This window comes from Lactuca virosa, chromosome 9, assembly GCF_052849685.1.
Source record: "Lactuca virosa cultivar CGN04683 chromosome 9, Lactuca_virosa_CGN04683_v6, whole genome shotgun sequence".
In the NCBI taxonomy this organism is placed as follows: Eukaryota; Viridiplantae; Streptophyta; class Magnoliopsida; order Asterales; family Asteraceae; genus Lactuca; species Lactuca virosa.
This window is the reverse complement of record NC_136434.1, coordinates 79,359,142-79,431,230: the sequence shown is the minus strand read 5'-3', so window position 1 is coordinate 79,431,230 and position 72,089 is coordinate 79,359,142. Positions and strand designations below refer to the sequence as shown.

Below are 72,089 nucleotides of genomic sequence, written 5' to 3'. Positions count from 1 at the left end.
CAACAGTTGTATCATAGCAAGCATAGTAAACACAACTAAACATTGAATACATATATGAAAAAGGTTTACATTGTCTTAATACAAGGTTTTGTTCATAACAAAAGTAAAATCGAAAGACGTGACTCTAACGCGCCGACTTCTCCAAAAGCCTGGAAGTACCTGTCTACCAATCCTGAGAATACAAGCAGTTTTGAAAGAATATCAGCATAAAGCTGGTGAGTTCATAAGCATTTATTTTCGTGGAAAAATGTTTCTTTGATTCTTTTGAAATGTGTTCCTCAAGAAAATCCTATATTTTCTTATGAAAAGCGTGTTTGAAAACCCATTCCTTCCATGACTTCCAGATTCATACAAGATATGTACAATCCAAGGTGTCGTGGAATGAATATGAATATCCGTTGGTTACATAATAAACAATCCGTTTTAATTAGCCGGTTTATCCCGAGAAAATCTTATATTTTCTCTAAAGGTTGATGGTTGATTATCCGTTTTAACTGAGGTATGCAAGTATCTACCATACTCGTATTGATAAAAGTAGGTTTCTTTTAAAAACCCTGATTACTCCCAGTGAGGTATATTAGCCCTATTATATAAATAAAACTAATAAAAGAAAACTTGTTGAACTAAATCTTGACGGTATTATTAATACCCTCTAGTAATCAAATCGGTTATTACTTTGAGGTTAGTTCACTTGATTCATTATTACAAAAGTAAATCCCTCCTATCTAGGTTGTGAGTTTTATAACCATACATTAACTTGATATGGCACGTATCGGGGCCAGTATCCTTTATGACTTTGTCACCTGTAGACCTGCCGGTCCCACTGTAGCTAGCAGCGAGGTGCGGGATAGTCAGTCCCGTATAGATCTATACACAACAGTCACGCTCTCCCTACAAGAGATTCTGGTCATAAGTGCTAGTCCTACACTCTGATTCTGTGGGAGTGTTACCAAGGACGTGTCTCCAACTTAGACTAACAAATTTACAAGTAATAATACTGAAAATCCTGTTTATGATTTGCATGAATCCTTTATAAAATAATACATTTTTCTACATGATTCACAAGTTCATTGTTCTAGTTTTGAAAACTGTTTCTACGAGTTGATTTCTTAATCGTTTGGTAAAACTGTTTTTCGTGTTAAAAACATGCTGAAAGTATAATTATCTTAAACAAAATAATATATTTTGAGTACAAGTTTCCTTGTACTTTTGCTTGTATTCCCCCCCCCCCCCTGAAAACATGAAAACTCGGAAAAACGTAGGGGTATGAACTCACCTCGGGCAAGTGGTTTGAATGAAGGATCGATACGGAATGCGGGATGTTCAAGTGACGCCTTGAACATGAGTTGATCCTAATCAACATGTAATGACACATAAAGGAGTCAAATGAAGGTATTTCACCACTAGATATGATGGAGAACCACTCTCAGGACTTGGAACTACTTACACTAAGTGTTAGGACCTTAAAGGATTGCATGAGGGAGGTGTATGGCCACCTTAAAGGTGTGTACGGCCATGGGTGTGCGGCCGTACACTCATGTTGGAAAGTGTCTTTGAGGTGTTTCAAGGTCCATACTTGCATCCATGAAGTGTTCTAGGTCCATACTAAGTTATAGTACAAGTTTAGGGTCTTAGAAATGAGTTTGTGGTCCTAAGATGTGTGTGTGTGTGGTCGCACAAAGGAGTGTGCTGCCGCACACGGGAGTATGTGGTCGCACAAGGGTGTGTGCGGTCCTACACCCCACAAGTTGATGTCCAAAATGCCAAATCTAGGGTGTAGTAAGGCTAGGTTCATGTCCAACTTGAATATGGAAGTCCAACTCTCACTTTGGAGGGTATTTTAGGAGTGTACGGCCACCCTTATGAAGGTGTGCGGCCGTACTCCTTCATGTGATGAAGAACATGATGAAAATTTGATGAATCAAGGCTTAGATGAAGTGGTTCTTCTAGTACAACAAGCTAAGGGATGGATTACTCACGTTTTTGAAGCCTTGGGAGGGTTTGCGGTTGAAGAGTCTTGAGAGAAAAGGTGTTGTGTGTTGCCAAGGTGTTAAAGGAATGAAAGGAAAGGGGTGTCCCCTTTATATAAGGGTGGGTATGCTGCCATATGGGGGTGTGCGGCTGCACACCCATGTGTACGACCCTACACTCCCCCTGAAGGTGTGTATGGCCCGGTTTTGTCACCCTATGGTTTGCTGACTCATTCCTAACCCCAACCTTGGCTATAATCAAGCTTAGAATGCCTAAATGAACCCTTAAACAGTGCTAGAGGTTAACATAAACGAGTTTAACTTTGATTAACTGACTAGATGTACCAGGTAGAAGTTTCGGGTTGTCACAAATAGGGACCTTCCGAGTTAAAAAAAATAAGTTAGGGACCAAATGCGCAAATTACCCTAAACCATAGGGACCATTCATGTAATTTACTCTCTCTCTCTCTCTCTATATATATATATATATATATATATATATATATATATATATATATATATATATATATATATATATATATATATATAGGCTTAGGTTATTGTATTCTAACTAATTATTGTATGGATGTAAGAATGATTGTGGACCAATCATTTTAGTTATTTTAAGAAAGACATTTATCCATATTATTAAATTAAAAAAAAAAGAATAGTACCATTTAATTAAAAGAAGGGTAAAAAAGTATATTTTCATTACTTTCAAATTAGGAAAGACAAATTTAAAAAGGAAATTTTCGGATTTTAAGGGATTTTTTATTATCTTAATTTTGAATTTTTTACTTTTTTTAATTAATTCAATTTAAATTGTGTTAGAAGTGTTATTCTGTGAGAATGATGTTCTGTGATATTGTTTTGTTAGAATGTTATTCTATTAGAAAATTAATGAAGAATAGAAAAATTCTTGAACCTAAAATTTAATAATAACAACATTCTAATATATTCATACACATATGAACTTAAATACAAATTCATAAATATTCTTATAGATTGATACATTTTAATATAATTGGACATATTTAAACAGAATGTCATCAAAATGAATAAAATTGTAACACCCAGAATCCAGAAGGCCAATTAAGGAAAGAAAAACCCCAAATCAAAAGGCAACTCGTCGAATCCATAGGGGATAACTCGACGAGGAGGAAGTTAGTTTTGGACGCGGGTAGAGAGACCTACTCGACGAGTTGGGGAGGACCAACTCGACGAGTTGGTTTGGGTTTGGGAAACCCTAGATTCGGGGTTTTGTATCCTATTTAAGCATCCTAATCCCCACCCCTCAGCCTCATTTGCAGCCTCCAAGTCCCAAACCCTAATCCACGAAGCCTTAGTGCTTTGTTTGAGGTTGTGAGCCATTTTGAGTGATCCTTGTGTACTTTTGAAGCTTGTGGAAGAAGAGGAAGCTAGAGGGCTCAAGAGGGAGAAAGTAGATCCATAAACTACACATCATTTGCTACATTTTCGGGTAAGCAAGTCTCAACCTTGCTCAATGGTTTCTTAGATCTCTTCTTTTCATGTTTATGAGGGTTTTGGTCTAAGTATGTGAGCATGTGGAGAATGGATGACCCAAGTGGGTATTCTTATATATCTGGGACTTTGAAGGGCTATTATGGCATAAAGGTGCAAACTTTATGTCATAGGAGCCCCCATGCAAGTTCTAAGATGTTATCTTGGCCTTTTAAGCCCAAAAGGCCATGCATGGAGGAAAAAGGCAGAAGATTTACGAATGATACAGTGCTTAGAGTCCAAATCTCAGTTTATATGCCTTGGTTTAGAGTATTGATGATGTTTGGATCAAGATCTATGTCCTAAAGAACTAGGGTTTTAGCTAAACCCATTAAGAAGGACTAGTAGCGGGTAAAGTTGGAAACTTTACCCTTGAGAAGGCATTTTCTGTATATAGAAGAAGTATGGAGTCTTGATCTGAAGAATATGGGCTTAATCCATTAAGAAGGCCCAAACGGACTAGGAACTCGGCGAGTCCATGGAGGGACTCGACGAGTTGAGTTGGTATTGTCCCGATTCTGTACAGGAGGAACTCGACGATTCTGTGAAGGGAATCGATGAGTTGGTTCGTGTTTTCGTGACTATGAGTAGCAAGGGTACTCGGCGAGCCAGAGGGGTGACTCGACGAGTTGAGTCAACTCGGAGCATTGACTTTGACCGTTGACTTTGACTTTGACCAAGGTTGACCTAGTTGACTTTTGAAGGCTTTTGGACAAGAATATGTGAGGGGTGGAATGGTCTTCTACCCCAGTGAGCACTTATGTTTAAGTTATAAGAATCCCGGACTTATCTAAGTTGTATGATGATCGGTAGCTCGGAGAGTCGAGAGATCAGCAGTTCGGGGATCTGCCAGCTAGCAGCGGGAGGTTTATTCGCGGGATTCGGCAGCCAGCTTGTGAGGTGAGTCTCCTCACTGTTTGCATGGGTCTACGACCACAATGTCGGCCCATTTAGTGTATGTATGGTAGGAAGACCCGGGGGTTAGACCTAGGCATTGTATGATAGTATGTTATTCCGGACCAAGGTCCGATGCCGGGCGGTGCCCGAGGAATGTTTACATGTTAGATTATACTTGTTGTCTGTGTGATACTTGTAAGTGTCTGGTAGGGAGGTGAGTGTGGGCGAGGTCCCGTATCTCATCACTAGCTGAGTATGGAGAGAAGTGAGTGTGGGCGGGGGCCCGTATCTCACTATCAGCAGGAGTGTGGACGGGGTTCCATGACTCATCAGTAGCAGGGCAGGGCGGGGCCCAAGATAGGCGAGGCCTTAGGACATGAATACATTTAAAGTATGTTTTCTTTATGTGCAAGTATGATTATATGATATTGTTATATGAGTATAGCGGGCGGGGCCCAGAGACAGGCGGGGCCTAAGAGAAACAAATATGTATACCGAGCAGGGCTCGATGCCAGTTGGGGCCTGATGCCGGACGGGGCCCGATGTAGGGGCGGGTCCCCAATATATGTGGTTATGTGTATGGTATGTGGTAGCATGGGGAACCCACTAAGCTTCATGCTTACGGTTTTCAATTTTGGTTTCAGATACTTCCGGTAGCAGAGGGAAGAGCTCGGGATGACTGCATCGCACACACCATAGTGTTTTAGTCTGGGATGTTTTACTCTAATGTTTTGATACTCTGATTATAATGTTTTGAGATATTGATTATGTTTTGATTAAAGATTTGATAACCATGGTTTTACTCAATGATTTAAAACGAAATTTTTGGACTGTATTTTTGGGATGTTTCAAAAATTCTTAAGAATAGCATTCTCAAATATACAATTATTGAACAAATACACTTAATCTTCTTCAACGGTCCAAATAATCGACTTGTTTACACTTCATCTTCTTCAATGTAACTTGTTATTGAACTCAATTCCAAGTCTTTCTCTTGTATGATCAATCATTGATTCCTTCTTCAAGCCATTCTGAAAGAATAATTCATTACCAAATGAAAAATAAAAAACTAAAGTCCTTTGTACAAATCTGCAGACATGTGAATTCCAGCAAAACTCATAACCAAGAATTATAGAAAATGCACAAATCATATAGGAAAGATCGAGATTCCATTCCGACGGAATTGGAATTCGAGATTCCATTCCGACGGAATTGGAATTCGAGATTCCATTCCGACGGAATTGGAATTCGAGATTCCATTCCGACATAATTAAAATTCAAGATTCAATTCTGGCAGAATCTAAAAGTTTGAATGGCATTGCTATTTGTTACCTGAACTTCTTGCTTCCTAGAAGGGAATTTATTTCCTTAGAATTTGGATCTTCAACTAACGAGTAAACAAAGTCCTTGTAACGTCCCAAAAATAAGACCCAAAAATTTCATTTTATTTAAATTAATAAAACCAATATTCCAAAAACATCATCATAAAATCCAAATATAACAAATGTATCAATCGTCATAACATATCAGAGTAAATCACAAAATATGGAACGAGGTGGTGTGTGCTCTGCAATCATCCCGTGTTCTTCCCTTTGGAACCAGAAGTACCTGAAACATAAATTGAAAACCGTAAGCACAAAGCTTAGTGAGTTCCCCAAACATACCACATACCATACATAAATAAACATAAAACGGGCCACGCCCAATGAGTACAACGGGCCCCACCCACACTCGCATAACGGGCCCCGCCCAAACTCGCATATCGGACCCTGCCCACTGAGTATAACGGGCCCCGCCCAAACTCACATAATGGGCTTTGCCCAACATATAAATCACATAAGCACATACACATACAAGAGTCACACATACATCTAGTATCCTAGCATAACTGATCATGGGCCGACATTGGTGCCTTAGACCCGCTAAACATGGTGAGGAAACTCACCTCACGCTGCCGAATCTCACAGATAAATCTCTGGCTATTGGCCCGCTAAAATCCTCACGCTATCAATCACAAAATAATCATCCAATCAATAATCGGATCCCGACTTACACTACTAGTCCAAACTAAGGTAAGAAGACCTCTTTACCCTATCCCTAACTTGGCCCAATCCAAAAGGCCCAAAAAGCCCAGATTCCAAAATAATCATACAAGGCCCAAACTAACTAGGCCCAAACTAATGGTCCCTAAGGCCTAAAAGCTCCAAGGGAAACCCTAAGATGGTCAAATGACCAAAATGCCCTTCCTGAGTTAAAACAGTTGACCAAGGTCCACTTGGTCAAAAAGTCAACGATCGAAATTGGGACAAAAGTCAAATCGGTCAACAAGCTGAGTACGCCTATCGTACTCAGCAGTACGCCCGACGTACAACCAAAACAAGATCGGGGTCCCAAATGAGTACGCGCAATATACTTAGGAGTACGCCCAACGTACTCCGACTGAACCAAAACTCCTAATCAAGGCTTAATCCTTTAATCCTTCACGTCGAAAGCCATATCTAGGTCTTAGATAGTGTCCTTAACCATAAAGTTTCCAACTTTACGGTTTTGGATGGCTATTAAGAGCTTTACACAAAAAATCCCAACTTATTAATCCATAAAGACATTATAACTCATGCAATGAGGAAAACTAATGTCCAAGGCCTCATTTTTATGATTCTAGACTCATCAAGATGTCAAAAACGACAGCTCAAAGGGTCTGGAGTAACCCATACTCACCAAGACCAAAGTTTGGGGATAAAAGAAGCATAAGGCCATAACAATAAGAGATCTAAGCATTCAAAGATCAAGGTTGAGACTTTATACCTTCTTGCAACTGAGAAAGGTGCCTAGTCTCTGGATCCACAAGCTCAAGCTCCAACAAAGCTTCTTCACCAACTCCTCCTTCCACCAAAGGGACCAACTAATCCATAAAGACACTATAACTCATGTAATGAGGAAAACTAATGTCCAAGGCCTCATTTTTATGATTCTAGACTCATCAAGATATCAAAAAGGACAGCTCAAAGGGTCTGGAGTAACCCATACTCACCAAGACCAAAGTTTGAGGATAAAAGAAGCATAAGACCATAACAAGAAGAGATCTAAGCATTCAAAGATCAAGGTTGAGACTTTATACCTTCTTGCAACTGAGAAAGGTGCCTAGTCTCTGGATCCACAAGCTCAAGCTCCAACAAAGCTTCTTCACCAACTCCTCCTTCCACCAAAGGGACCAACTAACCAAGGATACACCCAAAAAGGTCAAGAACACTCAAAGATGCTATTAATTAGGGTTCGAGGTTAGGTTTTTAGGACAACAGAGGCTGATAAAGAGGCCAACTCTTAGGAATTAAGGTGATTATATATGGCATGAACCCTAAAAATTAGGGTTTTGGGTCTGAGCACGTACGTCGTGCGTACTCCACGTATGCCCATCATACGTGTATGAGCTTCGCGTCCATGCAAGGCTAGTAAGCTAAGCGTACCACTCCAGTACGCCCCACGTACTAGCTAAGGGACCATTTTACAAACTTTTTGATAACAAGGCCAAATAAGAAACTTACCAATATCCAAGTGTTACAGTCTTGTATTAAAAATAGAAATAATCATGGGAATAAGATTATACAGATAACATGACTATTGTATTATGATGTGCTTAAAACCAAATATGTTCAAGCAAAAGGAAGCACACTACAGTTTCTGCTAGCATTATCAATTAAATTAGGTCTAGTTCCAGTTGAAATATAAAACCATAATTTGAAGTTATATAACCAAGAATATGGCTTTCCATCCTACTCAATAAATAAAACCCCATTTACCAATTAAATTAGGTCTTTGCTAGCATTATCAATTAAATTAGGTCTTCCTTATTAAAAGAAGAGCATCACACAAAACAGATTAATGAAAACCTTCAAATCATAATCATAAGAAAACCAAAATATAAATACAAACTAACCAAAATCGCATAAGACAAATATAATTGAAGCTTATTTTCACGATGAGTGACCACCGCCTCCGTCGGATGCCCTCCTGCCGTTGTGTTTCACCACCCACAAAACCAATCGGCATCTCCCCTTCACAATATGTGAATCGACATCTCCCCTTCACAATCCGTTTAATTTAAACTTAAAGAGGCAAACCCCTAAATTTTGAATTCCCAAACGTGAAAGCGACATTAAGGTCGTTTTCTTGAGAGCATAGATAAAATTGAAAGCAAAAGATGAGAACTAGAGTGAAGATAAAGTTATACGATTTGATAAGGGAGAAGAATCGCACCTAAACCAGAAACAAAAATCAGGAATATGAAGGCTGATTGCAGTGGTTTGTATCGATGGAAGCAGGCGACATCAAGAGAGACTGTAATGGTCCAATCGAACACGGTTTCCCTCCTAGGTTTTAATGTCATCATCGCCGACAGAGTATTCCATCTCCAACGTCTTCTCTTCTTCGACACCATCATTCCCAACGATTGGGAAAAGATTATTGAAAGATTTAGAGCTGAACGTCTTGTTATATCCGGTTCATGAAAACATTAATTTGCCTAAATTAAAGGATTAATCATTAAATTATTTGATTATCAAAATTAATTAACAGTTAAAATTATTATTTTACCCATATCCAGGTTTTTGAAATGATTGGTCCACAATCACAATACATCCACACAATAATTAGTTAGAATATCTGAACCTCTCTCTCTCTCTCTCTCTATATATATATATATATATATATATATATATATATATATATATATATATATATATATATATATATATATATATATATATATATATATATATATGTGTGTGTGTGTGTGTTTAGGTTCTATGGAAAACAAAAAACCCTAAAAATCCAAAAAATGCATAAAAAAAATACTTAGAGATCACGAAACTTTTTTTTGAATTTTTTTATAAAAAATCGCAGCTTTTTCTTAAAATTCGCTGAAAAAAAAATAAAAAATCAATTTTTTTTTTTATAAAAAAAATTTCAAAATTTTTTTCAGCGAATTTATATAGAAAGCTGCGATTTTTTATAAAAAAATTCAAAAAAAAGTTTTGTGATCTCTAAGTATTTTATTTATGCATTTTTATGATTTTTAGGTTTTTTGTTTTCCAAATAACCATTCCCTATATATATATATATATATATATATATATATATATATATATATATATATATATATATATATATATATATATATATATATATATATATATATATAGGGTGAGTTTCAATAGAGAACCATAATTAACCAAGGAACCAAAGAACCAATCGTGAGCGTCGGAAATTATAACGATCAACGGCCAAGGAAATAGATGTTCACATTTACATTGGACGCACACACACCGGATTATACCAAAAAATCTACCCTTTACAAAAAACCCACCATTTTTTTTCGTCTAAAATTTTTTTAGGTCATGTTTTTTATCAAAAAAAAAACGAATATACCGTTGTTCACGATTTTTCGTCCTCTTTCCATAGAGATCCATGATGATATATAAAAAACGAACTTTTTTTTTCCGAAAAAAATCCACTTCATTTTATTTGATGAAAAAAGTTAAGGTCTATTTTTTATAGAAAAAAAATTAATAAATATATCAAAATTCATAATTTTTGTACTTTTTAAACATAAATTCATATTCATGTTTAAAAAAAACGATATTTCAGTTCAGATTCACATTGTGAACCTGTTCAGATTCACATTGTGAACCTCCTCAGATTCACAGTGTGCATAATAATAAGTCAGATTCACAGTGTGAATCTGAATTGATCGGAGCTTTTTCACATTGTGAATGTTAAAATTTGAAATATTTACAGTTTAGATTCACAGTGTGAATCTACACTGATCGATGTTTTTTTTATGAACCTTCTCAGATTCACAGTGTGCATAATAGTAATTCAGATTCACAATATGAATCTGAACTGTTCGAGATTTTTCATATTGTGAATGTTAAAAATTGAAATATTTACAGTTTAGATTCACAGTGTGAATCTACACTGTTCGAGGTTTTTTTTTTAATCGGTGTTGATGTTTATTAATAGAGTATAAAAAATTAACATTTTTGGTATAATTAGTTTTTTTTGATAAAAATAAACTTAAATATTGAAAAAACTAAGAAAATTAAGTGAATTTTTTTCGAAAAAAAAAGTTCGTTTTTTATATATCATCATGGATCTCTATGGAAAGAGGACGAAAAATCGTGAACAACGGTATATTCGGTTTTTTTTTTCGATAAAAAACTTGGCCTAAAAAAAATTTTAAATGAAAAAAAAAGAAGTGAGTTTTGTTATAATCCGGTACATATGCGTCCATTATAAATGTTTACAACCCTTCTTTTTGCCGTTGATCGTTTTAAATTCCGACGTTTTTGGATTGGTTCCTTAGTTCCTTGGTTAATAATGGTTCTCTACTGAACTTTTTCATATATATATATATATATATATATATATATATATATATATATATATATATATATATATATATATATACTTGAAAGACAAAAAGATATATAAACATCGTTTAATGTGTCTAATTACCAGGTTTTGTACAAAAAGTTTCCACAAATTAATTAAAAAAATACGAGTAGGTGAAATAAAGTCAGTATAACGTATTAAAAAATTTATCCATAATTTATTGTAATTAATAAAACTGTCCATCTCATGTGGGGGTGTTAGACAATTTAATAAGTACACTCCGCCATTATTTCAAGCATTAAAAAGAACTATAATGTATGACTCACCTTTTAAGATTAATATTTATATTTTGAGTAAAAATGACCGTTTACCCAATTATAGTATAAACAATATTTTTATTCGAAAGTTTTATTTGTCTACTTATTGTGCATAAAGTCTATAAGATTTACAAAACAAAATTTTATTTTATAGCAATTACATAATTGACTACCCAACACTATAAATTTTATAAACATACTAGGTGTAAGATCCGTATAATATACGGGTTTATTAAAAATAAAATTTTAATATAAAATTGTAAAAATTAAGTTATTTTTGAAAGTAATACTTTTACATAAATAAAAATATAGAATAATGAATAAAGTATGTAATTCAGTATATACTAATAAAAAATGATGCTGGAAATTAAGATGTAAATATTAAGCATTTTTTAAAGTAAACTTTCAAAATAAATACAAACAAAATGATGAATAAATAGATAGTTGAATGTATATCAATAAAAAAGCTATTGACATATTGATGGACATAACATTGAATTTTTTTTATCTAAATATAATTTTCTACGTTTGTGTTTGTCTTTAGAGTTGTTTGAATCTATATTAATAAAGGTTAAAATAAAACTATGATGAAAAAATGTTATCAAACTTTAAAAGTTCAATTATTAAAATGGAGACATTATTAATTTAAATGTGTGGTTATATAAAAATATTGTTAATGACTACATATTTTACTTGACTTGAGTTTAGTGAAATATAAATTCACATGTTATTCGTTGTTTCTATATGTATTACATGTATAAAATATAAAATATATATACTAATTAATTTTCATATAACATATAAAAAAGATATTATAAATAGATAAAATACTTAGTATTTTTTTAAGTACATTTAGGAAAAAAATATATATAGGTAAATATAAATTTTATATTGAAAAAAAAAACATTTACCTAAATACATGACTTCAAAAATGCTTAATGCTAATCCCTTGAAATGTATATTTAGTACTTACCATATATAAACCTTTGCTAAGGAAAGAAACGTGGAGACATTATAAATTTAAATGTGTGGTTATATAAATTCACATGTTATTCGTTGTTTCTATATGTAGTTGTTTCTATATGTATTACATGTATAAAATATAATATATATATACTAATTAATTTTCATATAACATATAAAAAAGATATTATAAATAGATAATATACTTAGTATATTTGTAAGTACATTTAGGAATATATATATATATATATATATATATATATATATATATATATATATATATATATATAGAGGTAAATATAAATTTATATTGAAATAAAAAAAAATATTTACCTAAATACATGACTTCAAAAATGCTTAGTACTTGCCATATATAAACCTTTGCTAAGGAAAAAAACGGCTAAAGTATTTATTCTCAAGATTAATAGAATGCATATATCTACCATATATAATCTATTTCTAAGAAGTGGATTTTTACCCGTTCAAAAAAAAATGGATTTTAAATTTTAAGAAAATGAAAGCCATAAGAAAATGACAAGTGTCAAATGTAATGAGAAGAAGACATGTGACAAAATTATTTTCATTTATAATGGTAGATTGTACATTTATTAAAATCGAAAAACATTATTCTTAAAAGGCTAACATTAATAAGGTGAAACCAAGTATGCTGTATTCCCTTCTATGTCCTTGAACTTTCTTTCTAACATTTTAGCTTTTAAATTAATGGTTGAGATATAAAACTTTATAATAGATAATCATAATATGAACCTAATATATCAAAATATTTATAACGTTTTACGATTTCTACATAAAATGCCCATAAAATATGATGTAACATTTCTATGACACGTAATAACCTTATTAGTTGTTAATTGTGCTTGTTATATCTTCATTGTTTATAGTTGGGATCTACATCACCATCCATGTTGAGCTCTTTAGAACAATATTTTATCTTTCCACTCATCTACATCTGCATCTTCATAGAATCAAGTCATATTTGGACAAAACAAACCTTAAACTATATTTAAAACTAACCCCAAAAGCACACCATCTTTATCAAATTCAAATAATATTTAGCCACAATTAAGATCAAATTGTTTACATTTTCATTAACTAATCCTTCACCACCTGACTCAGTGTCACCACTTGTTATATATTTAAAAATTAAAAGTATAATGTTTAATTTTTTCTGAAATTCATTAGGATCCTCATTATAAATACAATAAATCCATAATTGTATTCAGAAACATATAACACTTTTTAAAATCCATCACAATCAAGATCAAATCGTTTTCATTTTCATTAATTAAATCGTCACCACGCGACTCACTATTACCACTTGTAGGTTGTAACACCTTTTGAAAATGTAGAGTATAATGTCTAATTTCTACTGCCATTCGACTCATCGTAAATACAGTAAATCCCTATTTGTATTTTCAAACAAAAATGATAAATATCATAATGAGGACCTAGCATAACCATTTATGAATAAACTGGACGAGTACCAACGCGTTGCGCATGAATAAGATTATGTTTAAAAAATATTAAGACGTGTGTGTGTGTGTGATATTGTTATATATGAGTCAAGATTTTTTACGAAACAATATTTTCCCGCGAGCCACTCTTAAAATACTTAAAATACGAAATCTTTTGTGTGATATTATTATTAAAAAAAATGACTTAATGCATTAAGTCAAACATATCTAAGAACTTTCATAAAAAAATATTTTTCAAAAAACGTGCATATATGCACAAATGTCAAAAATACACATATTCATAAAAAATGCAAATATGCACTCTTCGCATATACATGTTTTTTTTGAACATTTTTTTACGAGAGTTCTTAAATATGTTTGACATAATGCATTAACTCACCTTTTTTTGAAAAAAGAATATTACACAAAGGAGTTCATATATATATATATATATATATATATATATATATATATATATATATATATATATATATGAGTGAGTTTAACATAAAACAAAATTTATTTATAAAACCATAGAACCACCGTCCTGACCATTTGATCTATTTAGGACAAAAAAGATATAATGATAAAATAACTATTTATTTACAAAAAGAAATAATAGATTATTAACAATGTTCGTAAATTACAACATTCATAAACATACATACGTTCACTTATGAATATTTATACAAAAAACCATAAATTGAATTAATGTACACTATATAAAATTCCAATATATATATATATATATATATATATATATATATATATATATATATATATATATATAGGAAAGGGTTATTTGGAAAACAAAAAAACCCTAAAAATCATAAAAATGCATAAAAAAAAATACCTAGACATTACAAAACTTTTTTTTGAATTTTTTTATCAAAAAATCGCAGCATTTTTGACAATTTCGCTGAAAAAAAAATAAAAAATCAATTTTTTTTTTTGTAACTTTTTTTTTCAAAAAAATTTTCAGCGATTTTATGTTAAAAGCTGCTATTTTTCGATAAAAAAATTCAAAAAAAAGTTTTGTGATCTAAGTATTTTTTTTATGCATTTTTATGATTTTTAGGGTTTTTTTGTTTTCCATAGAACCTAAACCTATATATATATATATATATATATATATATATATATATATATATATATATATATATATATATATAGAGAGAGAGAGAGAGAGAGAGAGAGCTAGGTTCAAGTATTCTAACTAATTATTGTATGGGTGTATGAATCAATGTGAGTCAATCATTTCAAAACTTAAATAAAGTAAAATTTTAATGTTATCTATTAATTAATTTTAGTAATTAAATAAATATTTAATTAATCCCTTTAATTTAGGCAAGATAGTTTTAGAATTAATTAAATAAGGTAAATTTTTAATGTTATCTATTAATTAATTTTAGTAATCAAATATATTTGTTCAATAATTGTATATTTAAGATTGTTATTCAGAATATTATTCTGTAAGAATATGTATGAATCTATATTTGAATTACAATGTTTGAATATATAATGATCATGTTATATTTCAACTGAAGGTTTAATAATATTGTTTTTCTACAAGAAGTTACTTCAATCAAAATATGTACTCTATCAGAATATATTATGTCATTTTCATAGAATATCGTTTTAACAGAATTGAATTGTAAAAGAATAAAATCGAGTAAAATTAAAAATTATGTTAGAATTAAAAATGAATTAATTAAAAAAAATTAGAATTCAAAATTAAAAGAATCAATATCCCTTAAAATACGAAATTTTCATTAATTAAACATGTGTTTTTTAATTTAAACATGTGTCTCCTAATTTAAAGATAGGTAAATCATTACTTAAAATAACTAAAACCATTGGTCTACATTCATCCCTACATCCACACAATAATTAATTAGAACAAGTTGTTATTGAATGTAATGAAATGTAAATACATTGTTATAATGAGTAATGAATTTCTAGTACGTGCACTTATGAGGTAGGTTTTTTTTCTTAACAAAGACAAAATGACCATTTTACCCTTACATCTCAAAAACAAATTTCATTATATTAAATAACATTAGAGGATTTAGGTTAAGTGCTTAACCAATTAAGCCAATTAAGTCACATAGAAACTTCCCCCAACCCAAATTTAAAAAGTAAACATGAGAAGTTTATATTGATTTTTGTGTTTTTAGAGGAGGTGTGCAATGTCTATTCATTCTGAATTCCATGTTTGCAATATTTTTTGGTCTTATAGCAATATTTTTTGGTTTAGTTCTCCTTACAAGTGAGAGCAATTGTTCATTACCATTGTTTTGGTGTTATCAGATTCAATGGTGGGGCCTATTTTGGAGTGTTTCAATCATCTTAGCTAGGCCAAAATTGTTGGTTGACAAATATACATATATAAGTATAATTAATATATATATTTTTTCCAAGGTTATGATGCAACATGTCGATATCTGATCCAGTTTGTAACTCCTGCAGATTTGGGCTAGTCAATTTAAGAACAATGAGCGTCAAAAATGACTTTTTGATGGAAGATTATTTAGAAGGAGTAATCTTAACTAATTTGTAGTATATGTTATAAGGATTCCGTACATATAAAAAACGCTGAAATCCGAGTTATAACGAAGAAGTTATGACCCGTCGAAGTTTCGCGACAGAACCAGCACGACACAGCGCGACGTAAATAGTGAATTTACGATAGAGCGATATTTCGCCTTAGCAATCTAAACAAAATTTGTAGAATACGTTAAACCGAGAGCGTGCATAAAAAGAACGCCCAAATATGACTTCGTATGAGGAAGTTATGATTTTTCGAAGTTTCGGCTTAGTAGTATGAAGCCCGAAATTTGAATATTAGATCGAGCGATTTTTAGCCGACACAACCTAAACGAGAATCGAAGATCTTGTTGATAGTAATTCAACGGTAAAAAGACAGACGAAAACGGACGTCGGATGAAGAAGTTATTAATTTTTAACGGACTTTTCCTGTCCTGGCCCGTTAAAAATATAATATTAAAAATAAATTCAAAATTAGCCGACGGAGTCTAAACGAAAGTTGTAGAGCATAATTTCACCTACGCGTGAATATAAAGAACGTCAAAAACGGAGTTCGTATGCGAAAGATATGAATTTCTGAAGTTCGGAGCACAAACTTCGAGACCTGACTGCGTTCACGACGTGAACTCAGTGAACGACGCGTTTCGAGCCTAGAAGACACACGGTAAGCCTAGGGGATGACCAGGATCAAAGTCACGACGTGAACATACCTGGTTCACGACGTGAATGTCGAATTTTCACCCTATAAATAGAAATCGAGGGTATCCGGGAATGGTTGCTAATTCACACTCTCTTTCACTCTCTATACCCTCTCTAGCCCTCTTAAAACACCCTGAAGCCTCGGAAATGCCCCTAGCACCCGAAGAAAGCCCGAAGTTCCCGAGAAAAAGAGTTTTTCGAGCCGAAACTCTGCCCGCGTGAAACCCGGTTTTTCAGAAAACATCCCGGTTTCATCAAAGAATATTGTTTTAAGGGACGAAGTGCTGTCCAATCGTCGTCTTATCAAGTGAGTGTATAGTCACTTTCATCTTACACATAGATATGAAGTATTTTATATAAAATACGTGCTATGTGTATATATGTTGTTTGTTTATTTGAGATGGGTGTTGAATGAATGTTTTATACATGGTTAAAATGATTTAAAATGTATATATATTTTTATCTACAAATATGTTGGGTAAAACATGGGTAGATGAAAGAATGAGAGATGAAAGACGGAATAGATGTACGTTGGTAGCTATGGATTTAGTATCGTATAGATGTACGTTGGTAGCTATGGATTTAGTACCGTATAGATAAATATTGGTAGCTATGGAATTAGTATCTTGGCAGCTATGGACTTAGTGCTTGTTGTATAAATCTTAGGCAGCGACGGATTTCGTGCCTATTCCTTTGGTTACATTGGTAGCTATAGACTTAGTGCTTGTTGTATAAATCTTGGGTAGCGATGGACTTCGTGCCTATTCCTTTGGTTACCTTGGCAGCTATGGACTTAGTGTCTGTTGTATAAATCTCGGGCAGCGATGGACTTCGTGCCTATTCCTTAGGTCAATCCTTAGGAATGAAGGATATATGATTCTTAGGGTAGATCCTTAAGATTAAAGAAGATAATGGGGATGAGTAATTGGGTTGATTGTTTGATGATTAAATATAATAATTATATTGTTGTGGGTTGAAAACCCTATGTACTCACCAGGTTTCCCAACCTGACCCACTCAGTTTATTTGCATCACATGTGTCGATATGAAGCTACTTTACACTGAGAGATTTAAAAGAGATGTAGATCACTAGTGTAAATGGATGTAAGGTTTGTTTATGCTTATGTTTCAGTATTGACGATGACATCCCAAATGTTTTAAATGAATAAAATATATTTCTTCGGAAATTCTATGATAAAGTATTTATCATGTATTTTCTGGGAACAAATTCCGCAACATTTTTATTAAAAGGGTACTCTGATTTTTATAAAGCATAAACAAAATCGGTCTTTTCTGGCCGTGAAATTGGGGATGTCACACAGTTACTAATCAAATATGGTGTCGTGGATATGTATGTTACTACTGGTTGTAGAGCTGTAGGTTTTGCAGTTTGAATGTATAACTAAAAGCTACATCCCAACAATCTGAATCTGTCATCTAGGTACTATGCATGGATGAATGAATACATGTCTTTCATCAAGGATAAAACCACCTAGATTTGGTTTTTAGCAAAATTGAAAACAAATACATATCTCAACTTTACATTCAATTTCTACAATATACAAGATGTCTGAATTCAAATATCCCATGGTACTTGTCAAAACGAATTGCTGCAGAGAAAACAGTTATATCATTTGATGTTTGATTGTAAAGTATCTAAAGCAATTGTTTCTTTTTTATTTAATGCAGAAATAAGGACTCAACACTCAAAAGTAAAAGGCAGGAAATTAAGACTTCCCTCTATCAAGTCCTAATATTTCATAAAATGATGAAATGATAGAAATTGAATTCCATGGGTTTTAGTTTTAGGATGGAATGTTGAAACCTATTGGTGAAACGATTTTGAAAATCAAACATAGCTCATTTGCTACCAAACCTAGGATTGGAGTGGAATTCAAATCCGATTCTAGGGAAATCCCATGAAATCCCAAATTCCAACTGAATTCAATGCGGTATCTCAGCATAAAAAGCATTAAGGACTTCTATAATTGTACACAAATAATTATTCAAAGAGTACAAAAATGCTTTGGATGACAAAGAATGGCATTAAAGCTTTAAAGAATTCCATCAACATACAACATACAAGAAAGATGTAATCAGATTCAACCTAAATGTATTGAAAGCACATATGAAACTACAATCATTCTAAAGAGAAACATATATGTCAGAGGTAGCAAGAAAAGACATCGTCCCTAAAAAATTGTACAACACACAAATATTGATATTGTGTAAAATTGGATGCTTATTATTTTTAAATGTTTTGAAACAGGACGAGGATGCATTATTTGCTGCTTATGCAGTGTCCCACATGAGACTCTCTGAGTTGGGGAAGGGTTTCAAATTTTAATTTTTTTGTCATCAGAACCTATTTGTCTTCGAAAATTGAAATTTACAATGTATGAAGATAAATTGAAACAACAGATGTAATTTCTTAAAACGATGATTAGAAATTAGGCATTTGTGTGAAATTTTGAGAAAAAGGTTGACGTCGGCTACAAATAATGAATTGGCATAAAAAAATGTATGAATATAAATTGAAACACAACAAAATAAATTTCGTAAAACGATGATTGATAATTAGGCAATTTCTGTGGAAATTTGAGAAATCGACTTACGTTAAACAGGAGGAAGTTGAAATTAACTCTGAGAAGTCTCTCTTTATCGAGTTCCTACACGAATGGTTAAAGTGAAGAAAGTAAGTCCATATGGTCGCCAATTTACATATGAAGAAACCAAGTTTGTCGTTTTTTTGTGAAATTCAGAGAGGAAGAAAGAGCCCCCGATCAAAGGAACCAATTCTGTCAATTTATTTCAGAAGTACTGTTAGTGTGTGCATATGAAAGAAAGATACACAGATTGCATTTGAAATACCCTATGAATAAGAAGCGATTGAATTCAAGCCCTAATTTCCTGGAGGAGAAGAAGTCGTAAGGTTCTAACGCACGCAGACGGAAAGGAAGAAGGATGGAGTACAAAGATTTTGGAGTAACATTTGAAAACGTTGGCGGTGGGAGTATACGATTGGGGAAGACGGTTGTTGGGATTTGAAGGATGAAGTAGTCATTTGTACAAGTCGATGTGCTTAAAATCTGAAATTAATAAAATTTACTGTTCATAAATAGGATGAGTTTTAATATATGTATATAATACAATAACCTCAGCATATATATATATATATATATATATCCTATTCTAATAAAAGAATAGTTTTATTCTCCTTTTGACATGTGTCATCTTATTAGACCTCTTAATTAATGCATATTTTATTCTTCTTTTGACATGTGATACCTGACATTTGTCAACCTATTGATTATTCATTTTAAATTTTAAATTTTAAACTTCTCACTCTATCTACATTAAATTAATAACATTAAAAATAATAATTAAAATGAAATTAATACAAATTATAAAGTGATATAATTTCACATATTTATTTAAATCAATGATTATAATTTTATATAACTAAAAAAATCTCTTAATTAATAATTTATTTAAAATAATTGATTAATAACTTTGAACTTTTACTATAAAAGTTTAATTAATTTTATAAACGTGGTTCCCACGGGTTATAAACTAGTATATATATATATATATATATATATATATATATATATATGTTATATATATATATATATATATATATATATATATATATATATATATATATATATATATATATATATTGTTCATAAATTTGTTACATTATACTTGTCCATAGTTGAATATTTATACAAAAACCCAAAATTATACGAACAAATGGATTAATGAAACTATGTTCATAAATGAATATATGTTTATAAACATGAATTACCTTTATGCCATATATTATATTATTTGTTCATAATTAAACATTCATACAAAATCATATATGTTTATAACTGAACATTTATACAAAATCATATGATTAAAACCATTGTTGGAACCTATTTTATCAATGAACATATATTCATAAATGAACAATGTTCATGTATTAACACATGTAAAATCAAGTTTAATACAAATGCTATAAACATTACATATTGGTGTGTTTTATATAATCACCTAAAAAACTTTAAATATATATCCTAATTATTCAACTCAACTAAAACACAAATATGCAGTGTACCTAGTCGCGTAGTAGTAAAGTAGAGTAAGTAAAGAGTCGATCACAGGAAATGGTATTGTAATTAAGAAAGACAAATGTTAAAATTAATCTAAAAGAAGTAAACTTTGATTGGGTGGTTTTATCTGATTTTTCAAGTTCAGAACAACTTAACTAAAGTAATCTACTACAAATACTTTAAACTAAAGAGAACAACTAGAAAACGAGGTTTGATCAAGAATTAAAAGATACTTTTGTTTAGCTTCGAATCCCTCTTTTTCCTATGGTTAATTTTTTACAATAGATTAATTATGTTGGTAATCAAATTAGAGGTTACTAGTTTTCATGCTCAGACTAACTGACATATGTCAATTTATGAACTTTAATCACAGTGATCATGAAAATTAAGTACACTAAATTGATTTTAAGATATATATATTTGGACTATGAATGATTAGATCAAGAATTATTTATCTATGATCAAGATGCACAATCAAGCACATATTATGATGTAATAATGCTCTCTAACACAATTAATCAACTAACTTTACCACTTATACTATGATATGATCAATCTCCAGCTCTAGAAATTTAATTATCATAAACAACTAGGTAAACAATTTCATGCAACCAATGACCACTTAACTACACAAAACTTTAGGGCAAAACAATAAAAATTAAAACTTTAATATGCTAGGATAATGATCTATTTAACACAAGCTAAAACCAACTTCATAAATCCATAAAGGTAGAAATTAACACATAGTATTAGGGTTCATCTAATTTAAACAAAAGTAAAGGGTTAATAGCCAATGATTACAGAAGAAACATACATAATCAAAAAGTAATCTAGGTTAAACATAGAAGAATCTAGGCAAACCGAATGATTAATGATGAATCTTTACTTCAATCTCTCTAACTCTTGTTCTCCAATCGAAATCAGGTCTCCAAGGGTTCTTGGTTATTTTTGGTCGAACAAAACAACAACTCTCTCTTCATGCATCCTGAATTTTGACCTATAAATCAATATTTATACTTGAAAAAAATCAGCTTCCACGTCGTGGCCATATGGTCGCCACGCCGTGGGAATCATATCGGACGCGTATTCCGCAAGCTTCGCTATTGGTCAATCGAGAAGGTTCTCATCGCCGTGCCGTGGATCAAGAGATGTCGCGCAGTGGAAATCTTCTTTTATACATAATTCTTTTCTTCTTCTCCTTGATGCAAGCTCCATCCACCAAGTTTCCAGCTTTGGTCCGTTTTGGTCCCTTTTCATGAGAATGTCATTCTTTGGCTACAAAATAGAATTTATACTTTATATGTATCCAATATCTTTGTATTTAACCAAATTATAACTAAAAGGTATTGAAATAATACATAAATATATGTATAAATATAATATTATCACATATCAATCAACGTGCGTATATGAACACATGCCCATATATGAACGTATGTTCATATATGAACATGATATCTTCAATCCACAAATCACTAACAATGATAAGTGCTAAGTCATCGTGATTATGAACATGACTTTTAGCATGCATTTGATTGATATAAAAAAGTCAATTGCACTTAATTTATTTAAGGGTTGTGCTATAAGTACCCCCTTCACTCACATACAGTGTCATATCAGGGGGTGCACACACTATTACACTCACATTTAAGGGTACACAATATTGGGGGTACATATAAAAATTGCCTTATTTAAGCTCTTCTTATTTCAAAGTCCTACTTGCATTCTCTATATGCTAAATAAATCAGTCTTGAATTAATCTATTAATGGTCAAATCTATTAATTGAACATTTACGTATCCCACCACCACTGGGGATTGGACATATATAGAATCTATCTTCTAAAAAAGAGTTAACATGGAAATAACGTTTTATTAGAATTTCACATACAAGTTGCAAAAAAATATTTTTACCGCTTCAAAAGAGCTAACATTTGTATTCCTCGGATTGCTTAGAAACTATTAGAAGTTTTCATCCTATTTTTTAATATCAGTTCTATCTTTTATGGCAACATTTAGCCATATTAGAAGCATCATCAGAAACTATATCAACAAAAAATGAAAGGAAAATGATTATAGGTTCAAAGTTGGAATGACAAAAACCATGTACGTTTGGGAGAAAATAACTAAAAGGAAAAAAAAACCAAAGGAGTTACTCCTACTATCAATAGTACCGCAATTGTATAACTGATTGAATCAGTCAGTCAATTTATCAAACACTTAAAAGTGCATAATTGAAAACAAAGAGACGATGCAAAATTAACAAAAGGTTATAACATATAATTATAATACTATGTAGAACAAAAATTGACTGAAAGTTGCAACTCTCCCAATTGAAAGTTGGGACTCGCAGTTAGAGGCCGATTTACAAGAACTTTCATTAGTATCTATGCTTCAATTTGATTTTGAAGAAAATGATCTCTTCGATGGTGTTGCATCACTACGGTGGCACTACGATGGCAACGGGGAAGGGGGAAGGTGGTGCCGACGAAGGGGGAGGGTGGCGCCGATGGATTTGGGCAAGGCAGAGCTACTTATAACTAATGTAGGTCTTAAGACACATCTAATTTTTAAATTTTATATATTATTTAATATTTATTTAATAAAAAGTTTATGTTACTTGAAAAAAAAATTAAGACCTATTACGAAATAATAAAAAAATGGTGGAAGGTTCATACTTAAATTTGCTTTTCAAAGCAAATGGTTAATATTATCAAAATCTATCCCACATCTGAGATAAAAAAGGAAAACATGTAGTTATTTGTTGTTATAAAAATGAATGGTGAATGGTTATAAGAAGACTTAGAAAATGGTTATAAGAAGACTTAGAAAACAAGACACCTCCTCCTATATTGTTGGTTGTAGGAAATGGTTGTTTGCAAGTGAACTCCTCAAAAGTAAAGAGACACATCCGTGAAAAGTAATTATTATTATTATTATTATTATTTTGCAAAAATCCAATTTTAGGGGTCAAATATGTCGGTTTTTACTGGTTTTAAGGCGTTCAATCGCTCCGGTTTAACCTAGTTTTTTTTTTTTTTTTTTTTTTTGCAAACCGGTTGTTTTTTTAGTGGCTCGACCTCACGCGATCCGTTAAATATATCGTTGACTCTTTTGTTTTTTAGGCTTCACTTAATTAAGAACCACATGTGTTTTTGTTCTAGATTCACCACTGGATTTGGGAAAGGAAGATGATGGCGATGGAGATGGTGTCAAAACTAATCGATAAAATTGGTTGAGAGGCGCCGATCAATTTTAGGACCATCAAAACTGATCAAATAATTGAAATATTTGAAAGTAACTTTCTTGCTTCATTTGAGAGCACAACAAGAAAACGGGAGCAAGAGAGGATGAAGATAAGAGAACCTTATGTTGTAAATAATGTCCAATGTCATAACTATTAGTAAAAAATTATAATAATAACATGGTCATTTTGGGTTATCCTTAAGACCCAGTTGAGAAATTATAAGGCAAAAGGAAAATAGAAGACATTAGTTTATCAAATTTTCATGTTGTGATGAATTAATAAGAAGCTGATTTGGAATTAATTGTTAGATTAATTAATTGTAGGGGCTGGATGATAATTAATTAAAAGGTTTAATTAATAGAAACAATTCATGGGCTTTTAGCAATAAGGCAGTTGCTTTGGCTCTAAGCAATTGGATGCCTATAAATAAGGAGCTAGGGATCAAGCCCTAGTTGCTCCTTCTTACTCCTAAATTCCGCCCCCTCATTGCCTTCCTCCTAGGTGACAATCCTTCTAGGGTTTTGATTTTGGAAAATTTACCTCCCATCTCCTAGGGTTTGTCACATTGCTCAAGTGGTATTATTAGGTGTGATTCCATTAGAGGGATTATGGTTTCGATATTTCGCATCCAGTTAAGGTAGCAAGAACAATATCACAAGCTAGAAGATCTTTGGCCAACAAAGAGGTATGTAATTCTCAATTATATTGTAGTTGAAATAATAGTATGAATAGAGGATCATTGTTGGCTTAGTTGAACATTTGACTAGGAAATTATAATATGTTTCCGCTGTAATATGTTATGTGTTAGTGTGTGCATAAACCAATTACCAACTGAATATGAGAGTTTTTTCATGAATATGAGAGCTTTTTCACAAATATTATCAAAATTTAAGGATTTTTTCAAATATTTTTTATTCATTTTAATATTTCCTTATTATCTTAGTAAGTTAGTATATTGTGGTTACAAAACCTTTTACTAAGTATTTGAAAAAACCTTTTACCAAGTAGTTTGTGTTTACAAAATCATTTTCAAATATTTAAAATGTATTTTGTGGTTACAAAACCTTTTACTAAGTATTTTGTGGTTACAAAACATTTAATTTCAAGTATAGTTACACATAAATGCTTAGTAAAAGGTTTTGTAACCACAAAATACAAGTATTACTCACTTTATGGTTCCTATTTGTAAAACCAATCATAAAAGACAATAAAAACCTTTTGAAATGATACTTATAGGAAAGTTGTGCCAACAACCATAATAACTATTTTTCTCAAAGGTTTTTCCCAAAATATATAAAAAAAATAACTCAGTTTTTGTAGGTCGTTATCAGCTAAAATCTAGGTGGTTTGTAATTTTTTTTCTGAGATTTTTGTAGGACACTACCTGCAAAAATCTAGATGGCCTGCGAACTTTTTTTTTCTTTTTGAATTTTTTGCAGGTTAACACCTTCGAAAATCTAGGAGGCCTGCAATTTGTTTTTTGAGATTTGTTACAGGTTGTCATTGTAATTGGGAGAACCTAGATGATCTAATAATTGTTATGAAGTTCATACACAAAAAATACGATTTTTCTTTCATAATTTTCACCAAATAGCCTACCTTTTGAGCTAAAAAATCATGACTTTCCGACATCTAATATATCAATGGATAACCCTTGTTACAAAAAACACAATGAAAAAAAAAATCAACTCAGAGTTCGTATGCGAAATTTATAAAGGATTAACGTTTGAGTTTTTTCATAATTTTCACCGAATAGCCTACTTTTGAGCTAAAATATTATGAATTCCCGTCATCTAAATTTGGAGTGTAATATGTCAATAGAATTCTCTTGTTACAAAGAATACAATGAAAAAAAATAAGTTCAAACAGAGTTCGTATGAAACGTTAGGAATGTGAAGTTGGCAAAAAAATATGGTTTTCATGGACACATGCGTACATCATGGCTATTTTTGGCATTTTGAAAATTTTATGTATTTTGTCAAAAAAAACCTTGGAAAAATGATTCTTTATTATAACATTGGTTATGTACACTTTATATAATTTTCCTATAGTGAGATAAATGAATGTTTTATGTTTATAATAATATTTGCCTCGAATGAACATTAGCTTAAAAATATATGGAAATTAACTAAACTAGCCCATATAAACGAGAGAATTAATAAAACTAACTATTTTTTCTACAATTTTCAACATAACCAATGTGTATGGAATGTCGTATTCTATACTAGTAACAGTTGTTCGGAGTAGGAGATGGTTGGCAAGATATGACGTTAATATACTTTAGAATCTGATATCGTACATTTCAGATTAGAAAAATATATTGCAGAATACAGTCTGGAATGTACGATCATTATGAAGTATTGTACTATTACGAATTCAAAAAAAGTAGGGTATTTCTATAGCCATCGTTGCTCCATTACTCCTGTAACGACCCGAGAATCTTATCGTAAACGACGTTAGTTGTTCCATTACTCGAAGAACTATTTGTGCAAAGTATTTTATCTTTTTGAGGTTAAAATGGAATAAATTAACTAAAAATAGTATTATATAATATCTAAAAGAATTAATAAAAATTAAAAGGTGTGTAATTTAATGAAATTGATTTAGAAAATTAATATTGGTAAATATAGTTCATTTAATCGGTGAAAATGGTGTTGAGGGGCTAAAATGTCACACAAAGAAACTTAATTTGCCAAGATTTCTAGGGTTAGGTTGGAAGGGGTTGAAATTCGGAATTTGAGGGACCAATGAGTGGTGAAATTCGAATTATAACCTACATGGAATTGGAGCGATTCTTTTCTCACGTCCGTTTTTCATGATGATCGATTAAGATCTGCCAAAAATCATCTCCTTGGGCTGTTATTGATGTCGTCGACCAGCAAAGAAGAAAAAAAAAACCCGATCGTGTAGGGTGGACTCGAGGAGGCATCGACGAGCACAAAAAAAAAGAGGGAGAATAGGAGTGGCGACGCAGGGCAAGGAGAGAGGGTTTGGCGGGATTTTTTTTTTTTTTTTGTGCAATGGAAGTTCATGGGATCGACTCTTCCTCCTTGTAAGTCTTGGGTTTTCTTCATCAGGTTAATTCCTCTTCAATGGGTGTGAATTAGGTTAAATCATGGTGAATTGTCTTCTATTTGACATCATTGACCATTCTTTCTTTCTACTCTCGGTCCTAATGTTTTTGTGTGATCAAAATCCAGCCAATTTAGGTGTGTTTTGGATGGTTGTTGCTGTCAAAACTTGGTTATGAACACCCTCAAGAATTCTTAGTTCATGTTCATGTATTACTCCATGTTTTGGAGACCTTGTTTTCTTTGTTGATTACTAATTTGAACATTGGTGTGAGGATGAAATTGCTATTAATGTTTCTTGACAAGTTGCTAATGTTAAGAACTCAATTTTTATTTTTGTGGGTGCTTTTGGTTATGACTTAATAGGTTAAGTGGTCAAAAAGTCCTTGAAATTCAAAGCTGGAAAATTCAGCAAAATTACCAATCTGTCCCTGTTTTCAAAAAAATCTAGAAAAATCATCAGAAGTCGGATTAATGATCCGTAAATTCTCAAAGTTTGCAATTCGATTCTAGTTTTTCCATGAATTTTTTCCAAGACCTGTTGTTGCCTCCAACTTAGGTGAAAATCGTCTTTTCCACCAGCGAGTCAGAGTTTAGCTGCATTGATAGACAGTTTTGTGAAAATCATATAAAATTGTAGAAGAATCGTTTGGACCTTCAAAAGTACTTTCTGAAAAGATAAGAGTCTAAATTTCTAGACTATACATAAATATTGTATATTTTGCAGTCCTTGGTGGTGTTAAAATGGCTTTGAACAGGTGGTTATTACGGGTCAAAATCTGGAATTTTGTTCTAAACGTTCGTCTATATGTTTAGACATTCTACTCTCAATATTTTTGTGTCATCTGTTTGATATTCTCATAAAGTACACAATTGATGTCTTAATACTATCATTCAATCCTCTTGTGTGTAAAATTGAGTGACTATAATCCTTTACCTAAAGTCTTGAAGCATATGGTGATTTTTGGTTAATGTTGGAATTCTGCACAACAACTTTTCCCCATCTTACGAGAGCTATAGCTACTAATCTGGGCATAATTGGAAGATGCTCCTCTCTCATGAAGTTCTAGGAAATCGAGTCTAGTTTTCCAGAAAGTCTAATGTCATCCCCATTAGAGCTGTAGATTTTGTTTTATGCGTAAAACACTGAACGGGGGTTGGGCTGAGAAATTATAAAAAAAATAATAATATAGAAGTTAGAATAAAGTTGTATTTTTTGAAACATATACTTTATTTGTTAAATGAATGTTATGTGTGGTGTTTAGGTGGATCCTTGAGAACTTCAAGTAAGTTCAAGACTTGGAATAGAAGGAGGATTTCATCAAGGCTAAAGGTGAGTTCATAGTTTTAACTCACTAAGGTTGCATGATTGAAACGTATAATCCGTAGATGGTGATTTGATTCACTTTAGGATGACCATGTCATTACTTATGCTTGATGATCATATGATATTTTTGATGCTAATATATGCTTTGTGCTAATGTCATATTATGAGTGAGTTGCTAAGTTGCTTGCACTTTGATGAACTTGATGAATATAACATGCTAGTTTAAGTTGCTTGAAAGAATGATGTATGAATGTAATTTGATGTGTTGGTTATGAATACAATGCATAGTTTAATACACACTTATATGGTATGAATTACATGCTTTACTTAATGTATAAATGACATTGCGGGGTTATGTGTAGAGGGTTTGGGTAGTTCATGACCTTTGCCTAAAACCTTATCCGGATCATTGAGGGTGCCTACTAGGTTGAAAGAGTATCTATAAGAAGAGCTATAGCCACAGAGGTTGTTAGTTGCTGGTCTTTCTAGATGACCGTGTGACACATGGTTTGCGGGCACTTCGGTGATCGTGGGCTAGAGTGATGTTGGTCCCTCGTTCGCGGCCAGTGCAAACATCACGTGGGAATCGGGAGGTGTATCGGTAGAATTGACACCGTTTGTAGCGATCCTGAACGACACCGCGAGGTACTTGTACTTTGCAAAGTCGGAGTAGCGAAAGTGGAGTCACGGGGTTGGTGTTTCGGGTGGAAGTCATGAGCCACTTAGAGCATTCGGCTGGCCGTGCACACAAGTAGTGAACAGGGTGTTTCTCTTGGGTTAGGTAGCACTAAGGGGCACTTTTCTATCAATTGGTTGGATAGACATAATAAGAGGTTGAATGAATAACAAAAGGTTGGTTATTAATAAAAGGTTGAACAATTAAAGGTTGCTTATATATGAAATGTGATTAATTATATGTTATTCGGTTGTTTATATGGTATTTAGTTGATCATATATGTTATGTGGTAGAATTGCGGTTGAACATTTATGCATGTATGTGGTGGAATATATGACTGGTTAACTATATTATGCGGTTGTTTGCTATCTTTACTTGTCTATCATTTTTATGCTTCATCATAAAATGAATGATTAACCTATTTGAGGTTTGTATGTTTTATGTGCAACTTTATGAACTAACTCAGCAAGGGCTGACACTTGTGTCTTTTCTCCTTTGTGGCTTATGATTGGTGTAGACAGTTTAGAAGATTGGCCTTGGTGAGAGGGGTTCTTATAGGTAGTAGATTAAATTAACGATACCACTCTTGGACACGTTTTTGATTATTTACTTTAAAGTACTTTTGTTTACGTTTTAAACGGATTATAATTATGTTTGAATTTTTGAAGTAACGTTGTGGTTTTGAAAATGTTTTGAATTAAAAACTAAGTCTTCCGCTAACGTATTCTGTTAAATAAATGTTTTAAAAAGAAAAAAAATTGTGGTGAAAATCACGACGTTACAACTCCCATTTGAACATAATCTCTACACATATAGAGCACATTTATTACAAAAATTGAGTGTGAATAAATCAATATTTTAGAGTATGTGTTAGTAATGGAAGGAAATGGGAGTGAATCGAAGAATATGTGCACTATATTTCTCAACACGACACATGTTATGGTGTAAATTTAACCAATGATATAAGCTTTTATGGGTTGGTTATGTTGGTTAGTTCGAAGTCCAGGTTACATGTCCTAGATCAAATATAATTATACATAGTTGATGTAATATATTTTCTCTATGTTGTAAATTGTATGCCTCCTAACACAATACAATTGTTTGTTATTAATCATATTCTGGAAAATGGCGTTAAACAATTTGTAGGGGAAAATCGATTAATGCTGGAAGTAACCAATTCTGTAATCTATTACCTATGAGACTGAATCAGGTTCCTTCCCACAATGTAAGGTCATTGATGATGATGGTCCAACATTCTATGATGATGAATCAGTAATCGATCAAACAAAATTGATGATGTTGGTTGATAATGCTAATATACTTCCCTTACCATTGTTCGAATTGTCAACTAAAAAACATAAAACTTGTGTAGCCTACAATCCCTCTTTGCATATAAAGATGTTATAATTGCTCAAAAGCAAATCTTAAGCTAGCATTGGTAATGAAATATTTTACTAAGGTATTTCCAATTAAAGTAAGCAAATCTACAATAGACAGGTTTGAAGTAGTTTTCTTTATAAAAAAATGTAAATGACGATTAAGGGCTACAAAAGATAAGGTTACAAATACTTTTCAAGTCCGTAAATTATCGGGAAACCACACTTGCTCAAACACACAACAATGTCTTGATCATTGCCAAGCCAACAAGAAAGTGTTGGTCGGTTCTTGGATGACATATTAGTCGACAGTACAGGAAATATGTTAAAGGGAAAGTAAATACATCAAACTATAAATGACCATTTTAGTGTTCATATTTCATACGAGCATGCATAGAGGGCGAAATGTATACTCTAGATATGTTAAGAGGGTCCTTAAAGAAAAGCTTTCTAAGACTCCCTCTATAGTGTTACAGTTTAAAAAATAAGAATTCAAGGACCATTAAACATACTTAAAATAAAAGTTAATTTACTTATATTGATTCTTATTTATAAATTAGATCCGTAATTTAATTATAAACTGTATATTCCAAGTTTCCAACACATTTAAATGACTTAAAAGAAAGATCTATTGACTACGATAACCACAAAAAATAAATCATGTCTCACATAATAATCATATTTTACAAAACAATATCAACATATGGCCATAATATTCGAAAAGAGGCATTTTCGAAATTGATTTATGACATAAAGATACTTCAAAATCAATATTTTCGAAATTGATTTGTAATTTTAAAACGATGTTCGAAAATAATTTTTTTTGAAAGGTATATAATTTTCGAAATATAATTTCCGGTCGTCAAGTTATTTGAAAATGCTTTATCGTAATTTTCAAACATGTTTCTGACATTTGAACTCATTTAGATTTTAAGGAATTTATTTTCTGACAAAAAATAATTTTAAAATTTGTGTTTTCTTTTGTAATAGTTATTATTTTTGAATAAGTTATGTGAAAAGGTGTTTTGAAAATTTCAAAGATATCTAAATTTTTTGAGATATTTATGTTTTTTTATGTTACATTTTCAATTTCTTTTAAGAGTAGGTTTCTTTGATTAGATACATCATCAATGTATGTAAGAAGTCATCAAAACCTTCAAATGGGATGTACACATGAACATTATTCAAATTTCTCTACGGAAGAATTATTAAAACGAAAGAATCCATCCGGTTCAAGAAAGGTTTTAGGTGCATGCCAATGACAAACAAGATGTAGTCTGTAATGCTAGAATTATGAATTGCAAAAACTTTGTCTAAATGTCTGGGTCGTGCGATACCAAACTTTATGGTCTGTTTCTAACCGGTCATTTGACCTCATGGCATAAAGGCCAAAAATCAACTAGTAAAAAGTGAGTTTACATATGAAGATGGTAAAAGAGCTAATAACAACACTAAGGCCATGAGGTATGGTTTGAGATTTTTACGCGTATAAAAGCTGCCACATCATCTAATTAACAACTTCACAACATGTTTACTATTTTTGGGGGTGGTGTTCACTAGTGAACAAAAAGTGAACACCTAGTGAACAAAAAGAGAAAGAAAGAGAAATTGATGAGAGAGAAAGAGAGTAGTGAATTCTTATTGGTGTGTAATGGGCATCAATCCACACCACAACCACTGGTGAGGGGGGGGGGGGGGGGGGGTGTTCACGCGTAAATACCCCCCTCCACGTCACCTTTTACGTGTAGAAAACCATGCCATACCCCATGACCTAATGACTGTTTATTTCTTTGTTCAATAACAACTCAAGTGAAAATATATTAAAACTTTTATGTAAGTTGTCATCTGATAAAATCTATTTATTTATGTTTGAAGAAATTGTTCTTAAGATTATCATTATAAGAAATAGTCCTGATTTATGATATGTACTCATTAATTATATTAATAATTTAATATGAGTTCTTATTGCTAATGTTTGAATTATGAGTTATTATAGTTAAAGAATATAACAATACAATCACCATATCACTTATCAAATATTAAATAATAATACATTTCTATTTAGAACAATGTTTCGAACTAGTTCTGGATTGTTGTAGATATAATCTTTATGATCATTCATATTGACGTTTCAAGACAAATTGGTTATTATGTAAGATAAATTTTTTAGATTGATGTGAATATCTAAAAAATAAATATTTTTGAAGTATAATCTATAAAAAAACGTTATTACCCTGAACCCAGAGGCCTGACCAGAAGCCCAAATTTCTTCAAAAGTCCATTTAAGATTACATTCTCATTCGTGAGTTTTAAGACTTTCACAAAGCCCATTTAGGAAAAAGAAGATAAGGCCATAATCTGAACTCTGAAGGATAGAGCGCAAAGCAAACAAATTGGTTTCAATCTGAAGAATCTCATATGAACTTCGCATGATAAACAACAAGATATGTCTCTCCTTCATCATCATCCATGTTGTAAGTTTCTGCCTCCTCTAGATACTTTCATAACCTGCAAAACCCCCATTAACAGATACATTTCTTGCCCTAAAACCCCCAAACCCTTCAATAATCTACCTTTTCTTACAAAATACTCAATCTGTAGAAACACCCATGTTGTAAATTGCTCGAATAATGAAGTCATTGATGAATTCACAAACACTCAGTTGGACCAAACTCAAGAAAACGAGATCGAAGAGCTTGGATTGTTGGGTAAACCATCACCAATGCCCGTTATCAATGTACCACCACAAGTTGAAAGTGAGTATATTAAGCCTCAGAAAGAGGAGGTATTAGAGCCCTTTTACAAGTTTTTTAGGGATGGTAAGTCCGCAGAAGAGACTAGCGATTCAGAAGATGTGAGCGAGGAGATTTCAATGGAGGAAGAAGAGGATAAGAAGATTTCTGTAGAGTATTACGATCCAAAACAAGGCGATTTTGTCGTTGGTGTAGTCGTTTCAGGAAACGAATACAAGCTTGATGTTAATATCGGCGCAGATTTATTAGGGACAATGCTGACGAAAGAAGTGCTTCCTTTATACGAAAAAGAGTTGGATAATTTGTTGTGTGATTTTGAGAAGAACCCCGAAGAGTTTTTGATGAAGGGCAAGATGGGAATCGTGAGAAATGAAGAGGCGTTAAGTGGTGGTCCGGTGGCTGGGCAGCCGGTTGTTGAACATGGAACGGTTTTGTTTGCAGAAGTTTTGGGAAGAACTCTTAGTGGTCGACCTTTGATTTCCACACGAAGGCTTTTCCGGCGACTAGCTTGGCATCGAGTGAGGCAGGTTCTTTTCTCAGCTTTCTTTCTTTCTTTGTTCATGTCTTCTGATGAAGTTTTGGGGATTCTTTTAGTTTCATTAACACTACGTTTGTTACAGATTAAGCAACTGAATGAACCTATAGAAGTCAAAATTACAGAATGGAATACTGGTGGTCTTCTTACAAGAATCGAGGTTTGACTTTAGTTATCTTCTCTTTCTTAATGGTGTGTTTTTTTAGTAATTTTAGCCCTAATTTTTCCTTTTGCAGGGTTTACGAGCTTTTCTTCCTAAAATTGAACTTGTCAATCGTGTTAATAATTTCACCGAGCTAAAAGAAAATGTAAGTTGATACGCCTCATATGATCATAATATGCATCAGCTCCGTTCTTTTGTTACATACTTACATTAGTATATACACTTAATTGAAAATTCATGATCTATAATTTGACCATTATGCCCTTCACTCATGCTAAATCTTGATGAATGTAGGTGGGACGTCGAATATTTGTTCAAATTACACGAATAAGTGAAGATACAAACGACTTAATTCTCAGTGAAAAGGAAGCTTGGGTTGGTCTCTTGTGGGTTTTCCTTTGATTTTTATTATTCTTCTAATATTTTTTACTTGTGACATTTATAGAATGCAAAACACCTTAAAGAGGGAACTCTTTTGGAAGGCACAGTGAGAAAAATATTCCCTTATGGTGCTCAAATAAGGATTGGCGAAAGTAACCGAAGGTGAGAAGGTTATGAACTTATAATATCAAGTGGGCCCCATTTGATATACTGGACATGACATGTTGTACTGTGTTTGGTATGCATTGGATTGGGACTGTCAGTGAGACCAAAATTACAATTTTTTGTCCAATTCAAAAATGTAAAACAAGGTGGGACCTCAAGACGACACTGTCGATCTCTCATAATCGAAAATAACCCTAGAAAGTTTGTCCTGTATGACAAATGCAACCCTTTAAGTGTGTTATTAAGAATTTCTTATATTATATTTAGTGGATTGTTGCATATCTCAAATATCACTCGAGGAGAAATTGCTTCGGTCAATGACGTGCTAGCAATCGATGAAAAAGTCAAAGTTTTGGTTGTGAAGTCGATGTTCCCTGACAAAATCTCTCTCAGGTAAAAAGACGAAATTACCCCTCCATGGATGTTCGACATGTCTTTGAAAATTGCAACAATTCATTTCGTTTGTAGGAAATATTCCAAGCTATAATTACCCATTTGTGTATTATGATCATTAAAATAACCCTTTTATATGTTTTTAATGAACATTTTTGGTTTCTAAATAAATGTCAATTTTTTGGCAAACAGTACTGCAGTGCTGGAAAGTGAGCCTGGCTTGTTCCTATCAAACAGAGAGGTAGTTTACATCTTTTTTTTTGACCAAAATGCCCTTTTCTGGGATATGAATTGATGTTGCCTTGGTTATGGCAGAGGGTATTTTCGGAAGCTTCAGAAATGGCAAAGAAATACAGGCAGAAGTTACCAGCTGTTTCAATTATTCGAAAATTAGAACGCCTTCCAGATGCTCTGCCCTTCAATGATGAAGATAATATGTATGCAAATTGGAAATGGTTCAAATTTGAAAGAGATAACGAACCAAAATGACAACTATACCCTTTTCCTACTACCCTCAATCATCCCCATGGTCGATGTACAAAGAAAAAAACAGAGTATTTCACCAAGCAATGGTGATCAAGGTGATCTTGTATTGCATTTAGGATCAACATTGACCTTTTTACAAAAAGTCAAAAGTGTTTCGACTTTATTTGTTGATGTATTGTTTCATGAACAAGTTATGATCTTTATTTGTATGTTGTTTGTATATTTTTTATTCCTTTTTTAGTATAGTTTGTAGTGTCCATGGATCAAATGAAGTTGAAGATATTTATAGAGATTTGATGTTTGTTTCTTAACTAATTTTATCTCACTTGGAACATTTATCTACTTTAATATGGTGTAAATCTCTGCAAACAAAGGAAATTATATTGAGTGTCACATTTTCCTTTGGGTTACTACTTATAATTTCGGGTCTCATCTTGAGGCTTAGTGTGTTCATGACGTCCTCTCATTCCTTTGCGAGTGAAACCTGGCTGTGTCCTTTTCGGGGTTTCATTGTTGCCCGAATGGAAATGTAGGAAGTACAGGGATTTCTCGTATGATATCTCATCTCAAGAGCTTACACCTCCATACTGATGAACGCAAAGCCATGTTACGGGAGACTATTACTTTTGACCATGAATTGTTTATGTTTGTGGTAGCAACATTGAAAGCGTTTGGTCAATGGATGTGTACGAATTGCATGCCCTGAGTCGTTTGTGTCACCACTCGGGTCGTCTGTTAAGTTTATTGACGGGGCTGATGACACGAGTGGACATATTGTTGGCATTCCAAAGCCACCACCCAATGAACCAGAAGCCGACCTCAATGATGGGTTGGTATTGGATGCTCATCTACTTGATCGTGTTTTTAAACTATCTATCACCATCGTCAAAAACATCGCTCATAATTGTCGTATGACTTTCTCTCAGGCTTTGAAAGCAACCTTTTTTCAAGGTGGTTGCTAATCCGGGTCCGTTGAAGCGTGAGTTGCATTGTTAATTCTTCCTATGTGTACTCTTCAATTATTCAGGCCCAAGAATAGGCAAAAAGGTAGGTTTGGGAACAGAAAGTCCTTGCAGCATCGTAATATCCTAAGCGCATTAGCTACTTGGGGTACAGAAGACGTATAGCCAATCTTGTTAAAAACTTTGTTGACAATGCAAGGCTGAAGCAACAAGGCAAAAAAGAAGAGTACACTCAGGAGGATAGAATACGGGGCGACACCAACATCAGACAATGTCTCCGTAAGGTTGCAAAATGGCATTTCACAGTAGCAGTGAAAGTTTTATGTTTCTCGGGGGTTGGATGGAAACACGTATGCGTGGACCTTACAGAGGTATCCCCTCTCGTGGGCTTGAGGGCTGGGGGTTTCACGGCGGGACAGACTGCTTTAAAAGCTGATAGTCTGTTATAGGCAAGGTCACCAAACATGAGAAATCGTGCATGGAAAATCAACACATGTTCATACCATTTGCATTTGATACGTTTGGTTTCCTTGCGTCGGATTCGGTGGAGCTTCTTAATAGAGTACAACAGATCATGCATATCAATGTCATATCCCTAGATATATGGATGTACTCTTCAAAAGAATTAGTTTTACCATACAAAAAAACTTAACGACACCACTTGTTGCCCGTTTGCCATTCCACTCGTTGTACGATGATAACTAAGTTTTGGAATTAAAAACTTTAAGAAAAAAAAAAGATTGGGCGAATGTCAAGAACAACTCATTGCAACTAGACCTGACAATTCGTGTATTCGTGTCATGAAAACGTGTCAGACACGAATTTGACACGATACAATTACACGATAAGAAATAAGCTTTATCTCAATTTTCAAGATGTATTCGTGTCGTGTCGTGTCTTTCACAGATTCGTGTATTCGTGTCTATAATTGTCAGGTCTAATTGCAACTTGTTAGGTGGAAGAAGTAACGATAAAAAAGATTTAGGTCTTAATAAATAAACTTTGTTTATATGGACTACTAGTTGCCACATAATAAGAAATGTCATGCAAGCTTGAGACAACATGTCAATAAAAAAATAAATAACATTTATAAACTAGTCAATAAAAAAAAACATGATATTTATAATGCAATTCCACATGTACCATAGAAATTCGAAACTAGTTCAATATATCATAAAAATCTACATTAATTGAAATTCATAAACATATATTTGAATATGAAGAATAAAAGTTCATCCTCCATAATTTCACCATGAATTTCCCTAATAACCTATATTTTATTAGGAAAGAAACTACATTAAGTATAAAGTCTGTATCAATAGTAACAAGTGAGGTACTATATTGCTCATGATTAGGGCTGTAAACGAACCAAACGAACACGAACAGAGGCTTGTTTATGTTCGTTTGTTTAACTTTAACCGAACAAAAAACGAACACGAACAACTAAACGAACAAATTTTTTATGTTCGTGTTCGTTCGTTAAACAATTTAGTGTGTTCGTGTTCGTGTTCGTTTATGTTCGTTCGTTTAGTTGATAAACGAACATAAACGAACACAAAGTCAAACAGACTCAAACGAACATTTAACAAACACAAACAAACTTAAACGAACATAAATAAACAACCATGAACTTAAACGAAAACAAACACATGTTCAACATTTCCATACAATAATAACGTTCTACTTAGTTGTTCGACAAAAACATAACACTACAATAAAGTTTTACTTAGTTGTTTGTCATTCCATAAAAAAATAACCAAATAATACTTCAAAAAGACAAAAACCATTTCCCTTCTAGCCAATCCTTCAATAAACAAACGAACGAAAACAAACATAAAAAAACGAACGTAAACGAACATAAACGGACGAACGTAAACAAACGTAAATGAACGAACGTAAATGAGAGCATTATTCGTGTTCGTTCGTTTAACTAAACGAACCAAATATCTTGTTCATGTTCATTCGTTTATTAAATAAACGAACTTCCCGCTGCATGGTTCATGAACTATTCACTGTTCGCAGGGCCGGTCCAAACATATTTTGGGCCCAGGCGAATGGAAAAAAAGGGCCCCTCAAAATTAAATATAATAAAAATTCGAAAAAAAATACAATTTATATATATCATAAATAATATTCTTAAAAATACAAATATAGTCACAATAATTACAAAAACAATAAATTTAAAAGAAAATACATCTTCTAACTTTTTAGATGCAAAATCACTATTAATGCTATCAAGATCAATTTTATCTAACATATGTTTTTCTATATATAACATTGTCAACCATTCGACCTTTTTGCGACATTCATGACTTTGGGTAATTCTTATGTAACTTTAAGTTTGAAAAACTTTTCTATACAAATGCAAGAGTAACAAGAATTGTTAATAACATGCTATAAATTACTATCTTGTTCATTTAAATATTTTCTTTTTTTAACTTATTATCATCTTCATTCAAATTAGAAGAACTTGTTGATTTAATAAACTGATCAATAGATATTTTTTTGATTTTTTAATAAAAAGTATAGCAATTTTTTTTTTTATTTTGTTTTTTATTTCCAGATAAATGCTTTTTGGAAAGCATTTTAATAAGTAAAGATTATTTTTTATTTATAAAAAGAATACACTTTATTTTTGTCTTAAATTTATTTAATCCTAATATCAAAGCAAGTTCTAAAATAAAATCAATAACAAAAGTCATAGAAAAAGTTAACTAAACTAAAATAAATATCTAACCAAATTACAATGTTATTTTGAAGTTAGATATCTAATCCTTTGAAGCAGGAAGTGAAAATTGTAATAACTAGAACACTGATTCTCACATTCTCTGAAAATGGATTTCAGAAATCTGAGAAATAAAAATATGATATAACATAGAGTAAGAAGCAAAACTTAGAAACAAAAATTAGAAAAAAAAAACCTGATATACAAACCTATAAACGAAAATCAGAAAGAAAAATCATACCTTCTTATGTGATAGTGACGCGAGTCGCAAGGATTTGAAATCGACACCGAGAATCGAGAGGCCGAATCAGGAGAATGCAGGAGAGTCTTAGAGAAACGAGGGTTAGAAGCGGGGACGTCGACTATAGCTGTAAAAGAGAGAGCAGGTGACGATTCAAGGCAACGACATGGAGCAGGGTACGATTCAGTCGATTAATTCTTGAAACTGTTATCAAAGGTTTATGTCAATTCAGGAGGTCGAGGCGGTGATTCGATTCAGTTATCGAGGATGTGGATTTGATTATAGATTCATAAGGCGTCCTGATTGGCGAGTTCCTGCTTCCTTCATTCGCTCGTTCCCATTGCAGAAGTGTTCAACTAGAAGTGGGCCAATTGGTTTATTTTTTGGGCTAGTTTGAGTTTGGACTAACTTTGGCCTAAAAAACATATAGATAAATAAAAAAATTATATATATACACACTATATGTCCAAAAAAATTTGTCCCTTAGAGGCATGGGCCCTGGGCGGTCGCCCGGGTTGCCCACCGTCTGGACTGACCCTGCCGTTCAACTCATGATGTAAATGATATATACTCATTATCGACTTAAAATACAATTGATCAACTTGTACCATTGACTAGGATTAAACCATATCAAAGAAGTTAGCAGACTTACGCTAGAACTGTAAATATAGTTATAGTTGAGGGACTACTTTGGTATTTTACTTTTATAAAATTAGACCTAGGTCTAACTACACTCTTTCCCTCCCTCTTCGCCGCTGCCTCTCCTCCGACTCTTTCCCCTGTTCTTCTCTAATGGCGATTTCTTCCTCTACAACCACCCAAGCCGTCGATGCTTTGATCAAATGGAAGAACACCCAATCAGAGTCCAACAATCCACAGTTGTTACCCCAAGACGATTTCATTTACCTTATCCTCACACTCAAAAAAATCCCACAAAAAGGTGGAATTAATGGAGTCAGAACGAACCCTAATAAAATCCCTCTCCCGCATCCCCTCCTGTCTGCCACCTCTTTCTCTGAACTCTGTCTAATTGTCGACGACAGACCGAAATCAAAGCTCACTTCACAAATCGCAAAGAAGAAGATAAAGGAAGACGGAATCTCAGTCACCAAAGTCATCAAGCTTTCAAAGCTGAAAACAGACTACAGGCCTTTCGAAGCAAAACGGAAGCTCTGCGATTCGTACGAGATGTTCTTCGCTGACAAAAGGGTAATTCCACTTCTTCCTAAGTTATTAGGTAAACAGTTTTTTAAGAAAAAGAAGTTGCCTTTACCTGTTGATTTGAGTCATAAGAACTGGAAGGAGCAAATTGAGAGAGCGTGTTCGTCTGCTTTGCTGTTTTTTAGCACTGGAACGTGCTGTGTGATTCGTGTTGCTAAGGTATCGATGGAAAGAGATGAGATTATCGAGAATGTAAGTGCTGCCATTGAAGGAGTTATTGAGTTTATTCCAAAGAAGTTAGGTGGTGTCAGGTCATTGCATTTGAAGTTTTCAGAGTCTGTTGCATTGCCTTTGTATCAATCTTTGCCTGATATTAAGTTGAGAATTGAAGGACTTAAAGAACAGAATGTCGAGCAAGAATTGATAGAAGTTAAGGAATCTGGTAAGAAGAAAAAATTGAAGAAGGAGAGAATTCATGAGGCTAACCATGATATGGAAGAAGATGAAGATGAAGATGAAGGAGGGGAGATTGAAAACGACGATTCAGAAGTCAAGCCAACAACGAAGAGTGCTAAAGAGAAGAAGGTAGCAAAAGATTCTGATAAGAAGAAAAGAAAGGAGAATTTAGTTGAAAAGGATAATGCTATCACAGCTCCAAGCAGTAAAAAGGCAAAGAAAAAGGTGGAGGAAGTGGTGGTGGAAAATAAGAAAGTTGAAGAGAAGAAAACACCCAAAAAGGGAAAGATTAATGAGGTTAAGAATGATTTAAATGAAGATGAAGTGGGAGAGATTTTGAACACTGAAGTGAAATCGGGAAAGAGTGCTAAAGAAAAGAAAAGGAAGGGAAATGTTGTTGAAGTGAATGAATGTAACCCAACACCTAGTGATAAAAAGGCGAAAAAGAAAGGTGAGAAACCGAATGGAGAATCTGGAAAGAAGAAAGGAGGAAGATCAGCATCAAGAGGTTAAGTTTTTTGTTTTTAAGGAGGTGAACTTTAAGCATTTGCTAATGGAATCATAGTGAATTCGGTTGATGATAGCTTCGAATTCTGCATTTTTGTTTTGTTGACTTTTGGTTTATGTATTTTGGTTTCAGTGCAATGAACTTAAAGAATTTTGTTGGGAGTTTTTTTATTTTATTTTGTTGATGAAAATCATACTAGTTTCATGTTAAGATTGGAATTTGCAATTCTACTTTAGCAGGTTGATTGAAGTTAGATATTCTATTGATGTTGGTTTTTGTTTATGATTTTCAATATCTTTGTATGCCTTTAATATTGAGTTGGAATGAAAGCTTAATTGTTGAGATTGAATTACTTGAGCATGTTCTGTATAACTCTACAGGTCCACATATTTGAACAATCACAATGTGTATCTTACAAACAAAACAAACTATGCAATGAAAAAGAAATCAATATCAAATTCAAGCAAAGCTAACAGTTGTTCTGAGATAATTTATTATTTGGTTATAAAAAATATGAGGTTGTGAATTTGACAGAATGAACAGAAGAACCCAGGTTGTTCATTTTTAAGATCTCTATAATTTTGTTCATCAAGTGCACTTGAGGTTACTTAGCTATCCTGTCCCTGCACCAGATTCTATGCAGTAGGCAAAAAAGGTCCAATTCCATATATACCCTTTATTCTATGCAACAATCAACCGAATATAATATAAGAAATTACTAATAACACCCGTGAAGAAATAAAAAACAGCAGTAGAAATCCTTATGGTTGCATTTGTCACACTCACACATGACAGACTTTCTAGGGTTATTTTCGATTACAAGGATGAGGAGGGTATTTACGTCTTTTGCACACATGGGAGATCGACGATGTCCGCTCTTGTTCTACATTTTTTAATGGGACAAAAAAAATGTAATTTTGGCCCACTGATATTGTAACATACACGTTATGTAATTTTAAAAGTGAATAATATAAAGAAATATTATGTAAATTGAGCGTTGAGTTCAAACAGATGATTTTTACTAGAAATGAAGTAAAACTGTTTAGAATCAATCGGAAAATATTGGAAGTCTTATGAGATTCCAATCAAAAGACAAATATCGAAATTTAACGAAAATATAAAATTTGAAATAAGTAGAATTTTATTATTGAAAATAGTAAAGAATCTTGTTAGAAACATTTAGGCGAAAACCTCATCGAAATCCGAGTTATAACGAAGAAGTTATGACCAATCGAAGATCCGCGACAAACCGGCACGGCGCCGAATGACGTAAAAAGTGAGTTTTTGATAAACTACTTTTTAGCCTTGGTGATCTAAATGAAAGTCGTAGTATTTGTTAAACCGAGAATTTTTATAAAAAGAACGTCAAAATCTGACTTCGTATGAGGAAGTTATGATTTTTCTAAGTTTCAGAATAGCAGTAGACAGCTAAAAACTCGAAATAAAGATCGAGTGATTTTTAGCCGACGCAACTTAAACGAGAATCGAAGGTCTCGTCAATATTAGTACAACGGTAAAAAGACTGACGAAAATGGACGTCGGATGAAGAAGTTATGAATTTTTAACAGATTTTCCTGTCCCGGTCTGTTAAAAATAATAATATTAAAAATAAAGTCAAAATTAGCCAACGGAGTCTAAACAAAATTTGTAGAGCATAATTTTACCTACGTGTGCTTATAAAGAACGTCAAAAACGGAGCTCGTGTGCGAAAGTTATGGATTTTAGAAGTTTGGGGCACAAAATTCGAGAAAAATTCCAAAATCCGAGGAATTTCGCATGGTCAGACTTCGGCCACATCACCCTCACTCGCAGCATGCTGCTTGTCCGAATTGATGAGTCATCCGAGGCCAGCTGTCGACCTGTGTCGCACCCTCCTCGCACCGAAGGCTCGACCAATCAGAAGCCGCCACCTGCCTTCCCCGTGTCTCGGTCTCGCATCAGCCGCGTGTGCAGCCCTCGCATCCGACACCTGGCACCCTCACATGCGAGCCACGTGCCCCCTTCGGTCCGAAGTTCCTCTTATAAATAGGAGAGTGCGAATCCTCCCGGGTAAGTTTGGAAAATTGCCCATTTTCACCCCTAAATCAATATTTCTTGCATTTCAACTTCCCCCGAAGCCCTGGGATTATACCAAACATCTGAAATACGTTCCGAAGTTCCCGAAGACCCCGAAAAATTTATCTTTTCGGTTTGAAGCTCAACCCTCGCAGGGCCCGATTTTCAATAAAGCTCCCGGTTTTCATTGAAGAAACTTATTTATTAGAACGAAGTGCTGCCCAAATTACTATTTTAACCTCTAGTTAATTCACGATGAGTTCAATATATAGGAACAATTGTATGTTATATGTTATATGTGCTATGTGTTTTTCCGTGTTATCATCTCGTGTTATTATTTCCGCTATTTTGATAGCAAAACTGTACCTTTGGCCATGTGATCAGTGAAAGGACTTAGATTCACAATGGTATTGGTATGTAGCCTCTAACCATGTAGAGCATGTCTCGTAAGAGAATGACTTCTATTCTATGACATTGGCAGAAGGTTAGACATAGCTGAAAGCCTGAAATCTACCAAAATGTTTAATCAGAAATTGTATATCTTTTGTGCCATTTGGGCCGAAACGTTATTGATGTATATAAAGTATGGAAAATTGTTATGTCTCATTGATTGATATGGAAAGCTTGTCGCATGATTCACATATGTCTTTGTTGTTCCTTGTTCCCTTTGCTTCTGCCATATTGAAGTATATATATGACATAACGTTATATTGTATCTATTATTGAACTCACTAAACGTCACCGTTTACCCCTCTCAATGTTTAACAATTGCAGGAGATAAGTAAACAGTATAGTCGTATACTGTTGGAAGGTTTAGAATAGTTATAATATTACTTTTGTATTTAGGGATCATGTATGTATAAAAGTATAGTATCCTGGGTAGTTGTGTAATATATAACACTTTGTAATAGTCGGTTTGTATCAAGTCGGTTTGTATCCAGTCGTTTGTAATCACTTTATCAATGTAAAATATTGTTTTTATGAATATGCATGTAGCATGTTTTGGAGTGATAATAATGTCTTTAGTATGAAAGTTAGGGTCTTTAAGATATCAATTTAAGTCTCAATCCAATGCATACCACAGTACAGTCACATCCTGTATAAAACATGATCCTCACGTCCTGTATAACAAATGAGGGCTAGTATCAAGAGTTTAAGATTTTTAATTTTGAGGAGTTGAACTTCAAGCATGCTAATGGAATCATAGAGAATTCGTTTGATAGATTCGAATTCTGCATTTTTGTTTTGTTGATTTTGGTTTATGTAGTTTATGAGTCATGGTATCAGTGCAATGTTTCATTCGATGAATATTCTTTTGGAGGATTGCAATGAACTCAAAGATTCTGGTTGTGAGTTTTTTTTTATGAAAATCATACTGCTTTCTTGTTAAAGATTGGATCAAACCATATTGGGGACGTTACGTTTTGGATTTGGAAGATGTTTTGGAATCAAATTTGCAATTCTAGTTTAGCAGGTTGATTGAACTTAAATATTCATGTTGGTTTTTGTTGATTATTTTCAACATCTTTGTATGAAAAGCATGTTGCTTTAATATTTAGTTCGAATGAAAGCTTCGTTGGAGTCTAGTTTTGAATTTGGAAGTAGTGAATAGTGATAGATCAATTCTGCATCTAGTTTGGCTCGTCGTAATGATCTGCAATAGATAGCAAGTCCTTTTTAAAAAGACAAGTGAAAGAAATGAGAAGTGCTCTCCAGGTTTTTAATGGAATGAAGTGGAAAAAATAGAAATGAAGATTATTGATAATTTTTGCTCCTAACTTTCCTCGCAAAATGGATTATAAGGAGAGAGTAAATCCGATACAAATACAGGACTTTGTAATTTACTAATTTACCCTTCAACCTAATATAAAAAAAGATTAAATAGCCTCTACAATCATGATTTTTTTCATTCCTTCTCACATACGTCGTGTTCTCCATCATCAAACAACCCCATCCTTTTTTTTATGTGATGATCGTACAATGGGTTCAACAGTCCTCACTAGACCCTATAGTCATGATTTTATTATTATTATTATTATTATTTTTAAATGATTTTGATTTGGGATTTCAATTTTGATTTTTATGAATTTTGTTACGATTTTTCTTGATTTGTGTTTAAATTAGGTTTGATTTTGAGTTAGGTTTTGAAGTTGCATATGAATGCGATGAAGGCATTGAAGGTGTTGATGATGAATCTTTCATACAATAAAAATGTTATTCTAATTGTAATTATTTTAGGATAAAATTGTCAAAAACTTTTAGCATAACTAAAAATAAATTGGAGGCCCACATGGATGCCACACTAGGATATATTCATTATTTATTTATTTTTGCCATGTAGGATGCCAACTTGCAACTAATGTAAACGAAAATGAATTATCTGTTTACTGACATTTTTCTTACAATTAACATTAGGATTTAGAAACTTAAAAAAACAAATTAATAATAGTTGGAGAGGCCAAAAGAAATAAAAAAATAGAGCAAAATACGACCTTTTTTTGCATTACATTTTCATAAAAACGATTCATGTACAACCAAACACCAACTACCATGGTTTTAGCTATTATTCATTCCTTAAATATACGGGTAAACAAAGATCACTCATATATTTCTGGCTTCAAGACTCCAATGTAACCCAAGTTCCTATACCTTTCGTTGAAATCCAGCCCATACCCAACCACAAATGAATCCGGGCACTGTCGCACAAATTTAAAATTTCTAATGTCAACATTCTAAATACGATCATTTAGAAACAAAACATAAATACCACTTATAGTAAAAAAAAAAACTAAAAATAGAAATAAATAACATTTTCAATCAACCCATAGGTAACATGTCATGGTCTATAAAAATAGTGACAATGCCAATTTAAGTAAAAAGGACAATCAAGATGGTGGTTGCCACAAGAAATGAAAAGGACCAAATTTAAATGCTACCCGAAAGCAACTGTATCTGTATATCTGTATCTGTATCAGTATTTGCATCGGTATGTGTATTGTGTGTGTGTGTCAGTGTGTGTGTGATAGATTATAGAAAAAGAGAGTACCTCAAAACCACTATAGAACTTTCCATCACCCAAGAGCTTAAAATGAACTTTTCTTCTTGATGGTTTGTCAAGAAGAGTGCACACAGAAACGGATGTTGCGCCTTTACTTTCCAAGTAAGAAATGAGATGGGAAATAGTGTTTCCTGTATCTACAATGTCCTCAACCTGAGAGCCATATAATTTCTCAATTATGTAAATCTTTAGAAGAGATAATCGGTTTAAAATGTAACATAAGAATGATCAAGATATTGCTACACTCTTGCAAATGAAACCAGTTATACATGAGAGTATCTGTAAAAATGAGGCAAAATAGAGCAAAAATTTGAAGTTTGTGGAGTCTAGGACAGAATTAACAGTTAGCAGTATGAACAATGTGAGCAATAGCATGAATTAAAGACCAAATGCACAAAAATGAGAAGATTAGCGAACTAGATCTACACCATCCTTTCCCAAACAGCAAGACCTTCTAAATCAACCACGAATCGAACTCAATACTCTTCAAATTGAGAATTAATATGGACAGTATTTGATTCCGTCACCTAGCTTCTAAATTAGTCGCGCAATTTGTTAGAAAAGTTCGTGTTCTTTTAGATAATCACGGATCCGAAAGAAATCGTAGAGAATTGTCACCCAAAGATAACATGCAGGACAATCGGAGCAGAGAATTCAACTGAAAACATAGAGAAGTACCAGAATGACATGTTTTCCGACGACATCGAGTTTCACATCACATGAAATCTTCGGAGCACCATTGGAAACGGTACCAGAGCCATAGGATTCAACTCGGACAAAATCGACGGTGACAGGCAATTTGATGTTGCGGACGAGGTCGGCGAGGAAGAGGAAGGCTCCGGTGGCAACACCGACGACCACCGGAGAAGAAGAAGCTGGAAAAGAGAAATCATTGTTGATTTGAGAAGCTAATTCGCAGACTTTCTGAACGACTTGCTCCGCCGTCCATATGACGGTGAGTATATCATCGTCAATGCAATGGCTCTCCATTTGGCTCCCCATTTGTGACTACTAGCAAGTCAAAAAGTTTAGAAATTGTTTTAGGGCTTGGCTTTTCTATTTGCAATGGGGTATTTATAGTGGCTAAATGGAAACACAAAAGTAGTTTGGCGTTAAAATTTGGGAAAATGACTCTTGAGGTAACAAACTGTTCCGTTTGTTTTCATTTGGTTAATTTTCTTTTTTTTGTATTCAATATATCATCGAACTTGTTGTTTGTGTTCACTATAATCCTTTTGACCGGCTTTTAACCTGTGATAGCCGGTCAAAGGGTTATGATGAACACAAACAACAAATTCGATGATATATTGAGTACAAAAAAGGACCAAATGAGAACAAACTCAACAATTGGTTACCATCCTGATTCATTTTCTCTTTAGTCATTTACAGCAAATCCCACGTTCCTATTGATGTTAATGACTTTATGAGATTCATTATTGTTTCTCTTCAAAACGTAACTCACGAAAGAACATTATTCATATATGTACAACTCTGTAATGCACTTGAATATTTATTAGGGGAATCTTGACTAAGCAGGTGCATTTCATGACTACATTTACATTTCCAATCAAATGATTTATCGTATCATGGATTCGACAAGTATACAAACGAGTGGAATCACAAGTGCTGTGATTTTTTAGTTTACTTAGCTTTAAGATCGAATTCATGGGATAAAATACAACATCAATATGTACAATATCATGCAGCTTTTGCAGACATATCACCATAATATACCTTGAGTTAAACGTTTATGCTGATAAATATACTTCTCATACACAATCATATTCTTTTACAGAGAGTTGTTGACAGCTAACCACAGTAAGCATAACATTGACCATGTTTTAACGAAGTTACCCCTCCGAAAGGCTCTTCATGTACGTTATGACCAAAGAAGGTTGCAGTCTTTGATAATTTTGCAACTTTAATTTCATTTAATTTTTCGGGGAAAATGACTCAGGAGGGTAACCAACTGTTGAGTTTGTTCTCATTTGACCCCTTTCCTTTTTTTTATACTCAATATACCATCGAATTTGTTGTTTATGTTCACCATAACCCTTTGACCGGTTATCATAGGTCAAAAGCCGGTTAAAAGGGTTATGGTGAACACAAACAACAAATTCGATGGTATATTGAGTACAAAAAAAAAGATACCAAATGAAAACAAACACAACAGTTAGTTACCCTCAAGAGTCATTTTCCCTTAAAATTTTGAGAAGACTATAAGGTGATATTTTTGGTTAATGGTCATTTTTTTATGGGTTAACATTGATTTTTTTTTTTTTTGAAATGAATTATTTAAATTGTCTTTAAGATCCTAAAAAATATAATTTATGATTATATTATTTATATATTTATAACTTTGTCTAAGTTTTAAATTTTGTTATAAATTTGGTTCTTTTTTTTATATATAAATATGTCCTATTTTTTAAGAATTTGTTTTTACAACTATTTAAAACTTTTTGCACAAAATTTTTGTAGAATCTTTTACAACTTTATTTAAACTCTTTTTACAGATTTCTTTCTGAAATTTTACAGTTATAATTTTTTTTCACAAATTTTTTTTTAAAATATTTTTTATAATATCCTTATAAATACTTTTTAACTTATAACCATTTTTATAATTTTTTAAAACAATTTTACTAACTTTTTAAAACTATTTTATAATGTTTTTACAACCTACGAATGTTGAAAAAACTTAAATAAAAAGGTATAAATGGTTTGAAACATTACAAAAATATAAGTAAAAATGTTGAAAAATGTAATTTGTTAAAAAAAAATTAAACTTTTAAAAGGAAAACACGTTTTTAAACCATTTTAATTATGTTTCAAACTTTTTAACATTTTTACTTATGTTTTTTTTAAACAACTTTCTTAGGTTGTAAAAAAGTCTTAGTAAAAAAGTTCTAAAAATATTTTAAAAAACAAGTTTAAAAGTGGTGAAAAAAGCGTTAAAATATTGTAAAAAGTATAACAAATTTATAAAGAATAAAGTCTATAATTTTTTTTTGAAAAAGGCTTAAAAATTGTTTTAAAAAGTTGTATAAAAATAAATTTGAAAAGAGTTAATATTTTTAGAAAATATGTAAAAAATCATACCAAAGTTTAAAACCTTAGGACAAAAGTGTAAATATATAAATGATCTAGTAAATTTGTAATACCAAGTCAAAACATGTAAGCCATAATTCTTTATCTTTGTACACAATAAATTGGATTTATTAACAACTTAAAAACAAAAACATTTTGAATAGTTTTTTCTGCATAAAATCAGTGTTGCATGAAATTTTCTGAGAGGTTTTTTAGAGCTTTTAGTTTTTAACTTTTACGAAAAAAAAATATTTTTTTGTTTAATCGTATGCGCTTTTAAATTTTATTTTAAACAAAAATTCTTAAGACGAGTTTGACGTAACTAGCTAATAGATGATATTGATAGCTCGTAGTTGCTACCTGAAAAATGAAAATTGGACGTCGTAGCTTTTATTTGTTCATAACCGCTTGCAAAAGATAGTTGTTATCTTTTAAAGATATAAAATTATATAAAAACTAAAAAGTTAAATCTCTGGATAACTAAAAGCTCCTTAAAGTTCTCCTTCAAAAAACAAGCTCCCAAAAGTTGAAGTAGTTTATGGACTATAAGACTTTTTAAAAAAATAAAAAAATAAATAAGAAGTTAAAACCTCATGTTGCAAGCATATATATTTTTTTCTAAATTTTATCTTAAAAGCTAAATCTTCCCAAAAGTTATGCGTCCAACACATCCTTAATCCAAAAAGAACATCAAGTAGCTTTTAGATTTATATTTTTATGTATTTATATAACTTTATAATCCAATAGTTACTTTTATCATATTTTTTTTCACAAATAAAAATTACGGTTTCAAACTCTCATCTTTCAACACCAACTATCAGCTTACAACTACCAAATACATGATCTCATTTGTGATTTCAGTTCAAAATATAAAAGTAATCTCTCCTACAAACAAGCTTGATGAGGAGAATATGAGGTGCTTAAACATATGAGGGGGTCCCAAGAAGATTCATTTGAAAGTCTATTTACATACTATTACAATTTGGAGAAGCACAATCATAAGAGAGTGACGTATATAAAAACATATGATGATGATCGGTTTGAGTTTATTCTCATCTCAATTGGTTGCAAGGTACACCTCTTTTATATATTTTCAAATATGGGTATTTTATAACTTAACAAGAAATTGTGTATTACGATTTTTTATTTTGTGTAGCTATGCACACCTTGTAACTAATGTAGACAAACTCTTGTCATTAACGGTTCCCACCTAAATGGCTAAATGGTGAACACAAGGGCTAACAATATCAAATTATGAGATTTATTTTCGCATAAATATTGCTGTTCATGTAAAAATGTAACTTTTAGTAAAATATGACAAGTTTTTATTTTATGACAATTTCTCAATAAAATGAGATTTTATTGTAAAATATGATATTTTCACAGTAAATTATGAGATCTTGTTCTTTGTTAAAATATAAATTCTCATTAAAATATGATAAATTCTCAGTAAAAATGATTATTTTCAAAGTTGTTCATATTTTGCTTAAAATATGACATTAAACATAACATATGAACTAATCAATACCTTCAAATATGAGCTTTACACTTATATTTGTGTTTGTGATTGAGCTTCTCATCTAAGTTTTTGAGATGCAAAAAAATTATGGGATTAAGATTAGGCTAAATTTTGTATTTTTCTTATTAGTAAGAAAAGAATAATTAAAATTAGATAAGATCTTTCATTTTAATACGTTTTAGTATGTTTTTTTTTTCTTTATATTTAACAAGTAGTAAAATAATTAATCTACAACCAATATACACTTATACAAATCCGATGGTTTGAGAAATTAATCCATGGTAATATTTGCTAGTTGCTAATTGCTATAGTAACAAAGGGATTAGGGGAGTATAAATTCGAAGAAACATCCTCGCGCCAAAACTGAAGTGCGAAGAAACACACATCAATTCGGCTGAAATCTCCAAAAATGTCCAACGTCTTCATCGCCGTTCAATGCTTCCAATGCTCCACTATGCAGGCATCAATTTCTCTCATTTTCTATAAACAAGTAAATTCACGTTAATTTTTGAATGCTGTTTATATGATGAGGTATTGACAGGTGAAGCAGCGGAAGAAAAGCAGCAACAAATGGAGCTGCGTCATCTGCAACGAGAAGCAATCGGTGCGGAAGGTGTTTTTCCAGGGATCCATGGCTAAAGACGTTCGGAAATTCGTGCAGAGCTTCAACATGTCTCGTCAATTCATCGAACAACAGCAGGAGTTGCTAGAAGAAACCCTAGTTCAAGAACAAATTGAGTATCAGCCGAACAAAAGACGCACTGATTGGAGCGAGTACATCGAACCTGACATCAACGATGGTGGAATCAGCGATGATGAAGGTTAGTTGTTCCTAGATCTATATATTTTTGCACTCCCTCGGTTCCAAACAAGTTACTAAACATCGATTTTTGTATTCAATCGTGGTTTTTCTTTCAACTTAGATCTTCGTTTCACTTGTATGAATTCTCTACCAAGTTTATTGTGATCGTCGATTCTTCAACTTGCATCTATCTGATTATGAAACGCATATACAGGAGACCTGTGCGGGCCAAATGTTGTGACAGAGTTGCCAAAGCCATTGTTCAAGAAGCCAAAACTGAGAGCTAATTACTCTGTTGCTGGATTAGATCGTGAAGACGGTGAAGAACTTAGAAGGCCAGTTTTTGGAAAGAGAATCAGCAAAAAGAAAATTAATAATGGAGGTCCTTACAACTCCACAGGTACCTCATTTTTTATTTAGTTTTAATCTTCCAAACAGTTGAACAATCACTCTTTTTGTCCTATACTCCCATAAACATTTCACTACTGAGGCATTGATTTTCAGATTCCAAATTGATAATGAATTTTGTATTTTTGTTCCACATTCAACACAAACATGATTCCATTCATTCTCGTTGTCTAACTTTATCAGTTTCGAGATTGAGAATAGTCATTTGACTGGATTAAGTTGTTCTTTTGCAGACATGGAGCCAAGAACAACTGAGAGAGAAAATTCCAAAAGAGTTCAACTTAACAACCATGACTACAATGATAAAGAGATAGGTGCATCTTCAAGTCCAATGATGACAATTCCAAAAAGATTAAGCTCAGTGATGAAGAAACTAAAAAGACCAGTTTCGAAATGGGATGATTTTATTGATGATGGTGATGACATGCAGCTTGAAAGCAGATGCCAAGAGATTGATCATGCTGCTTTTGAGATGAAGGTTAGTGATGAAATTGTACAAGATGATGTCCATCCTGATTTCCTTTGAGTTTTATGGTTTTCATTCACTTGGTAGATTTCAATCCTGTTTTCTTTGAATATAAACTTCATTTTGGAAATTGAAATCGACTCATAGTTTATTTGCCATAAAAGTCAACTGTCAAAAGTCAACATTTTACTTTAGATATCTTTTTTATCAAGGCATCGTACTTTGAAAAGTTATCCAATTATAGCATTGTACTTTCATTTTTCTTCTTATTAAGACATTCTACCATATTACAACACTGAAAGATTTTGTATTTGTATGGCAATGCTATAACTGGATATATTGTTAAAAATATGATATTATAATTTGTAATAGAAAGAAAGAAATGAAAGGATCATGCTGTAATTAACAACAAAACTTACTACTTCTTACATATAAATATGGGAAATATTCAGAAAAGTCCTTATATTTTGTGTCATTAACGATTAAGTTATTGTTTTATTTTATTTTTTTAACAAAAAATGACAAAATATGGACAATTGTTTATAGAAAATGACAAGAATCAGACAATCGTTTACACATTTGAGATTTTATTAAGTAATTTTGGTTTTTAATAAGAAAAGTCATTATATTTTGCGCCCATTAACGATAAAGCCATGACTTTTTTTTGAACAAAAAAAGACAGAATTTTATCGCACTACAATCTTATTCTTTTTTTTGTCTGATAGAGAATTTTATCGCACTACAATCTTATTCTATTTTTTTTGTCTTACTATAAGATTAAAATCTCGATCAAAAAGTATTATCTTACTACAATCTTAATGTACGTTTTTTTTTTCTTGAGTGAGAGTATTATCTTAATATAATCTTACTATATTCTTTATGTTTAACAGATGATATTGTCTTAGTCGACTCATTTTTTTTTTTGACATAAGATATTATCTTATTGCAGTATTACTATATTCTATTTGTCAGATGCAGGGTGTTATTTACCACAATTTATATTTTATAGTGCAATAAAATTCTCTATCCATTTTAGTCATAGGATATCATCTTATGTTAAGATGTAAGATGTGACACTTTGTCTTTTTTTTTTTTTTTTTTATTAAAAAGTCATTGCTTTTGTGTTAACGAGCCAAAAGTATGCCAAAAGTATAAGTACTCAAATGTGTAAACGATTGCCAATTTCTTGTTCTTTCTGTAAACAATTATATGAATTTTGTCATTTTCTTAAATATAAATAAATAAATAAATAAATGACCTAATGGAACCCAAAATATAAAGACTTTTCTAAAAATTTCTCTATAATATTTGCAAAATACCCCCCGCAATCTTTAAATGTTTTTCCAATACAAATTTTCAAAGAATAATCATTAAAATGACAAAAATGGAAGGCGTAACATCACAAAATGACAACTTTTCAACACTACCACAGAATTAACAAATGTTTCTCAAAACAAATTTGTAGATTTGCTTTACAAATGGTCACAAAGTAATCGAAAATGTGGGTAATTCGTCTATGAAAAAGGTGTTGCGTCACATTTCAGAAAAACTTATTGTACACCAAAATAAGTATTAATCACACTTGATTAAAAAAAAAATGGTCTATTCATTCGACCAACCTTTCTTGCATTCCATATGCAATTTAACAATATTTTTATTCCTTCTATGAAGGTTTTGATTAAAACAGAAGTAATACATCATCATACCCCTCAAAAATCACAAATAGATCACTCAAAATCATAAATTATTTCAGTAGAGATGCTAATATGCTTCTTCATATGAAGTTTCGAATATCCAGAGACTTCACATCCACCATTTCCTCATCCTTAAACTCCTCCCTGCAAATATATCCCACACAATGAGATTGCGTGTTTTTGTCAAATTACCTAATTACCCTTCAACATTAGACAAAAAATATTCTAATACCTTTTCTTCTGTGTATCCATTGCTTCATGAGCTTCTTTCTTCAGTTCTTCAAGTTGTGCTTTTGCAATTTTTAGCTCCAACTGTTCTTCATATTTAGGCAATTCTTCTTTACGGATCCCAAGCCTACAACACAATACACAAACAACACAAATTAGTAATTCAAGATTTACACATTTAATTATTTATCAATTATGAAGTAAATTTAAAATTAAAAGCTTACTTCTGATTAACTTTCTCAAACTCTGTCATCAAGAGAGCCATACCCTTCTTGTCATTTCTCATAAGTGGCTTCTTAAGTTCTTTCTCAACTTTCTCAAGTGCTTCCATCATCATACCCTCTACACCTATTTCATCAGTAAGCCCTCTCCTACAATTATAAATTATCAATCAAACAATAATAATAATAATTACTAAATATCAAAATATTTAAGACTATAATTTATAAAATGGTCAATACTTGAGACGAATCTCCTTCAATGCCAACAAATAAGATCGGGCATCTTGGATTCCATCAGTTCGTGTCTTGATTGTGTATTGAATCCTTTGAGACTCTGAGAACAAATCCGCCCTGTTGCCATGTCATCACAAACTTTAAATATAATTTGATAACTTGATAATAATATGATTATAAAGTTATACAACTTACTTTTCTCTTATGGTTTTCATGACCTTAGCATACTGAGAAACAGCTGCAGGATCTTCAGGATCAATTGTGATTTTCTCTTTTCTGAGAATCCCAATTGCTGTCTCAAATTTCTTCTTTACATCAAAGAAAATCCCCTTCAACATTTCTTCAATTCCATGTGCAATAAAATCACATTAATATCATTACAAAAAGCATAATTTATCATTTTGCACAGTGAAGAAAAATTAGTCAACTCACCATCACCCTTTAGCCCTTTGGGAACAGCTTCTTTGGCATAGAAGCGAGCTGAAACTGCATGATGTGGTTGCAGTATGGATTGATTATATATCTGCATAACCATGAAAGCCCTAAATTAAACAAGTTTCAACTTTGATTTTCGCACAAACAAGTATATTATAAGCAATAAAAAGTTGAATCGTAGTCTTCATCCATCTAAAAAAAGAGTATATTTGGCTTTTGAGTGTGTTTAAACAGCCAATTTCGTTTATCCATTCATATTTGTGTATCTAATTTGATACCTTAATGCTAATTAGCGTGACAAATAAATCAATCTAAGTACGAAAAGTCAGTGATTAAGAATTCAAAAACTGAGATACGAGCACGATATATTATCTAAAAATAAACATAAAAGAACACAAGCAGCAACTTGAAGAGTGGAGATCAAGCGAAAGCAAAAATGGCGATAGATATGTATAACCTAGGAATCAGAGTCTAACAGCAGTTTTACAATAGAAATAAGAGATGGATACCTGACGAGTGGATCTCGATAAAATTCGAGACATTGAAACGATGCGAATTGACGTTTTTCGGGTGATCGGAAGAATGCAAGGCGCTGCTCCGGTTTGTTTTGTTAGGGCTCACAGAAATGGGAGCGGTTGCGTGAGTCGAAATGTGATAAAAAGATGTGCTTGTAGAATTTACCCTCACGAGGACACCAAACGGCGACGTTTGTACATTCTAAATCAAGATCCCTTATAGCATCTCCTACTAGATTTTTTTTTTGGTTCAACTTTGATTATGAAAAATTATATGGAACATAGAGAATAAATTTAATTCCATTCATTTTTTTATGTTTGGTAATTGAAATTCTAAATGGAAAAAAAATCAAGGGGAAAGCTTATTCCCTCTGACTAAGAAAGAAATTAATTTCATTTCTAAAGAAAAAACGAAAGATTATCAAATTATGTTTGCTTCTTTCATCACAACTAATGTCGCCACCTCCGTCACCATCCACCATCTCCACCGCCACCGCCACCAGCCACCACTCACCACCTGTGTCGCAACCACCACCACCTCCGCCATCAACCATCACTACCCACTATCATCGTCAATCACTACCTCCACCACCATCGTCACCATCACCACCACTTCCGCCACCACACACCACCACCACTACCTTCACCACCACCGCCACAATCATCACCACCGCAATTCCAATTTCTTCATAAACATTTTACTAACCAAATGCCACCTAACAATATTAGAAGGATATTTTTTTTACATTAAATTATCAATTTACTTTTGAGTTTTCTACATTTAACCTCTATCATGTGCTCAAGTCTTTCATGTCAGAGACTATACATACCTACACAACTATGCATACCTACTTGTGTGATAACCTCATTAGCTTCGGCTACAATAACCTCAACAATTTATAAGGCTCTACATTTCTAGCCTTGAACAACTACCGTATTACCCTTTATCACCTTCCACTTGTGACCTTAAAATCGATGCGTAAAAAGATACTAGTTTTATATTTATAAATTGCAGTTATTATCCACTAAAATTTTATACACAATTAGGCGAGTGTACCTATTCGTTGGACAATATCGAGATGGTAAATACGGGTTGTCGAACACTTAGGGAGCGTGAATGATTATAAATATCTGTTAAAAGTTAAACTATTTAAATAAGCAAATTGGGAGTTTGTTCTGATTTTGCAAGTTCAGAAAACTTAATAGCATGCAACTATCATAAAACAAAAAGTAACTCAAATGAAAGACAAGCAGAAAATGATTTTGAAGACAATAATTAAATAAAACTTCCGTTTAGGTTCGATTAGTTTATTCCCTATGGTTGATTATGTTGATAGTGCAATGGGCTTAACTTTATTGATTATCGATTCCTATTATGACAAATAATAAAGATCATATTACCAGTCCTTTGATCTAATACAATTATTAACTCAGTGATCAAGTGAACAAATAACCATATAAATCAATGTTTAGTTCGAATTATGCAAGACTTGAATTATATACTGATATTAATGATAATAATACCAATTATATACATGAATGGTCATCTAATCCTAATAATACTCAGAAATAAACAGAAAAGATTGAAACTTTAACACATAAGGATCTTTAACATGCAAACATAACTAATAATCAAGTAGATTAAAATCTAAAATCATAAAATCAACACATAGGTTCAAATCTTCTTTAACCTAAACGAAAGCTAAGGTTTTTAGCTCATAACTATAGCAGAAAAACAAGTAAAAACAAGGTTAACTTTGAAGTTCATGATTGAAACAAGGCAAACCGAGTAATTAAACGTGTTTGTGCTATCGATCTCTTTAAAACTAGCTTCTCCAACGAATTCTGATCTCCAAAGGCTTCAAAAGGCTTCTTTGGTCGTCAATGGTTGAGAGAGACTTGTTACATAAGTTAGGTTGAGAGGCAAAACGATCTATTTATAGTTTTCAAAACAACTTCCATGTTGTGGAAAATAGATGTCCACGCCGTGGAAAAGTTTTTTACGCGTGCCCTCCAAGTCTGCCTTCGTGCTCCTTCTGACTAGGCATGAGCAAACGGACCGAACCGACAAGAACCGGCCCGACCCGGACCCGACCCGGGAACCGGCTTCGACAAAAATCATGAACCGAACCGGCCCGACGATTCTATCGGTTCCGGTTTTTGCCTGGTTTTCGATTTTGGAACCGGTCTGATTTGAGACGCTTCCTTGCGGGGCTTGAAACTCATTCAGTTTTTAACCAAATCAAACGTTTTTATAGTCTAAACTTAACTACAAAACCTAAAATACGTGTAGGAAAAAGATTCAGGTCAAAAAAACTTAAATTGAGTGAGTTATGCACATTTGAACAACAAAGTCAGATTACGTTTAATTGCTATAACATAAAAAAATTCTGATTTGACACCATTCCTTGCAGGGCTTGTAACTCATTCAATTTTTAACCAAATCAAACGTTTTTATAGTCTAAACTTAACTACAAATCCTAATCTACATGTAGGAAAAAGATTCAGGTCAAAACCAGTTAAATTGAGTGAGTTATGCACATTTGAACAACAAAGTCAGATTACATTTAATTGTTGAAACATAAAAAAAAAATTCTGCTTTGACACCCTTCCTTGCGGAGCTTGTAACTCATTCAATTTTTAACCAAATCAAGCGTTTTTATAGTCTAAACTTAACAAAAAATTCCTAATCTACATGTAGGAAAAAGATTCAAGTTAAAACAAGTTCAATTGAGTGAGTTATGCACATTTGAACAACAAAATCAGATTACATTTAATTGCTGAAACATAAAAAAAATCTGATTTGACACCCTTCCTTGCGGGGCTTGTAACTCATTCAATTTTTAACCAAATCAAGCGTTTTTATAGTCTAAACTTAACTACAAATCATAATCTACATGTAGAAAAAAGATTTAGGTCAAAAAAAGTTAAATTGAGTGAGTTATGCAACTTTCAAAACTTGAGTGAGTTATCCGGTCCGGTTTCCGGTTTTGGGCCGGTTCCAACGACTGGTTCTTACCGGGTCCCGGTTCCAAAAACTGACGAAATTATAGTATCGGTCCCGGCCCGACCGGTTCCATCGGGTTCCGGTTCCGGTACCGGTTTCGGTTCCGGGACCGGTTCCCCAGTCCATATGCTCATCCTTACTTCTGACAAGTCCTCAACTTTTGACTTTCCCACTTCCAGCTTCGCATTTTGCTTCATTTTACTCCCGAGCATGTCTTCGCTACTACAAAAATAGAATTTAAACATTTTAAGCACCTTTTATCTTTAATTAATAACAAATGTAGCTAAGAATACTAAGATATTGCATGAATTATATGAATAAATAGTGCAATATCAAAAACCCACGTAATTTCTTTCGTAGTCTAATCATCCCACTTATATTAGCTTTCTCTTCATGTATGTAATGTATATGACATTTATGTCCAATTCAAGTCAAGAGGCATTGAGTATAATGTTCTTTAAAACCTATGGTATCGAGACTCTTATTATATGTTAGTCTCACATTTCCCCATAAGACTTGAAATCATGCATCATTGCTTCTCTACATGGATGAACATGGAATACTGCACCCGGATCCATAATCCAATATTCGGACAAACTCTCTACACACCATATGAGCGTGCCATTAAAAATAGATTGCCACATTTACCTCTTTCTTGCATTTATCTATTACTTGAACATTGATTTATATAATGTCTAGTTTTTTTTTGCAATCCCAGCATACAATATCTTTCTTTGTAACGTCCCAAAAACCATAGTTAAATTTTTGGATTTTTATAAAGGAAATAAACCATTTTCCCATAAAACATAAGCCATCAAAGCATTGTTTCACAACCATATCGTAAAATCAGAGCATAAAAACATAGTATCTCCCAAAAACATATCAACCACTACATGAGATGTACAGTCATGCCTTCACCTTGCATCGATCCTTAGAAGTACCTAAAACATTTAATTCCTCAAATTGTAAGCCAAAGCTTAGTGAGTTCGCCGCGGTGATAGAACTCGCAACAGGCACTCCAACTCCCCAAGAGCTACATCAAAAATTCCTATTGAAGGATAGAGATACCAAAAACTGAGTCGCACCTAAGTCAAATAACACTAAGGAAGGCAATGCATTCACTAGGAAGGGATCCAAGTCGAAACATAAACATAAGCATGCAGAAACGACTTGACATAAATATAAACGAACACATACCAATAATGACGTCAGACCCCGCCTTGGTCTCCTCCACAGTCAACTGAAAAATGCGACCTCTGGTATTTGGGGACTTAGCCCTCCCCTGACGACCATCCACAATTCGCAATGTCGTAGGAGTTGGTGCATGCATTGTCCTAACAACAAGTAATGGGCAATTGGCCTTCACATGGCCCACCCAATCACAATGGTAACAGACTCGCGTACTCTGCTACTGACAATCCCTCGCAAAATGTCCCTCCTTGCCACACTTGTGGCATCCAGCTCCCACCCTACAAGAACCAACATGGACCTTCTCGTACATGAGGCAGGTGCGACCCTCGTAGCCTCCAGATCGAGAATCAGGGGTTTTGAACCACTTGCAGGTTGAGTCTGAATTGGGTTTTGTCTCTTCTCTTTCGTTTGTAACTCAAGCTCAATATCCCTCTTCTGTGCAAACGAATGCAGCTCTGCTAAGGTCCAGTACTGCTAATTCGACACAAACTCTTAAATCTCAGTCTTGAGTATGCTCAAGTATCGTGGCATACGCAACTGCTCAAAAGTAACATACTCAGGGCAGAAAAGGTCTCTCTATGTAAACATCATGGTGATTGTTGTCACCGATTACGTCATCTGCTTAAGTGACATATACTTCTGAGCCAATCTCACCAGCGGAACATACTTAGTGCGGAGCATCTTCGTGAACTGATTCCAAGTCACTACAGTCCGCTTTGCAGTAGAAAGGTCTGAGTCGCAAACTTCCACTAGTCCTTCTCTCCCAAGCGAAGAAGGTTCAGTGCAAACTTCACCTTCTGGTTCTCCGGACACGAACACATGTAGAAACACCCCTCAACATCAGATATCCACCTCATCGCAAAAATTGGGTCCTTAACCCCATCAAACTTTGGGGGTTCGTGTTACTGAATTCCTGGTACTTCATCGACCCTCCTCCCTGAAGTCTCGCAGCAGCAACGACTGCAGTGGCTGCGGCAGTGGCAACCTTAGTAACGACAGCATAACTCTTGTCAAACATCTCAATCAGCGTGGTCTTGATAGATCCAAACACCTCTGGAATCACCTATTTGATTGCTAAAGTCACCTGAGTAATGATCAACTCTCAGATCTCGTCATTATTCAATCCTACCCTCTCCGGACCATCAACACCTGAACCGAAACCTCTCATAACCACAATACTGAAAATAAACCGGGAACACAGCAGAAAAATCACATTATACCATAACACTCCACTACTCGCTCCTTGGAACCCGTGACTTCCTTGACACATATACAGGTCCTGTGCTTCCAGTAGTATGGGCTCATACTACCTTCCACACTACACGTATTTGTCTCAAGGAGCCGCCATGAAATTCATGGGCCACTAGGCCCACTACAATTAGGGTATGCATACACACTCCTAAGAGTGACTACTAACTCCTCGCTCTTTCTAGGACTCTATCAGCCACACTTTTATCTCATGAAACCTTCACTAATATTGTGGTTGCCTTGCGTATGCTGATCATACATAACGCCAAATTCGATAGAAAGTCGAATCATTAATTCTACCCTAAGCCCACAACTAGACAAGTAACAAGAAGTAAGGTTAAATCAAGCATTCTAAGGCTATAAAACCCTAGTTATGTACAATCATGATGCATACACTTAATGACTACATCAATAATGTCAGTTTCATATAGCATAAACAAGTAATCTCTTAGGCTATCAGGCATCACATATCAGTCAATTCTATCATGCAATTCATGAAGATCCATAAACTATGAACTAGCATGCAGTTCTAACACTTAACATATCACTGATATACATATAAAAAGTGTGAGTATCTTAGTGGGTAACTTTCTCTTGAGCTCCGGCTGACTATACACACCGCATCCTTCCTTCTTAAATTTATTGTTAGAAAAACGTTATGAAAAATCTTTTGCAGATTCATAGTTTGAGTCTAGAATCACACGAGTGTTCATCTAGATCCCTAAAACTAGGGCTCTGATACCAACTTGTAACGTCCCAAAAACCATAGTAAAATTTTTGGATTTTCATTAAATAAATAAATCATTTTTCCATAAAACATAAGTCATCAAAACATTGTTTCACAACCATATCATAAAACCAGAGCATCAAAACATATTATCTCCCAAAAACATATCAACTCCTGGATGAGATGTACAGTCATGCCTTCGCCTTGCCCCGATGCTCAAAAGTGCGTAAAACATTTAAATCGAAAACTGTAAATTGAAGCTTAGTGAGTTCCCTAAAATACCCCATACTACATTACACATACAATGCTTGCCCTCATGAGCCTTCAGTCTGCATGGACCCACCCATCAAGGCCTACAATATGCCTGGACTGCTCTCCTGAGCCTACATCATCTAGCCGTACCGCTCTCTTGAGCCTACAATATCAACTGGACCGCTCTACTAAGCTTACAACACCTAACTGGACTGCTCTCCTTGGGTATATAGTCGCAACTGGACCGATCGAGTATCTTGGCCTACAACACAGAGCAGGACCACCTCAACCCGCCCATAATATATCGACATATGCACATAACAATAATAACAAAGCATATGTAATCATAACAATCCTACCAGCCTAACAAATCACTACAACATAACAACATCCTATACATATGGATACCTAGGTCACTACAACATAACAACATCCTATACACAAAGATACCTAGATCACTACAGCATAACACCATCCTACACATAATGATACATACTGTAGTACAAAGTATAGTGAGAAAACTTACCTCGTAGGCTAGCAGACAAGCAACACATTTCACACGAAACAAAGACCGGTGCTACGAGCCACAAATACAATAATTAGGGGCATATTGTAACGCCCGCAGATCCGGGCTAGTCAATTTAGAGACAATAAGCATCAAAAATGATTTTTTTATGGAAGATTATTTAGAAGGATTAATCTTTTCCAAGTGGTAGTATATGTTACAAGGGTTCCGTACATATAAAGAACGCCGAAATCCGAGTTATAACGAAGAAGTTATGACATGTCGAAGTTTTTCAGCAAAACCGGCACGGCACCGGGAGACGTAAATAGTAAATTTACGATGGAGGACTTTTTAGCCTTATAAATCTAAACAAAAGTTATAGTATACGTTAAACCGAGAACATACAACAAAAAGAACGCCCAAATTTGACTTCGTATGAGGAAGTTATGAATTTTCTAAGATTTAGCATAGCAGTGCACGACCCGAAACTCGAATTTTAGATCGAGCGGTTTTTGGCCTACGCGACCTAAATGAGAGTTGAAGATCTCATTAATAGGAACTCAACGGTAAAAATACAGACGAAAACGGAGTCCGTATGTAGAAGTTATGAATTTTACGCGGACATTTAACAATATAATCTCCTCGTACTGTTAAATTTAAGATCGGTCGAGAATTAGCTGACGGAGTCAAAATTAAAGTTGTAGATCTTATTTTTACCTACGCGTGGATATAAATAACGTCGAAAACGGAGCTCGTATGCGAAAGTTATGAATTTTTGAAAATCGGCTGATTTCCACCCTATGTGCAATGCCACGTGTCAGCACCTGGCTCAGACTTGGAGCCCAAGCTCACTCACGACGTGAACATCAAGAAATTCACGACGTGAATCTTCCTCCAGCCCCCTATAATAAGAGGTGATGCCCTCTTCATTCCTCACACCTCCCATCACTTCCCCCTCTCTCTAGAACCTCTCTCTAGCCCCGAAACCCCCCGAAAAGCCTCAAGAACCTCCCTAGCACGAGGCGGAAGCCCCGGAGTGCACGAAGGCTCCGAGAAGAAGAGCCTTTCGACTCGGAAACACTGCTCCAGCGAAGCCCGGTTTTGAGAAAAACCCGCTGTAAGTGAGCTACGCCTAACCTAACTTTAGTATAGCTTATGTTTCAATATAGTAATGTTATTAGGACCTTATAATAAATATTTGGGCTATTATTATGGGTTATATAAGTGTCGTTATAATATCTTTTTAACTACTCGCGATACGGAGAATCTGGTTAAAAGGGCCCCATAGGGTTGTTGGATTTCAGAAGTGCTATATGCCAAAATGGTCCTGCCCTCCGGTGTTTTATGTCTGGCCATTGTCTGTACATAGTGGTTGTAAAATATTGTTTAAACGCTTATATAATAATAATAAGACTAATAATTAGTCACGGTGAATATTAGACTAAAATCTAGTGGTAATAATACTAGGTTTCGTCGAAGGAAATTATATTGTTAAGAAGCGAAGCGCTGTCCGAGTTTGGAATCATCACTTTAACAAGCGAGTGCATAGTTACTTTCATCTTACACATAGATATGAAGTATTTTATATAAACTATGTGCTATGTGTGCATATTATCTGTATACTTGCTATCTATGCTGGATGAACGATTTTATACAAGTTTTATATGATTTAAACCGTATATGTATTTATATCTACATAATATGTTGGGTAAAACATGGGTAGATGAAATATGAGTTGGACGATAAGTTGAGAGGTAATATAGACCATGAGGTAAGGGTGAGAGGTGGACGATGTGAGAAGCCTTTTTCCAAATGTTGGCCCCGTCATCTAGCAGAGTATGGATGACAACCACGGACTATTCTAGACAGTCCAGTGGAACACTAGCAGACTCGCAACCTGTAGGTGTTGTGAACGATGTGTTCACAGGTGTACTCTAAAAACGCATTGACCTGTATCGCAAGTGGATTCTCGAAAACGATATTGTCAATAAAACCCTAACAGATACGCCTAAAGGACTCTACCGGTAGAAGCGCCTAATAGAGAACCTCATAACCCCGACAGATGCGTCAAAAGGACTATATCGGCAGATGCGCCCCATGGGTAGATAAAACATGTATTTATATCTACATAATATGTTGGGTAAAACATGGGTAGATAAAACATGAGTTGGACGATAAGTTGAGAGGTAATATAGACCATGAGGTAAGGGTGAGAGGTGGACGATGTGAGAAACCTTTTTCCAAATGCTGGCCCCGTCATCTAGCAGAGTATGGATGACAACCACAGACTATTCTAAATAGTCCAATGGAACACTAGCAGGCTCGCAACTTGTAGGTGTTGTGAACGATGTGTTCACCGGTGTACTCTAAAAACCCATTGACCTGTATCGAGAGTGGATTCTCGAAAAAGATATTATCAATAAAACCCTGGCAGATGCACCTAAAGGACTCTACCACAGATGCGCCTAATAGAGAACCTCATAACCCCGACAGATGCGCCAAAAGGACTATACCGACAGATGCGCCCCATAAAGAATGTCACAATTTTGGCAGCTGCGCCTAAGTGATAATATTAGCAGGTGTGCTTGACAGATGTGTCATTAGCAACGATGGATTTCGTGCATATTCCTTATGATAATCCTTAGGAATGAATGAACGATGAATAGCTGATTCTTAGGGTAGATCCTTAAGAGTAAATAAGATAATGGGGATGGGTAATTGGGTTGATTGATTGTTTGACGATTAAACATAATAATTATATTATTGTGGGTTGAAAACCCTATGTACTCACCAGGTTTCCCAACCTGACCCACTCAAGCTTATTTGTATCACATGTGTCGATATGAAGTTACATTACACTGAGAGATTAAAGAGATGTAGATCACTAGTGTAAATGAATGTAAGTTCTGTTTATGCTTATGTTTCTGTGTTGACAATGACATCCCAAATGTTTTAAAATGAATAAAAAATACATTTCTTCGGAAATGCTTTGATAACGTATTTATCATGTTTTACTGGGAACAAATTCCGCAACATTTTTTTATCAAAAGAAGTACTCTGATTTTTTTATAAAGCATAAACATAATCGGTCTTTTCTGGCCATGAAAATGGGGATGTCATAGTTGGTATCAAAGCATTAGTTTAAGCGAACTAGGAATAATGATTTATTTCTAGACTTAAACATAGAATGCTAAGCGATGATCGTGAGGAGTGTGTCTAATATATTTTAGGAAGTGCACCTGAATAGACACAAGCACTAGCTTAATTAGGGAAGATGCCCAAAATGCTTTTATGTGCTAAATGATTTGTATGCTTTATGCTATCGTTTGATCGGATCTATGGTCTGTTGCCGACCGGATCTGGAAATTTTATGTGTTCAGATTTCTAAACGTTTAATTACGATATTAGAACTGGCTTGTAATTTTTCGGAGTAATAAGGAGGATTACGCGTCTAAACCTTCTCTATCTATATTCTCGTCTCGATGCACTAAACGCATGCTTCCGTGAACAAAGCATCATGGTGAAGACTCGTAGAGAACTGAGTAAATAGAGGAAATGAAAAAGGCTTATGATAGTGAATGACACCTATCGGAAGATATCGTATGAGTGGTATCTTGCCTTTACAATATGTCAGGTAGTACGTTTAGAGGAGTACGGTACGTCCGAACTACACCTTCGATTGGCGGAATGACTGGCGTAATTCCCAGGGTTGTCCCATCGTATGGAATTTCTGATGGGTTTTGAGCATTCTAACACTTCCTAAGTGTACATGCAACCCTAATAACCTTGGATCTATGTTTGTCTAATAATCATACAAAGTTGAATTCCAAGGTTATATTCCTATCTAGCATACATGGGGATCATTTTTAACTTGAATGAAAGATAGAATAACTTACCTTGTTGTTGATTATGATCCTTGAAACCTTGTGAGCCTAGCACCCCAAGTGTGATGCCTCAAATGCTTCACACAACACCAAATGCTTTTGGAATGACTTTAGAGAGAATACACACTTCTAAAATCGGCCTAGCCCTCTTGTTTCTTATGTGTAGCCAATTTTGGTGGAGAATGAGTTTCTTATATAGTGTTGACACATCTAGGGTTACACCATGTAAACCCTAATGTGTCATGACTCTTCATTTCCATGACCCATGGGTTTGTAACTCCCATGGAGCATCCATGGAGCATCCTATGGGTGGAACCCAACTTGATAATCCATGGAGCCTCTTAGCCCACTATATAAGATATGGAAGATTTACATAATCTACCCATATATTTAATTAGTTATCTTTTGATCACTTAATTAATTCTAAATTAATTCTTGATCAAACTAATTAAATAATATTATTAATATATTAGAACTTATAATATATTAATAAACCATAAGTGTTATTTCTCTCATTTTAGTTTATCCAATTGCATGGTGCCATGCAACCCAAATGGACCATGCCGGGTCGGGTCAAGTACATACCAGAAATAGTTATGGACTTAGACACCTTATCCAACAGTCTCCCACTTGGATAAGTCTAATAACTATAACTGCAATACTTCAGGAACCGATCGGCAATCGTAGCTCTTTCAAGGTCTCTCGGAACTGAGAAGATGATGATACGCCATTTAGATAAGTGATCATATAATCCTCTGTTCTAGATATCAGCCGGACAAATACATGGAACAGTGTCTTACTTTGTGTCCAGCAGTTTGTTTCCCGATTTCCGATTTGTTTGACATAGAACTCAATTGAACACATCAACTTAGTTCTGACCGGGCCCGGTACATAGGTCAAAACAAAATCATCGAGGGGCCCAGATATCAGCTTCTAATCCAAGAAGGAACAGATAAACTTCGACTCATATGTTTGTTCTACTACTCATTGAATTATACACAAGAGCATGTTTTATAACATCGAGTTACCAATGCGTTTTCGTACAATCAATGCATAACCAACTCATAAGTAACAAATCATATATCTAGGTTTGAAGACTTATATGATATTACCGTCTCACGATCACTCGAGATAAATTCCATGAAGTGATTCCAGTGAGCGTGGGTTGAGTCCAATGCTCAGAACTTATGAGCACTCATGAGTGTTGTAGCCATGTCCAACAACTTAGACCTCTGCAACCAATCATGACAGTCTTGATTCATACCTACTTCCGACATATGACCGACTGTGGAGGTTCGAATAATATGATATACCAAACATAATTATTCTGGAAGTCAAAACATGAAAAAGAAATATAGTAAACGATCGACAAGAGATAGCAACACTTTACTCATAAATAAAACACCTTTTATTCATCATCTAATGTCAATTACACTTTACAAATTTCAAGGTTATCTAACTACTAAATCTAATATCATCCTTCAGCCATATGCTCCGAGCATGCTGGAGATGCTTAACCCGAGTTAGTCCTTTCGTGAGGGGATCTGCTGGATTCTCATCCGATGATACCCTCTTTGCCACGAGAAGTCCTTCTTCTATTCGATGTGTGATGAAATGGTATTTTCTGTCGATGTGTCTGGATCTCCCGTGATCCCTTGGTTCCTTGGCTAAGGCAACTGCACTTTCACTATCACATAAAATTTCCATTGGCTCTTTAATAGCTGGTATAACTCCAAGGTCTCCAATGAAGTTCTTCAGCCATATCGCCTCCTTTGCTGCCTCGCTAGCTGCTATATACTCTGATTCGCAAGTTGAATCAGCCACTGTCTCTTGCTTGGAACTCTTCCAAGAAATTGCTCCTCCGTTTAACGTAAAGACTCAGCCTGACTGAGAGCGGAAATTATCCCTATCAGTCTGAAAGCTAGCATCACTATACCCTACAACTCTCAAGTCTTCACTCCCACCGAGGGTAAGGACCCAGTCCTTAGTCCTCCGTAGGTAATTGAGGATATTCTTTACCGCAGTCCAGTGTGCCTTGCCAGGGTTCCCCTGATACCTGCTAACCATGCTCAAAGAAAAGGCTACATCAGGTCGAGTACACGTCATAGCATACATGATCGATCCTACAGCCGAAGCATAAGGTATTCGACTCATTTCTGCTATCTCAGCCTCAGTACTAGGGCTTTGTGTCTTACTCAATCTGGCGTTACTCTGGATGGGTAACTCTCCTTTCTTGGAGTCCTGCATGCCGAATCTCTTCAGCACCTTATCCAAGTAGGTACTCTGACTAAGTCTAATTAGTCTTTTACTCCGGTCTCTCAAGATCCTTATCCCTAGAATATAGGCAGCTTCTCCTAGGTCCTTCATAGAGAAACACTTCCCAAGCCAGGACTTAACTTCCTGCAGAGTTGGGATGTCATTTCCTATGAGTAATATGTCATCCACATACAATACCAAAAAGCTAACTATACTCCCACTAGCCTTGACATATACACAAGATTCATCTTCACTCCTAGAAAAGCCAAATTCTTTGACTTTCTCATCAAAGCAAAGATTCCATCTGCGAGGTGCTTGCTTTAACCCATAAATGTATTTCTCAAGCTTACACACTTTATTAGGGTACTCTGTATTGACAAAACCCTCTGGCTGACTCATGTAAACATCCTTAGCCAACTTTCCATTAAGGAAAGCGGTTTTGACATCCATTTGCCATATTTCATAGTCATGAAATGCAGCTATGGCTAATAGAACCCTAATAGACTTAATCTTGGCCACTGGAGAAAAAGTCTCATCATAATCAACTCCCGGAGTTTGTGAGAAACCCTTTGCAACCAGTCGTGCCTTATAAGTGTGTACATTACCATCCATGTCGGTCTTCTTCTTGAAGATCCATTTGCACCCTATAGTCTTACGACCTGGTACATTCTCAACCAAGTTCCAAACTTGATTGTCATACATGGACTGTATCTCGCTGTCCATTGCCTCTTTCCACTTGGCTGACTCAGGGCCTGCCATGGCTTCCGCGTAACTGTTAGGTTCATCCAGACCTATCAGTGTCTCATCACTGATAAGTGTATCACCTTCCGCAGTAATATGGAATCCATAGTAATGCTCAGGTGCATTCCTAACCCTTGTGGAACGCCTCAGAGGTACAGACTTGTCAATTGGCTCAACAGGAGTTCCCTCCTCAAGTTGAGTGCTAGGGTTTGAAGTTCCTTCACCACTTGACTCTTGAATTTCTTCAAGGTCAACTTGTCTCCCACTATCTCCTTGGCTTATGAACTCTCTCTCTCTCGAAAGAAAGCCCTCCTAGCTACAAAGACCACATTCTCACTAGGTCTGTAGAAGAGGTAACCAAAGGATTTTTGTGGGTAGCCGATGAAAATACACCTCTCACTTCGAGGTTCGAGCTTATCATGAGTCTCGCGTCTCACGAAAGCCTCGCAACCCCAAATCTTAATGTGGTTTAGTTTGGGTACTTTACCAGTCCACATCTCATGAGGAGTTTTGGCAACTTTCTTTGTGGGAACTAGATTAAGGATATGGGCGGCAGTCTCTAAGGCATACCCCCAAAATGAGATTGGTAGCGAAGCTCGACTCATCATGGAACGAACCATATCCAACAAGGTTCGATTACGCCTCTCAGCTACACCATTCAACTGCGGTGTCCTGGGAGGTGTCAATTGTGAGACAATCCCACATTCCCTAAGACAGTCGAGGAACTCTGAACTAAGATACTCACCACCTCGATCGGATCGAAGCATCTTAATGTTCCTGCCCAATTGATTCTCGACTTCCTGTTTAAACTCTTTAAACCTCTCAAAAGTCTCTGACTTATGCTTGATTAAGTAGACATATCCATATCTACTGTAATCATCAGTAAAAGTCAAATAATAACGATTAGCATCCCTTGTGGCATGTTTGAAGGGCCCACACACATCCGTGTGTATAAGATCCAACAAACCTTCACCCCTCTCACAAGAACCTGTGAAGGGTGACTTTGTCATTTTTCCAAGTAAGCATGATTCGCAACTATCATCTGACTTTAGGTCAAATGACTCCAATACTCCATCCTTTTGGAGTTGCCCTATGCGTTTCTTGCTTATATGTCCAAGACGACAATGCTATAATGATGCTTTATCCAAGTTATTATCATTAACAAAATCAATACACAATACATTATTTCCTAAGTTATCAACCACAGATACAGTTTCATACACACCATCACAAGGTAATGCTTTAAAATAAAGAACATTATTAAAGAAAGCATTAATCGAACCAACTTCATTATCAAATGAAAAGGTGAAACCTTGTTTATACAATGCATGAAAGGAAATAATATTTCTTGCCATTTCTGGCGAATAACAACATTTATTCAAATCTAAACTAAACCCACTACTTAGCGATAAAGTATAAACTCCAATCTTGGTGACAGGTAAAGCTTTCCTATTCCCCATGATTAAGTTTATTCTTCCATGCTCCACATTCTCACTTCTTCTTAGTCCCTGCAAATCAGAACAGATATGAATACCACAACCGGTATCAAGGACCCAAGAGTTAGAATGGGGTGAGTTATTAGATAAGATAGTGTAAATACATGCATGGTTGGGTTTAACTTTCCCATCCTTCACATCTTGCTGGTACTTTGGGCAGTTCCGCTTCCAATATGACTTTTCATGGCAATAGAAGCATTCAGCCTCTTTAGGGTCAGAAGAAGGAGTGACAAAACCTTTCTTGGTTCCACTTGAAGAAGAGCCATCAAGGGTCCTAGCCTTGGTACCCTTCGAAGAGCTCTTCCTCTTTTTCCCTCTACCTTTCCCGATTGCCAAAACCGGGGCGGAGTTTGGAGTAGGAGTGTTAACAACCGACTTACCCTTAAGACCTGTTTCTGCGGTCTTGAGGAGTCCCTGAAGTTTGCTGAGTGTGACCTCTTCCTTATTCATGTGATATGTCATGCAGAATTGATCATAGCACGATGGTAAGGAGTGCAAAATGATATCTATTGCAAGCTCCTCAGGGAAGTTCACATTAAGCTTCAGCAACCGATCCACATA

The 72,089-nt window shown here is 34.0% G+C and overlaps 5 protein-coding genes across 6 annotated transcripts; 3 read left to right on the top strand and 2 right to left on the bottom strand.

The window, feature by feature from the left end:
* Positions 1 to 32,935: 32,935 nt before the first annotated feature.
* On the top strand, positions 32,936 to 35,764 carry PDE338 (Nucleic acid-binding proteins superfamily). 2 transcript variants are annotated; one of them, XM_079072286.1, is made up of 9 exons: positions 32,956 to 33,047; positions 33,175 to 33,853; positions 33,947 to 34,021; positions 34,098 to 34,169; positions 34,319 to 34,399; positions 34,470 to 34,567; positions 34,838 to 34,963; positions 35,156 to 35,204; positions 35,279 to 35,764. In XM_079072286.1, exons 1-9 carry the CDS (start codon positions 33,043 to 33,045, stop codon positions 35,450 to 35,452), a joined length of 1,359 nt encoding a protein of 452 aa, XP_078928412.1. In that variant the 5' UTR covers positions 32,956 to 33,042; the 3' UTR covers positions 35,453 to 35,764. The 2 variants fall into 2 exon arrangements, with proteins under 2 accessions (XP_078928411.1, XP_078928412.1); XM_079072285.1 differs by having other exon boundaries at positions 32,936 to 33,853.
* A 4,339-nt stretch (positions 35,765 to 40,103) lies between these two features.
* On the top strand, positions 40,104 to 41,712 carry LOC145137919 (uncharacterized). The gene has a single exon (XM_079072059.1). It carries the CDS (start codon positions 40,170 to 40,172, stop codon positions 41,505 to 41,507), a length of 1,338 nt encoding a protein of 445 aa, XP_078928185.1. The 5' UTR covers positions 40,104 to 40,169; the 3' UTR covers positions 41,508 to 41,712.
* A 4,321-nt stretch (positions 41,713 to 46,033) lies between these two features.
* Positions 46,034 to 47,654, bottom strand: HGPT (Hypoxanthine-guanine phosphoribosyltransferase). Its single transcript, XM_079070305.1, has 3 exons — positions 47,294 to 47,654; positions 46,604 to 46,768; positions 46,034 to 46,253 (listed from the first exon to the last, which is right to left on the bottom strand). The coding sequence occupies exons 1-3, from the start codon at positions 47,615 to 47,617 to the stop codon at positions 46,155 to 46,157; spliced, it is 588 nt and encodes a 195-aa protein (XP_078926431.1). The 5' UTR covers positions 47,618 to 47,654; the 3' UTR covers positions 46,034 to 46,154.
* Positions 47,655 to 51,524: 3,870 nt separating this feature from the next.
* On the top strand, positions 51,525 to 53,010 carry LOC145140701 (uncharacterized). The gene is made up of 4 exons (XM_079074103.1): positions 51,525 to 51,678; positions 51,760 to 52,039; positions 52,235 to 52,420; positions 52,662 to 53,010. Exons 1-4 carry the CDS (start codon positions 51,628 to 51,630, stop codon positions 52,952 to 52,954), a joined length of 810 nt encoding a protein of 269 aa, XP_078930229.1. The 5' UTR covers positions 51,525 to 51,627; the 3' UTR covers positions 52,955 to 53,010.
* A 1,470-nt stretch (positions 53,011 to 54,480) lies between these two features.
* On the bottom strand, positions 54,481 to 56,371 carry LOC145141104 (putative ATP synthase 24 kDa subunit, mitochondrial). Its single transcript, XM_079074441.1, has 7 exons — positions 56,216 to 56,371; positions 55,704 to 55,794; positions 55,467 to 55,611; positions 55,278 to 55,388; positions 55,041 to 55,187; positions 54,821 to 54,943; positions 54,481 to 54,732 (listed from the first exon to the last, which is right to left on the bottom strand). The coding sequence occupies exons 1-7, from the start codon at positions 56,246 to 56,248 to the stop codon at positions 54,669 to 54,671; spliced, it is 714 nt and encodes a 237-aa protein (XP_078930567.1). The 5' UTR covers positions 56,249 to 56,371; the 3' UTR covers positions 54,481 to 54,668.
* Positions 56,372 to 72,089: the final 15,718 nt, after the last annotated feature.

Coding starts and splice junctions, on each gene's coding strand:
- PDE338 (XM_079072285.1), top strand. CDS start 33,020: ATGTCTCTCCTTCATCATCATCCATGTTGTAAGTTTCTGCCTCCTCTA. Junction 34,022..34,097: donor GTCTTCTTACAAGAATCGAG/GTTTGACTTTAG, acceptor TTCCTTTTGCAG/GGTTTACGAGCTTTTCTTCC. Junction 35,205..35,278: donor TGTTCCTATCAAACAGAGAG/GTAGTTTACATC, acceptor TGGTTATGGCAG/AGGGTATTTTCGGAAGCTTC.
- LOC145137919 (XM_079072059.1), top strand. CDS start 40,170: ATGGCGATTTCTTCCTCTACAACCACCCAAGCCGTCGATGCTTTGATC.
- HGPT (XM_079070305.1), bottom strand. CDS start 47,617: ATGGGGAGCCAAATGGAGAGCCATTGCATTGACGATGATATACTCACC. Junction 46,769..47,293: donor TCGGAAAACATGTCATTCTG/GTACTTCTCTAT, acceptor TATGGCTCTCAG/GTTGAGGACATTGTAGATAC. Junction 46,254..46,603: donor AGTTCTATAGTGGTTTTGAG/GTACTCTCTTTT, acceptor TTTGTGCGACAG/TGCCCGGATTCATTTGTGGT.
- LOC145140701 (XM_079074103.1), top strand. CDS start 51,628: ATGTCCAACGTCTTCATCGCCGTTCAATGCTTCCAATGCTCCACTATG. Junction 51,679..51,759: donor TCCAATGCTCCACTATGCAG/GCATCAATTTCT, acceptor AGGTATTGACAG/GTGAAGCAGCGGAAGAAAAG. Junction 52,040..52,234: donor TGGAATCAGCGATGATGAAG/GTTAGTTGTTCC, acceptor ACGCATATACAG/GAGACCTGTGCGGGCCAAAT.
- LOC145141104 (XM_079074441.1), bottom strand. CDS start 56,248: ATGTCTCGAATTTTATCGAGATCCACTCGTCAG. Junction 55,188..55,277: donor TTGAAGGAGATTCGTCTCAA/GTATTGACCATT, acceptor TTATAATTGTAG/GAGAGGGCTTACTGATGAAA. Junction 54,733..54,820: donor ATGGATACACAGAAGAAAAG/GTATTAGAATAT, acceptor ATATATTTGCAG/GGAGGAGTTTAAGGATGAGG.